We start from the raw sequence: 58,590 nt of genomic DNA, 5'->3' as shown, positions 1-58,590 counted from the left end.
AGCACGTCCCATGTTTTGCCCACACCATTAATTTGGTGGTGCAGCATTACCTCAAGAGTGACAGGGGTGTGCAGGAGATGCTTGCGGTGGCCCGCAAAATTGCTGGACACTTTCGGCATTCAGCCAGTGCCTACCGCAGACTAGAGGCACATCAAAAAAGCTTGAACCTGCCCTGCCATCACCTCAAACAAGAGGTTGTGACGCGCTGGAACTCCACCCTCTATATGCTGCAGAGGATGGAGGAGCAGCAAAAGGCCATTCAGGCCTACACAGCCACCTACGACATAGGCAAAGGAGTGGGGATGCGCCTCAGTCAAGCGCAGTGGAGACTGATTTCCGTGTTGTGCAAGGTTCTGCAGCCATTTGAACTTGCCACACGAGAAGTCAGTTCCGACACTGCCAGCTTGAGTCAGGTCATTCCCCTGATCAGGCTGTTGCAGAAGCAGCTGGAGAAAGTGAGGGAGGAGCTGGTAAGCCATTGCGATTACACCAAGCATGTAGCTCTTGTGGATGTAGCCCTTCGTACGCTTTGCCAGGATCCGAGGGTGGTCACTCTTTTAAAGTCAGAGGAATACATTCTGGCCACCGTGCTCGATCTTCGGTTTAAAGCGTGTGTTGTGTCTCTGTTTCCGGCGGACACAAGTCTACAGCGGTGCAAAGACCTGCTGGTCAGGAGATTGTCCTCTGAAGAGGACCGTGACATGCCAACAGCTCCACCCTCATTTTCTTCCACATCTATGGCTGCGAGGAAAAAGCTCAGTTTTCCCAAAAGAGGCACTGGCGGGGATGCTGATAACATCTGGTCCGGACTGAAGGACCTGCCAACTATTGCAGACATGTCTACTCTCGCTGCATTGGATGCTGTCACAATAGAAAAAATTGTGGATGATTACTTTGCTGACACCATCCAAGTAGACATGTCAGACAGTCCATATTGTTACGGGCAGGAAAAAAAGGCAGTTTGGAAGCCCCTGTACAAACTGGCTCTATTTTACCTGAGTTGTCCTCCCTCCAGTGTGTACTCGGAAAGAGTTTTTAGTGCAGCGGGGAACCTGGTCAGTGAGCGGCGAAGGAGGTTGCTTCCTCACAACGTTGAAAAAATTATGTTTATAAAAATGAATAATCAATTCCTCAATGAAGTACAGCACTGCCCTCCAGATACTACAGAGGGACCTGTGGTTGTGGAGTCCAGCGGGGACGAATTGATAATGTGTGATGAGGAGGAAGTACACACTGTAGGGGGAGAGGAATCAGAGGTTGAGGATGAGGACGACATCTTGCCTCAGTAGAGCCTGTTTAGTCTGTACAGGGAGAGATGAATAGCTTTTTTGGTGTGGGGGCCCAAACAAACCAATCATTTCAGCCAAAGTTGTTTGGTAGGCCCTGTCGCTGAAATGATTGGTTTGTTAAAGTGTGCATGTCCTATTTCAACAACATAAGGGTGGGTGTGAGGGCCCAAGGACAATTCCATCTTGGAACTTTTTTTTTTGCATTATATGACCAAGCAACAGTCATTTGCCATGTTCAAAAAGTAAAACCAAATGTAAAAAAATTCAAGAAATTAAACCAAAAGTAAAATGCCGTGTCATAATTTAAAACAAGAGGTATTGACGTGCTCTAAAACTACTGTATTGTTGTTTATATTTTATAAACACTACACTTGAAAGCTTGAGTCTTTCAATAGAAAAGTAACTGTCCATTGCACGAATATTTGCAACAGGGACAATTTTAGGGTTAAGAAAGTCAACTAATAACACTTCGACGCTGTCTGTCTTTATAAACACTACACTTGGAAGTTGGAGGAGGTATTGTGGCCCCGGCACCAAATTTACTACCGGGGCCACTCCACTGTGCAGTCCATATTTAGGTGTATCAGATATTAAACAACGGTGACAGTTGATGCCCAATTTTTTAATTATATTGTGGCCTCGGTACCAAATTGTGTACCGGGGCCACCCCACTATGCAGTCCAGATACTTGTTTGGTGGAATTCAGACACGTGGAGGGTTTTTTAATTATATTGTGGCCTCGGTACCAAATTGTGTACCGGGGCCACCACACTACGCAGTCAAGATACTTGTTTGGTGGAATTCAGACCAGTTGAGGGTTTTATTATTATATTGTGTGGACCACTCTATCTATACCACACTACAACTCTATACCACTCTATTTCATACTTTAATTCTATTTCATACTTTAATTCTATTTCCTACTTTAATTCTATTACTAATTAATTACCATAAAGAGGAAAAAAATAAACCAATTTTACCAAAAGTATAATATGACTTAGACTTACAAACACTACACTTGAAAGATCGTGCCTTTAAATGAAAAAGTCAGTCTTCATTGCACAACTATGTGCAACAGGGACAGTTTTTTGGGTTTACAAAGTCAAACAATAACACTTTGACCCTGTCTGTCTGGGATCTCAATGACGAATTGTCTGTACCATGTTTGGAGGAGGTATTGTGGCCCCGGTATCAAATTGGGTACCGGGGCCACCCCACTATGCAGTCCAGATACTTGTTTGGTGGAATTCAGACACGTGGAGGGTTTTTTAATTATATTGTGGCCTCGGTACCAAATTGTGTACCGGGGCCACCACACTACGCAGTCAAGATACTTGTTTGGTGGAATTCAGACCAGTTGAGGGTTTTATTATTATATTGTGTGGACCACTCTATCTATACCACACTACAACTCTATACCACTCTATTTCATACTTTAATTCTATTTCATACTTTAATTCTATTTCCTACTTTAATTCTATTACTAATTAATTACCATAAAGAGGAACAAAATAAACCAATTTTACCAAAAGTATAATATGACTTAGACTTACAAACACTACACTTGAAAGATCGTGCCTTTAAATGAAAAAGTCAGTCTTCATTGCACAACTATGTGCAACAGGGACAGTTTTTTGGGTTTACAAAGTCAAACAATAACACTTTGACCCTGTCTGTCTGGGATCTCAATGACGAATTGTCTGTACCATGTTTGGAGGAGGTATTGTGGCCCCGGTATCAAATTGGGTACCGGGGCCACCCCACTATGCAGTCCAGATACTTGTTTGGTGGAATTCAGACACGTGGAGGGTTTTTTAATTATATTGTGGCCTCGGTACCAAATTGTGTACCGGGGCCACCACACTACGCAGTCAAGATAGATAGATGCGTATTGCGTATCATAGATAAAGTACATTCAGTGGTGTGGGGCAAATTGAAAAATATTCAAAATGCACTGACATTATCAAAAACAAGAGGTTGTCACACGCTAAAACTCCAACATGTATATGATGGAGAGGATGGAGGAGCAGCCGTATGTGTAGTGTAATGCAGATCTGTTGAAGGTTTTTTATATATTTTATTGTGGTGCCCAGTGCCCACTCCTCTACGCAGTCCAGGTACAATTATTGGTGCGAATCATAAAAGTTCAGGGTTTTTAATATATTGTGGTGACCCACTCCTCTACGCAGTCCAGGTACAATTATTGGTGCGAATCATAAAAGTTCAGGGTTTTTAAGATATTGTGGTGACCCACTCCTCTACGCAGTCCAGGTACAATTATTGGTGCGAATCATAAAAGTTCAGGGTTTTTAAGATATTGTGGTGACCCACTCCTCTACGCAGTCCAGGTACAATTATTGGTGCGAATCATAAAAGTTCAGGGTTTTTAATATATTGTGGTGACCCACTCCTCTACGCAGTCCAGGTACAATTATTGGTGCGAATCATAAAAGTTCAGGGTTTTTAATATATTGTGGTGACCCACTCCTCTACGCAGTCCAGGTACATTTATTGGTGCGATTCATAAAAGTTCAGGGTTTTTAATATATATTGTGGTGACCCACTCCTCTACGCAGTCCAGGTACATTTATTGGTGCGATTCATAAAAGTTCAGGGTTTTTAATATATATTGTGGTGACCCACTCCTCTACGCAGTCCAGGTACAATTATTGGTGCGAATCATAAAAGTTCAGGGTTTTTAATATATTGTGGTGACCCACTCCTCTACGCAGTCCAGGTACAATTATTGGTGCGAATCATAAAAGTTCAGGGTTTTTAAGATATTGTGGTGACCCACTCCTCTACGCAGTCCAGGTACAATTATTGGTGCGAATCATAAAAGTTCAGGGTTTTTAATATATTGTGGTGACCCACTCCTCTACGCAGTCCAGGTACAATTATTGGTGCGAATCATAAAAGTTCAGGGTTTTTAATATATTGTGGTGACCCACTCCTCTACGCAGTCCAGGTACAATTATTGGTGCGAATCATAAAAGTTCAGGGTTTTTAAGATATTGTGGTGACCCACTCCTCTACGCAGTCCAGGTACAATTATTGGTGCGAATCATAAAAGTTCAGGGTTTTTAAGATATTGTGGTGACCCACTCCTCTACGCAGTCCAGGTACAATTATTGGTGCGAATCATAAAAGTTCAGGGTTTTTAATATATTGTGGTGACCCACTCCTCTACGCAGTCCAGGTACAATTATTGGTGCGAATCATAAAAGTTCAGGGTTTTTAAGATATTGTGGTGACCCACTCCTCTACGCAGTCCAGGTACAATTATTGGTGCGAATCATAAAAGTTCAGGGTTTTTAATATATTGTGGTGACCCACTCCTCTACGCAGTCCAGGTACAATTATTGGTGCGAATCATAAAAGTTCAGGGTTTTTAAGATATTGTGGTGACCCACTCCTCTACGCAGTCCAGGTACAATTATTGGTGCGAATCATAAAAGTTCAGGGTTTTTAATATATTGTGGTGACCCACTCCTCTACGCAGTCCAGGTACAATTATTGGTGCGAATCATAAAAGTTCAGGGTTTTTAATATATTGTGGTGACCCACTCCTCTACGCAGTCCAGGTACAATTATTGGTGCGAATCATAAAAGTTCAGGGTTTTTAAGATATTGTGGTGACCCACTCCTCTACGCAGTCCAGGTACAATTATTGGTGCGAATCATAAAAGTTCAGGGTTTTTAAGATATTGTGGTGACCCACTCCTCTACGCAGTCCAGGTACAATTATTGGTGCGAATCATAAAAGTTCAGGGTTTTTAATATATTGTGGTGACCCACTCCTCTACGCAGTCCAGGTACAATTATTGGTGCGAATCATAAAAGTTCAGGGTTTTTAATATATTGTGGTGACCCACTCCTCTACGCAGTCCAGGTACATTTATTGGTGCGATTCATAAAAGTTCAGGGTTTTTAATATATATTGTGGTGACCCACTCCTCTACGCAGTCCAGGTACATTTATTGGTGCGATTCATAAAAGTTCAGGGTTTTTAATATATATTGTGGTGACCCACTCCTCTACGCAGTCCAGGTACAATTATTGGTGCGAATCATAAAAGTTCAGGGTTTTTAATATATTGTGGTGACCCACTCCTCTACGCAGTCCAGGTACAATTATTGGTGCGAATCATAAAAGTTCAGGGTTTTTAAGATATTGTGGTGACCCACTCCTCTACGCAGTCCAGGTACAATTATTGGTGCGAATCATAAAAGTTCAGGGTTTTTAATATATTGTGGTGACCCACTCCTCTACGCAGTCCAGGTACAATTATTGGTGCGAATCATAAAAGTTCAGGGTTTTTAATATATTGTGGTGACCCACTCCTCTACGCAGTCCAGGTACAATTATTGGTGCGAATCATAAAAGTTCAGGGTTTTTAAGATATTGTGGTGACCCACTCCTCTACGCAGTCCAGGTACAATTATTGGTGCGAATCATAAAAGTTCAGGGTTTTTAAGATATTGTGGTGACCCACTCCTCTACGCAGTCCAGGTACAATTATTGGTGCGAATCATAAAAGTTCAGGGTTTTTAATATATTGTGGTGACCCACTCCTCTACGCAGTCCAGGTACAATTATTGGTGCGAATCATAAAAGTTCAGGGTTTTTAAGATATTGTGGTGACCCACTCCTCTACGCAGTCCAGGTACAATTATTGGTGCGAATCATAAAAGTTCAGGGTTTTTAATATATTGTGGTGACCCACTCCTCTACGCAGTCCAGGTACAATTATTGGTGCGAATCATAAAAGTTCAGGGTTTTTAAGATATTGTGGTGACCCACTCCTCTACGCAGTCCAGGTACAATTATTGGTGCGAATCATAAAAGTTCAGGGTTTTTAATATATTGTGGTGACCCACTCCTCTACGCAGTCCAGGTACAATTATTGGTGCGAATCATAAAAGTTCAGGGTTTTTAATATATTGTGGTGACCCACTCCTCTACGCAGTCCAGGTACAATTATTGGTGCAAATCATAAAAGTTCAGGGTTTTTAAGATATTGTGGTGACCCACTCCTCTACGCAGTCCAGGTACAATTATTGGTGCGAATCATAAAAGTTCAGGGTTTTTAATATATTGTGGTGACCCACTCCTCTACGCAGTCCAGGTACAATTATTGGTGCGAATCATAAAAGTTCAGGGTTTTTAAGATATTGTGGTGACCCACTCCTCTACGCAGTCCAGGTACAATTATTGGTGCGAATCATAAAAGTTCAGGGTTTTTAATATATTGTGGTGACCCACTCCTCTACGCAGTCCAGGTACAATTATTGGTGCGAATCATAAAAGTTCAGGGTTTTTAATATATTGTGGTGACCCACTCCTCTACGCAGTCCAGGTACAATTATTGGTGTAAATCATAAAAGTTCAGGGTTTTTAAGATATTGTGGTGACCCACTCCTCTACGCAGTCCAGGTACAATTATTGGTGCGAATCATAAAAGTTCAGGGTTTTTAATATATTGTGGTGACCCACTCCTCTACGCAGTCCAGGTACAATTATTGGTGCGAATCATAAAAGTTCAGGGTTTTTAAGATATTGTGGTGACCCACTCCTCTACGCAGTCCAGGTACAATTATTGGTGCGAATCATAAAAGTTCAGGGTTTTTAATATATTGTGGTGACCCACTCCTCTACGCAGTCCAGGTACAATTATTGGTGCGAATCATAAAAGTTCAGGGTTTTTAAGATATTGTGGTGACCCACTCCTCTACGCAGTCCAGGTACAATTATTGGTGCGAATCATAAAAGTTCAGGGTTTTTAATATATTGTGGTGACCCACTCCTCTACGCAGTCCAGGTACAATTATTGGTGCAAATCATAAAAGTTCAGGGTTTTTAAGATATTGTGGTGACCCACTCCTCTACGCAGTCCAGGTACAATTATTGGTGCGAATCATAAAAGTTCAGGGTTTTTAATATATTGTGGTGACCCACTCCTCTACGCAGTCCAGGTACAATTATTGGTGCGAATCATAAAAGTTCAGGGTTTTTAAGATATTGTGGTGACCCACTCCTCTACGCAGTCCAGGTACAATTATTGGTGCGAATCATAAAAGTTCAGGGTTTTTAATATATTGTGGTGACCCACTCCTCTACGCAGTCCAGGTACAATTATTGGTGCGAATCATAAAAGTTCAGGGTTTTTAATATATTGTGGTGACCCACTCCTCTACGCAGTCCAGGTACAATTATTGGTGCGAATCATAAAAGTTCAGGGTTTTTAATATATTGTGGTGACCCACTCCTCTACGCAGTCCAGAAAGATACCTTGTTGCAACGTTTTGGACTAATAACTATATTGTGAGGTGTTCAGAATACACTGTAAATTAGTGGAAATGCTTGTTATTGAATGTTATTGAGGTTAATAATAGCCTAGGAGTGAAAATAAGCCCAAAAACTTGATTTTTAAACTTTTTATGTTTTTTTCAAAAAAAATCCGAATCCAATACCTTAAATCCGAACCGAGACCTTTCGTCAAGTGTTTTGCGAGACAAATCCGAACCTCAAAAATAACGAAAATCCGGATCCAAAACACAAAACACGAGACCTCAAAAGTCGCCGGTGCACATCCCTAATTATAACGCACGAGCAGAAGTATTTGCATTTATTACTATAAATAACAGTTGCCAAGCTGATTGTCCAGCCAAGGTATTGACTGTCTTGTTGCTTATTAGAATAGCGCTACTAAGTTGCCAAATCATAATGAAAAGTAATAAAATGCTTACAGCATATACTATATTTAAAACACACACAAAAATATTTTATGAACACCTTTATTTTCATTGTTTAGTTCAACATACAAACAAGGACATTTTGGAAATGAAGAGCAAAACATTTTAAAATATCTAAACTTTTATAATTGCTTTCCCAATGTTCTCTCCCTGGAGCATCCCAATGAATCCAGCCGGCATATTCTCAAAACCATTGGTGACATGTTCATGATATTTCAGCTTGCCCTTGAAAAAAAAAACAACAGTAATATGTTACATTTGTTATAATACCATTGTAAAGTGCACATATAGTGAATTATCATTCTGTGATCCAATAGTATATAAACTACCTATATACAGTATCATAATGACCAGAAATGTTTATGATCTCTTCCCTTACATGCTACTCTACCTAATGCTAATGACCTCAGGATGCAAATGATAAAGGGGAAGATTCAGCGTCATTCCAGCAATTTAAAAGCATAACTTTTTCCTGCCACAATAGCGTTGCAGAAAAGTTGGAAATGAAGTACAACAGGTCCTAAGTTTTCAACAAATTGTTAGCTAGGCAATTTCTTTGCTGTTTTGAAGACACCTATACACAGGCATGTCTGGTCCTAGTTAAATGTTACAGCAGATAACTATTTAATAACTTATATTGTGCATTTAATATAGTTATAACTGGATTACAACATCCACACGTAGATTGCCATTACCTCTGAAACCCACTGCAGGAGTTGTTTCTGGCCCTCCTCATATCTGTTTGTCCAGCGATGCACAAGGAACCCTTCCATGCGGAGTTGTTTAAAAATCATATATGTTTGTATGTAGGGTCCTTTAAGGGAAATATTAAAGAAATGAAATATCGAGTAGCTAAAAGTAACAATCACTGATAGACTATACAACACAGAAGTACATACTGCTGAATGCTATATTTACTCAATAACTATTACCCCAAAATGTAATATACTAATTATACAGTACAGCAGAAATTGTACATAAAATGAATTTTAATATATTTAACCACTACAGCATCAAACAATTATCTTTGTCCTGTTGGAATTCACTTCAGTTTAACAGGAGGTAGCTCAAGGACCTGCAAATATAGCCTAAAACGGTTTGTGGAGAAAGAGTGTATTATGGATTTATTCTGGAATTTCCAAGTTTGCATAAGAGGCATTGAGGTGTTTGGGTGGTTTGTGCAAGGAACTGACTGGCGTGAATTATGTAAGAAACTGAGAAAATTGGACAGCGCATAATAGGGGATAGAAAAATCAATTAAATATAAAATATCCAAAAGATAAAATAGGACACTCATATCTGAGAGTATTAATGAACCCTATTTATTGTACATATATGCAATGTATTAAGAACAATTATTAAGAATAGGTCTTGCTGCAAAGATATAATGCAATAATCATATAATGATGTGACCACATGTATAGCTATAATTGGATCTTTTCTCCAGGGCTTGACAAAGTCAGAAGGAGATAGTAGCTGTATTAGCTCCGGGAATGAAAATGTTCCAAGATTAAAAAGAAGTTGTCTCTCAAACTAAATCTCTCTTTAGTCAATGCTAGAAGCAAACAGAGGTAAGTAGTAAGGGAATGCTTACATAAGGTGTATGTCCTCTTCCCAGTCTTTTCTCATGCAGAGCTCAATTGTTGAGAGACCATACGATTTCAATAGTGATACAAGCCAAATCCTGGAGATCCTCCGGACGGTAATGTTTAAATCGTGGTGTCGGACACAGAATAAAACCAGCAACGAGATCACCCTTTTAAAAACATTACCATTGGACGATCTCCAGGATTTTGGACTTGTATCACTATTGAAATTTTTACATGTTTTGTGGGACGTAAAAAAAAAATCTGTGTGTATTTAGGAAAGAAGATATAAAAGTGAAGGAGTGTGTTAGGATTGTGCTGGAAGTTATATATAGATGTTATTTATGAGACAGAAAAGAGTAAGTGTATGGGCAGCACAGTGGCCTAGTGGTTAGCACTTCTGCCTCACAGCACTGGGGTCATGAGTTCGATTCCCGATCTTGGCCTTATCTGTGTGGAGTTTGTATGTTCTCCCTGTGTTTGCGTGGGTTTCCTCCAGGTGCTCCGGTTTCCTCCCACACTCCAAAAACATACTGGTAGGTTAATTGGCTGCTATTAAATTGCCCTTAGTCAGTGTCTATCTGTCTGTGTGTGTAAGTTAGGGGATTTAGATTGTAAGCTCCAATGGGGCAGGGACTGATGTGAATGAGTTCTCTGTACAGCGCTGCGGAATTAGTGGCGCTATATAAATAACTGATGATGATGATATGATGAGGAAGGATGTCTGGTGCAAAGTTTCGGATGTGGTTACATTTTTTGAACTTTGTAATACCTATGACTATGCTTAGGTTATTTTAATTTGACTCCAATGACCTACAGGACATATTTTCTGAACCTGTCTGTTATCCAAGCCTCTGTCAACCCAGAATCTCTCATTAGCCAGTCCCCCAGCAGGATCAGGCACTCTGCTGGAGCTGCATCCAAGAGTGGTTCACAACAGTATGCTAAAACCAAACAAGTGTAGAACCACCTTTAGCGCTAGATAACAGTTGCAGTAGTTAATCACTCCCAAACAACTGCACAAGTGTTGTAATAGACAATAATATTAAATAAAGGTATGGGAGTGATTGCAGCGCCACTGGGTTTTCAACATGTACAGAATATATACAAAAACTGACTTTGCGGTATCCGTAGTATTCATAAACTGTGAGCAGTTTTCAAACTCTCGATCTATTGAAAATAAACTTTTTATTCTAAAAACACAAAAACCGGGATACAAATGCCCGTACCAAATGATGTATAGGTAGCAATCACAGAGAAATCAGGTAAAGTACAAGATGACCCGACGATATGCCCCAAGATGTTATAATCACCAAATGGAGATCCTGAGCATTCAATAATACCGTCCACACTGAACCAACGCGTTTCAACTCTAATGAGTCTTTCTTGGGGCATATCGTCGGGTCATCTCGTACTTTACCTGATTTCTCTGTGATTGCTACCTATACATCATTTGGTACGGGCATTTGTATCCCGGTTTTTGTGTTTTTAGAATAAATAGATGTTTTTACATACTACACCAGTATATTCCTTTCTTTCCCTCTGTTATATGTATGAGAGGAGAAGATAGAACAGACTGTATATCCGGAACACATGAGGATCTATTAAAGACACTCCTGAGAGAAGAGACGATTGATCCTACAAGTAACCGCTATGGGAACGCCAGTTTCACTGCTATTGTAAGTTTATTTTCAATAGATCGAGAGTTTGAAAACTGCTCACAGTTTATGAATACTACGGATACCGCAAAGTCAGTTTTTGGATCTATTCTGTACATGTTGAAAACCCAGTGGCGCTGCAATCACTCCCATACCTTTATTTAATATCACAACAGTATGCTGCCATAAGCATCAATGATCCTGAAGCCATCTGCACTATGCATTAGGTAAAGTCAAACAAGTATTTAATAATTCTGACTATTGGGATAACTGTGCCATTACACTCTATGGAAGACATTCCCTCTAGCTTAGCCAAGTGAACAGTATGCCATCCACATAAGCCAAAAAACACATTTATAAATTAGTCTCGGTATGAGAATTAAACAATCTGAAAATAAATTATATTATTTAACAGATTACATGTATAAAGTTACCTAATGGAGGCACGTCGTCATTGTACTGGGAGATAGCACCACACACAGCAATTCTTCCAAATGTGTTCATTTGTGGTATGGCAGCATCAGCAAATTTCCCTCCAACCTACAGAGCAGAGAATACTGATCAACCAGACCAATCATCCACAATCCCTACTGTGATCGGTCATTGTAAATCACGGTCTATGACAAAGTGCAGGTGCAGATTAAAATTATTTTCAGTTCTTGAAAACATTTCATAATTTATGTGTATGAGGCAGAGCAATCAAATTGTGTTTGGCCTAGTTTAGACTGACTAAAGCCAATATGTAATAAGTTTAGAATGTAATTATAATTTGACTACAGAGCTTCACGCAACTCAAACTTACATTCTCAAAATAACTGTCATAGCCTTCTGGGGATGCTTTCTTCAGTTCTTCCTCTAAAGAGTCCACAGTCTTGTAGTTAAATGCTACATCAAAACCAATTTCTTTAAGATACTTGACTTTTTCGTCGGAACCAGCAGATCCAACTACTTTGCACCCCTGAAAGAAACCAGTAATTAAAACTAAAAAAGTATCTTTTTTTTTCTTACAGTTAACTACGAAGAGTAGGAGAAAAAACATAATGTATTGATTCAGCAAAAATAAAGAATGCATTTGTAATAAAAGAGGATTGCTAATTCAAATACCATTAAACAAGGATGACATTTTGGAAAATAAAGTTTTCTGTACTTTTTTTTATCCTTTCTTTTTAAGCATGATTTTCTGGAGTCTGCCTAATTAATTAATCTGACCTATCACTCGTAAATTAGTTTTGTAGTTCCTGATATAGAAGAATACAATTGTGTGATGTGTAAATCTGATTTTGCCTCTTTTCATGGCACCATTGGTAGTAGAGATGCTCACTGACCCCCGTGTTTTGGTTTTGTTTTTGGATCTGGATTACCGTCGTGTTTTGGTTTTGCCAAAACCGTCATTGCGTGTTTTGGTTTAGTTTTACTATTTTGTTGAAAAATCAATGTTTTGGGGCATAAACTAACCAAATTTAGTGCTCCACCTGTTTCTTGGATAAGTAAGGTAATTCTAAAGCTAATAAATTAGGTAGAAAACCGTTTAATCCCTGGTAGGCCGTCCTTAATTCTGCACACAAACCTGATTGTCTTCCTCTCCATCTTAGCCTGTTGGCAATGCAGCCATCGTCTTTGGGTGTATATTACACCCTACACTTCTAGTTAAATATCTAAAGAAATGGACAAAGGCTGTATGGTTTCTCTCTCTATAGCCAGATACATACAGTGCACTAATAAATGCACTAGAAATGAGACCTGAAGCAGAAATCACACTAGACTTTGTGAAGAACAGGCTTATAGAGGAGTATCAACGCAGAAAGGAGCTTGCAGAGTGCAATACTGAGAGTGACATAGAGAAAGCACTTAAAATGGTGGACACTAAGCCACACACCAGGGAAACAAGAGCATGTTTCAGATGCAAGAAAGTGGGTCACCTGAAAAAAGATTGCACCATATGGAAGACAGAGCAGCACAAACCACCAGAAAGATTACACAAACAAAGAGCCAAAGCCACACTTACAGATACAGGAGCACACAATTGGAATGGAACATTTAAAGCGACAGTAACCCAATTGCCGGAAAAGTGGTATGTAGACTCAGGAGCGACTAGTCATATGACAAACAACAAGGACTTCTTTACTGAACTTGATTTGAACCATAAAGAAACAATCTACCTGGCGGATGGAACAAATATCATTGCAGAAGGGAAAAGGAATGGTCAATTCCTATGCTCCAAGGGTAATGGCAGCTATGCAGAGATACCCGTAACAGATGTGCTATATGTTCCCAAGCTTGAAGGAGCACCGCTGTCAGTAAAGAATCTAGTAGAAAAAGAACTTACTGTAAAGTTTCAGAATAATAAGTGTTTTATCCAAAATGGAAGAGAAACGCTAGCTACAGCCAGAATAAGAGAACATTTATACTGTCTGGATAGCGCAGAACAGCAGGCAAAGCTGAGCGCACAGAAACACGCTGACTGTATTCACAAGTGGCATAGAAGATTAGGACATAGACACCCAGATTGCATAAAGGAAATGCAGAGGAGAGACCTAGCCAGGGATCTCACTGTGTCAGACTGTTCGGAAATGATGAAATGCCAATGCTGCATAAAAGCAAAAGCAACAAGGATGACAATTCCTAATAAAAGTGAAAACAGAGCTTCCAGACCACTAGACCTGGTACATAGTGATGTATGTGGACCTATGAAAACGCGAACCGTAGGAGACAAAAGGTATATGCTGACATTCATTGACGACTATTCCAGGTTCACAGTCACTTATCTAATACAAAGTAAAGATGAAGTCTTAGAAAAGCTGCAAGACTATGTGACCATGACCGGAAACAGGTTCAAGAGGAATATGCTACCTCTTCGCAGTGACAATGGAGGCGAGTTCACAGGCCAGAAAATAGAACAGTACTAAAGAGGACTCGGTATTGAGCATCAGAAGACAGTACCATATACACCAGAGCAAAATGGTGTATCTGAGAGGAAAAACAGATCACTAACAGAAATGATAAGGTGCATGCTTACAGATTCAGGACTACCTGACAAATATTGGGGTGAAGCAGCAGCGACAGCCAACTATCTTCAAAATAGACTACTTTCCAAGGCAGTAAGGAAGACACCATACGAGCTGTGGCGTGGTAAGAAACCCAGCTTAAAGCACATTAGAGTTTTTGGATGCAGAGCCTTCGCCTACATTCCCGCTGAAAAACGAAGCAAGTTGCAGAACCGAGCAGTAGAGGGCGTTCTAGTTGGCTACAGTGAACATTCAAAAGGCTACAGAATCTTAAATCCAAAAACTGGAAAAGTAATTATAAGCAACAGTGTGACATTCATAGAAGAAACACGAAATGATGTCATAATTCCAGTAGACTCTACTGAAGAAGAAAGTACAGAATCCAAAGAAACAGATGAAGTAGAGATCACTCAAGAAGTTGAAGTACAACAAAAGACAGATACCAGCGACACTCGGGAGAGTACATCCGAGGGGGTGAGACGCTCTTCAAGAGAAAATAAGGGAAAACCACCTGCACGTTTATCTTACAAAGCAAAAGCTATTAACATACAAGAACCTACATCATGGGAAGAAATTGCCAATTTTTCAGAAAGAGAAGCACAGAAATGGTTAAGAGCCGCAAAGGAAGAAATGGAATCAATGGAAGACAACCAGACATGGACATTGACCAGACTACCAGTAGACAAAAAGGCCATAGGATGTAAATGGACTTTTAAGGTCAAGTATGATTCTGAAGGAAAAATAGAAAGATACAAGGCAAGACTGGTCGCTAAAGGATATTCACAGAAATTTGGAGAAGATTACGATGAAACGTTTGCTCCAGTTGTGAAGCACACTACCATTAGAACCTTACTCCTAACAGCAGCCATAAAAGGTATGCAAGTGAAACATTTCGATGTAAAGACGGCTTTCCTACATGGTGAACTAAAGGAAGATATATACATGGAACAACCACCAGGCTTTGTGAATTCTCAAAACCCAGATCATGTATGTAAGCTTAACAAGAGTATATATGGTCTTAAACAAGCAGCAAGAGCATGGAATACAAAGATAAATGGAGTTCTGACAGAGAAGGGATTTGTCAGAAGTAAAGCAGACCCATGTCTCTATACAAAGTTGGCAGAGGAAAGATGGTTCTATGTATTGATCTACGTGGACGATTTGCTAGTTTGTTTCGAACAAGAAGGGGTTGAAATTGAATTGCTACAAGAATTAAACCGTCAGTTTGAAACAAAAGACCTCGGCCACATAACACATTACTTGGGAATGCAAATCTCAAGAGAAGATGATGGAACATTCACACTAAGTCAGAAATAGAAGATTCAGGAAACCATTGAGGAATTTGGTATACAGGAAGCAAAGACAGCAAGCACTCCTATGGAGACAAGTTATGTAAAGGAACCAAATGATCAGAGCAACCTGTTACAGGATAACCATCTATACAGAAAGGCCATAGAAAAATTGTTATATATTGCAACCGTCACTAGACCAGATATCTCCACAGCAGTCGGGATTTTAAGCAGAAAAGTTTCTAAACCAACCAAGATGGATTGGAATACAGTGAAGAGGGTAATTCGTTACTTAAAGGGAACGATTAACAAGAAGCTTAAGCTCTCAGCAAGCACAAGTCACAAGTTAACAGGATATGTTGACGCAGATTGGGCTGGAGACACAAGTGACAGAAAATCCACAAGTGGATATCTATTCTCTATCGGAGAAGGATTAATCAGCTGGACAAGCAAGAAGCAGTCTTCCGTGGCACTATCTTCTACAGAGGCTGAATATATCGCGGCAGCTCACGCCAGTCAAGAAGTGGTATGGTAAATGCAACTACTATCAGACCTAGGAATGCCTCAAGAAGAACCTATCAAGATATATGAGGATAATCAAGGATGCCTTGCATTAGCACAAACAGAAAGAGTGAACCCAAGAACCAAGCACATTGATGTCAAGCATTACTTCCTGAGGGATCTACAGGAACAAGGCCTTTTAGAGTTGAACTATTGCCCAACAGAAGATATGACAGCTGATATCCTGACTAAGCCTCTTGTCAGAGAGAGACATTGGAGACTTACGTCAAAGATGGGTCTAACTGAAGAAACCCAGTCTGTTGAGAAGGGGTGTTGAAATAAGTACAACAGACTATGGGTTTGTTTATATGCATGTAGTTACCATGGAGGGTCAGCAGATGGCGCTGTATTCATACAGAGGTGTATTGTTTGTCTGCTGTATATGCATGTACTTGTTTGTATTTTTCCTGTCTCAACTCTCTGTGTTCTAGAAGAGACTCTCGGGGAAAGGAGGTGAGCTGAGCAGCTCATGTTACTGATATGTTATGTTAAGAAGCTGTTACTGAAAGCTGTTGTTATACTGATCCTGGTACTTAGTACTATATAAAGAAGATATACATCTCAAGACTCGTTCTGTCTGAATATAAGGTAACTCCTGAGGTGATTCTTTATCTATGAGACCTCCTGCTGCACACCTATGGTATCATCCATCGCAGATTGCCAATAAACATTATCCTCTAATGCCTTACTGTTATCTTGCAGCTCGGCTTTCACGCATAACAGTAGTTGTGCACCAATTGTAGGCTCGGTAACATTTTTGTATCTGCCACTAATAGACAAAGGTGAAGGCCTCATTCTCTCTTTGCCACTGTGTGTGTAGAATGGCATGTTGCCAATTTATTTTTTTATCGGCACTTAACTTTTCCTCAGTTACACTTCTATTTCGCTTCAACACAGTAATTTTTTTTTGGGTGTGTGTGTTTTCTTGCCTGATTTCAAAAGACTGTGTAGTTTGACATCGCCTTTCCCAGATGACGTACTGGGAACACTACCATCAATTTCTACCTTACATTCTCTAATTTCAATTAAATTTGGTGTAATAAATGCTGTCATGGGTGTAAAGACAACACCCAAATCTTAGGCTGATATGTACACTGGTTTTGAAGTTATATGCCTTTAAAACTGCACATTTTTTTAACGAAAAAGGGACTGTTTAAGGAGATAAATTAAAAGAAATTAACAGGACTAAATAGTTCTCATTTTTATTATTTTAACAAACAGTCCAAAGAGAAAGCTCTTGTAGCAGATGATCCCATCATGATCTAAAATAAAACTTTGGGGATTTATTAACAGTATGAACAATTTTAGATATGTTTTTCAAAAAATGTAAAATATGGCTTTTTGAGAAAATCTAAATTTTTATATTGAAAATTTTACATTCTTAATTTTTATTGAAACATACTGCTGTGTTATATATCATATGAAAGCCCACAAAAAGAGCTTTAAAATGAGACCTTGTCCAACTCTCTAGCTCAATCTGGTGAGCTACAAATACAATTTAAAAATGTTAAAAGCAAGATTTTCCTTAAAAAAGTGCATTAAAGGTATATAACTTCAAAACATATCAGCCTAAGATTTGGGGGGTTTCTTTACACCCGTTGCAGAATTTATTATACCAAATCTCATTACAATCTGAAACGGTCAGTTTGAAACCCTGTGTTGATTTGATGTGTAATGACCCTTTAGCAGTCATTTAAGATACTTTGTTTGGGATATCGCAGTAAATCATTCCTAGCTTAGACTGTCTGATACTTTATGCTTTAAGAAAAGTGTATCTGAAAAATAATACATCTGGAGTTCTTCACCCTTTATTAACAACCATATATTTATTTAGATTTTCCAAATATTGTTTACTTCAAACTCTGTAATATTCACTTATTTCATATTTGTCACTTAAATAAGTTTACTTACTTTGATCTTTGCGATTTGTCCAACCACTGACCCGACAGCACCAGCCGCACAGTTGACAAGAACCACTTCTCCTTCCTTAGGTTGGCAGAGTTCCAAAAGTCCGAAGTATGCAGTTAAACTGATAATTATAATACAAAGTTATGTAAAAACACATGCAATCAATGAAATCACAATTACTTCTAAAATTACTATTTTCCACCAAATGTATTTGTTGAAATGAGAGAAGATAAAATATTCATAATGATGTTAATTTAACAGGGTGTCCATTATTTTTTCTCATGCTGACCCCACACAGACAATCCCATCACTCAATCTCAACACTGAATGACATTATCCCTTTGGCTCAAGGACCCCATTCTGACCTATTAGCACAGTCAGCGGGTGACCACTCTCACTGGCTGACACCAGTTATCTGCTTGTCTTAATTTTTGGCATGAGTGAAAATGACAATTTTGATTGGATCATTTTTGAGCATGCAAATCATTTTGGAGGCACACTCGTGGTGGGTATGAATCTTTATTTGAGATCCATAACTCTGCAAGTGTTTTGAGTCTGTTGCACCAAAAGTGATTTTCAGGCAAGCAAAATGGCTGGCTGTAGCACCTTAATTAATATGAAAAGACTGCAGTAAAACATATCAACAAGGTAATGCAATACAATTTATCCTGTTTCTTCTAGCTTGTGTGACGTACCCAGGCATGCCTACAGTTCCAAGTGCCAGTGATTTGGGCAGAGATTTGGGCCAGCTTGCAGGTAATGCATTTAATCCTTGACCATCTGATATGAAGTGCGTTGTCCAGCCAGAATATGCAGCATAATACCCTCCCACTGGGAAGGAAGAATTTTTGCTTTCTATTACCCTACGGAAGACAAAAGAATGTCTAAGAAAAATGTCTCATGCATACTGAGGAAGTTACACAAAATAAAAAATGCACATGAAAGTAATCACACATTAACTTTGACATTTAAAATGTGAACACGGATGTTGTTAATTTTAACATTAAGGTACCAGAATCATGTTTATATCAGTGACTGCCAGCATTGCAATTTTCTAGGAATTCTCATGAATGCTTTTATTTGGTGACTTATGTTTAACATGAGCAATTGCAGAAGTAATTCAGCTACCTCTGCCATGTATGGGAAAACCACATTTGTGGTGGATTAGGTCAATTCTTGACCATGGCATTATCTGTGTGGAGTTTGTATGTTCTCCCCGTGTTTGTGTGGGTTTCCTCCCACACTCCAAAAACATACTAGTAGGTTAATTGATTGCTATCAAGTTGACCCTAGTCTCTGTATGTGTATGTTAGGGAATTTAGACTGTAAGCTCCAATGGGGCAGGGACTAATGTGACTGAGTTCTCTGTATAGCGCTGTGAAATTAGCAGCTCTCTATAAATAAAATGATGATGATGAAGAAGATGATATAGACACACACACATATACAGTGGGCGAAGTGGACATTTCAGCGACGATATGGAAGATGAATGGAATTTGATAGTTTTACAATGACAGCAGTAGGAGTAGTGGCAATACAGCATACCACCATATAGCATTTGTGGAAAACATGCTGCAAAGTAAGAATGTTTTCAAAAATCGAAGTGTTAATAGTTTATTTTTATTGATTAACAAAATGCAAAGTGAATGAACAGAAGAGAAATCTAAAACAAATCAATATTTGGTGTGACCACCCTTTGCTTTCAAAACAGCATCAATTCTTCTAGGTACACTTGCACACAGTTTTTAAAGGAACTCTGCAGGCTGGTTGTTCCAAACTTCTTGGAGAACTGACCACAGATCGTCTGTGGTTGTAGGCTTGCTCAAATCTCTTCATGTAATCCCAGACAGACTTGATGATGTTGAGATCATGGCTCTATGGGGCTCATATCATCACTTCCAGGACATTTACAGAGAATTCACTCACAACAGTCCCTGCCCCATAGGAGCTTACAGTCTAAATTCCCTAACACAGACAGACAGACAGAGACTAAGGTCAATTTAATAGCAGCCAATTAACCTACTAGTACAGGGGTCAGCAACCCCTGGCACACGTACCACTTCTGTCTGGCATCCCAAACTGTGCAGCTGCCTCACTAAAACAGCCGAAGATGGACTAAATGGTGCTGTAGGGCATTCGCAGCAGCTCTCTTTAAGTCATCTTTGGCTGCTTTAGTGAAGCGGCACTCATGGAACGGAAGATCAGATAAGGTATAAGGGACGACATTAGCTAGAGGCACAACTGTGAGGGATGACATTAGCTGGGGGCACAACTGTGAGGGATGACATTAACTGGGGGCACAAGTGTGAGGGATGACATTAGCTGGTGGCACAACTGTGAGGCATTATATTGATCTTGGCCAAACCTGTGTGGCATAAAATGAACATGTTTACTTGTTGGTCCCATTAATATTATTATTATAATGATATTAGCATGATAAAATAAGAAATAATTAAATGTTATATAAATATATATACAAGTGGTCAAAGTGGAAAATTAGAAGTGGCGGTATGGATAATGTAAGTGAGTGGAATTATTCAATCAAAACATTCTTCTATGTGTATGTGTGTGTTTATATGTATATGTATGCATGCATCTGGCACACCTGGGCTTCAAAAGATTATTGCTGCGCACTGATAGAATAAGGTTGCTGACCCCTGTACTAGTATGTTTTTTTGAGTATGGGGGGAAACCAGAGCCCCTGGAGGAAACCCACGCAAACACAGGGACAACATACAAACTCCACACAGAGAAGGCCATGGTCGGGACTTGAACCCATGACCCAAATGCAGAAGTGCCAACCACTAAGCTACCACACTAGATAAACCTAAAAGGGAGGCAGAGTCAGGCACATCTTGGGAGGCCCTTTAATTTGTTGTCATTATGAACACTGCAGTTGCGTGCTCAGCTGATTGCATGTACGGGTTATATATAATTTTTTTGACCAGACACTTTAGAAAACCACAGACTTGTATTACCCTTCAAATGAACGTACGTCCATTTGCATAGTGTCTTTTGCGTGAAATAGCTCTGTGCATACCCAGAAATTAACATTATGCCAATGAACACAACTGCATGCAATTCATGTCTAACGCAAATGACTCAAATGCTTACGACTGCCTCCTATGTTTGTCGGAAGTGCGCTTGTTTTCAGTCATATCATTTGCACCCACTATAGGGCAGTGATGACTGACACAGCATCGTCTTTGTTTTAAAAAGTACACGTATGCATGTCATTAACCATCACAGAACAGCTGTATGCAATGGCGATAGACTATAAAAAACACATTGGGCCTGATTCATTAAGGAAAGTAAGTCAATAAATTGAAGTTTTCTTCTGGACAAAACCATGTTACAATGCAAGGGGTGAAAATTAATTTTTTATTTTGCACATAAGTTAAATAGTGGCTGTTTTTTTCATGTAGCACACAAATACTTGATAGCTTTTTTTGTACACTGAAATTTAAAGTTGATCTAGGACATGTCCTACCCCAACTATAAATCTGCCACCACATTTTATATTTATCTTCCCCCTCTAATGCAACATCGTTTTGCCATGGTGCAAAGTTACTCATTTTTGGTTTACTTTCCTTAATGAATTAGGCCCATTGTATATACAGTATGCATTGAAAGCATCTTTATTTACCTATGCAATTAATTATAAAAATATATTCAAAACATGATATCTGAAAATAAATATTTATATAAATGATTATACTGTTAAGAGTTGTTAATTTATTTTGGGATCATTTTTAATGCGTTCTGATGTGAGTTTTTATTGTACTTCCGCCCAGATTCAAATCACAATGTATCTTGACATATGCTTGTATTTCAATACATCCAGAACTGCTCTCAAGATCGCTGTTCTTCTTTTTTAAATGCAACTTACGTGCAAGTTCCGTTCGGACATTAATCAGACCCAATATGTTACCTGGCAACTTGGGATCCGATCATAACATCCCCTTCTTTCTTTTGTCTACTGTACGGCCTGTGAGACATAAAATGCAATGATTTAACCATAGATACACTACAACAATGACATGACTTTAAAATAAACAAAAATTTGAATATAATGGGTTACTTTCTATATACAACAGTAACATATTTTTTTTTTTTCATATTTTTTTTACTTAGCCTACAGCCCCCTCTGTGACTTCTAATATCCATATGATTTACAGCAGTGGGTGCATTTTATGTAGTACACACATTTTAGACTCCAAATCTAAAATTTCATGAAATATATAATATATATAGTTTATGGTCAAGGTGTCCCTTTAGTCAATTATACCATTACACCCACTGATGTTTGGGCCCTCCCTGATCCTGGCTACTTTAATGGCCAGTCCAAGCATTATGTTTAATCAGAAACAGCACACGTGTTTTTGGTTTTTTGTTTTCTTAAATAATTATTAGTATTTACCTCATGTATGGGTCCACACTCAAAAACTCTGATTCCAGTAAAACTTCTGAAAAAATATAAAAACACTTTATCAGAAAGCTTTAGTTCCAAAGGTCTGCACACATATTGGGGTATATTTACTAAACTGCGGGTTTGAAAAAGTGGAGATGCTGCCTATAGCAACCAATCAGATTCTAGCTGTCATTTTGTGGAATGCACTAAATAAATGACAGCTAGAATCTGATTGGTTGCTTTAAGCAACATCTCCACTTTTTCAAAAAAGTTTAGTAAATATACCCCAATATGTCTGAACTAAGCAAGAATCTTTCAATATAGTAGCTGTAATTTTCACGGATGTCAGAACAGCTATGTCTACACAGAAAACGCAATAATAAGTTGCTCAGAACCTCTGCCATATTTTAGTCAAAACATTAACCATGTCTTGGAACAATAAATATACTCTGCTCTTAGCAGGAATGGATGGCACATCATTTCACCATAGTTGCCTACTCTCCCGGAATGTCCGGGAGACTCACGAGTTTTTGGGAGTTCTCCCAGACTCCCGAGAGCTGGCAAAAATCTCGGATCCAGGCGTCGTTGCTGTTGAAGATGGCGGGGGCAGGGCTAACGCAGCATTGTGGCCCCGCCCCCTGCTGAGATTGACTAAAATGGCTAAAATGATCGTCAGGGGCGGAGCCTAATGAAGCACCGCAAGTGGCCACGCCCCCTTGACGGGCCCCCTCCCGGACAGCTGCCTCTAAAAGTAGGCAAGTATGCTATTTACATATTATAGTTTCTTTTTCCAAGACACTAGGAACAAATGATTTACATTATAGATTTTCCTTTGCTCTCTGTGTGTAAAGCTCATTAAAGTCTACTTTAAGATTATCATGGCGGCCCCCTTTCAGCAATCGCTTACATCGAACAACTAATTTATGTCCGTATATACCACCTATTTATCAGTTTTATATGTTTGATTCAGTGCCTCCTAAAAAGAGTTTTAACATTAGTGTCTTCCATTTTTATGGCTTAGTTCTACATTAAACAAATGATTTTCTATGAACAGTGAATACAAATACTATTATAAAGTAAGCATAGACTGCATCTGGATTTTAATTTGGGACTTATTTAGCATGTTACGGCAATATGAACAAACACTAAATACATGCTCACAAACTGCAGTCTATTGGGAATATATGTTAACAGTAAGGCTGGGTACACACTACAGAAAATTTCTCTCAATGTGATATCTTTAATGATTTTACCAATGACTGAAAGTCCCGATCAGCATGCTGATTCATGCTGTCGAAGTCAGCAAATTGGATAAAGACCTTTCAATTAATATCGAGCAGATTTGGTTGTCTTTGACTGAAATTATGCGTAGAGCACGCTACGGCGTGGAAGGGCGTATCCAGCCGCAACACGTGGCAATAACAAGTTTTATTCTTTTACACACATTTACACAAACATACACATTTGTAATTAGTACACATTAATTGTAGTTGCAACACCTAGTTATTCATGTTATGTCAAAATATAGCAGTGTTTATGTTTAGTATTCTAAGTTATATACATGTTAGTGAAATCAAAGGTTCAGGTTGCAGGAACTATGTCATGTTTGGTATCATTTTAATCCCCTATTCATCAGCAGTTGTCCGGTTAATTCGCCGAAGAGATCGTACATTGCATACTCTAGTTAGCGATGTAAGGGAATGAATGTTTAAAGTGATACTGACTGTAAAATGCAAATAGACTAGTTGAAACTGGATTCTTGGCGGGAAAGTCAGAGCACATCCCCTGGAGGTTTGACACCCACCTCTGGATATTATGGTTTGAACTGGCCTATGACCTGCAGTACCCTGTACCTGCCTGAATCCTAGACCAATAGAAGCAAGCCACATCATCTGCACTGTTTTACAGTATTCACTGACTGCATATAAGCAGGGGCTCTGGACCTAGTGACCAGTCTTCTTTGACCACAGCCTTCAGACCTGAATGACTGTTTACTGGATCCAGAGCGCCCGCGATAAGAAACGGCTGTACTTGTTTTATTTTGCATTGTTATTCTGCTACTTTTGGCTATTAAATTACTTTGTGATTTGGAACCACACATCGGGATTCGACAATCGTTATTGGATAGCGACTAAACGTGCATAACAATTTGGGGGCTCACAGCGGAAGTTACGCTACAAGACGATATGCAAGGCCTATGGATTTCGGTTCCTCAACAAAGGGTGAAGACGCGTCATATACGGGTAAGAACGCAATGTATTCAAAACCTGATTATCATTCTGTGTTGTGAAATCGAATGTCCGTTTTTGCATTATCTAAGGAGCGCTAACTCGAATCTAGGGACAAGAGAGAAAACTGTTTCTTTTTATTGTCATTTTGCGTTTTAAATGTATTGCGTTGCTTAGCGTATGTGTAATTCCTGCATTGCGTATGTGAACTTCCGGTATTGTTGCCACGTGTTTAGACAATCGTTTTGATAGTTTGTTATACATCCATAGTATAATCACTTGTTAAAGCCTCTGAAAGGTTATTACTATTGTTGGGAAGTTGATTTTCTGCGCAGAAAAGGTGTATATTGTGTGATTTTGAGATGTAGATACACTAAGGTTTGATTTAAAGGTGTCTCAGTTGCTGTCTGACGAGGCAGGTTGCCCAACTGGTGAACGGTATACGAGGCAGGTATACCGGGGGCGAAAACAAAGGAAGTTTTCGCAAGCGCTCCCAATAGTAATTGCAATGTTTACTGATAGTATCTTTAAGCGGTGCGACCGGACCGCACGGTAAGGCCGTGATTGTGGCTTGGGAGAGCAGCTAGGAGGAATTATATTGGAAAGGCTGGTTGAATAATTCAACTTTGTGCTACCAGTGATAATAAACTCAACAGATTTTGTGGAACGACAGGGTACTGCAGTATTCCTGTGGTTCACGTTGATATTTCTGTGTTAGGAGGTGCTCATTTAGTACGAGAGGAAGCAAGTGGACGCGGCTTGAGCAAATACGTCCATGGCCGTTAAAGATCTCTAGCGGTAGATTTGCGAGTGGCAGAGTGTTGAAAGTAGTGGCTGGATAGATAGGGTACTGCGGTATTCCTGGGGCCTGATATTGTTCAACATGGGTGCTAAGCATACGCTAGAGATGGTCGATGTACCGCCTAAGGAAGGGCCTATTGGTTCAGCGAGATTTCTTATCTGTAAGAAATATGGTGCATACGCAACGGCGTATTGCGAAAAGTGGGTCAAGATGACCAAGGATTGTGTTAGGCCTTTCCCAACGATAGGTAGTTTCAATTCAGAGGTACTGAATAATGTTAAAGAAAAGGTGTGGTTGATTAAATCAACAAAAGTGAGAACTAAACATAATGATTGTTTAAAGTTGTGGCAAATGGAAGGGAACACGTGGCAAAGCAGCGCGTGCACAGCGGAAGTAGGCGTGGCAAAAATCGCTCGCACAGTGGAAGTAGCCGTTGAGAAGTGTGGAGAACTATGCGCAAGCGCCCCCCCCCCCCCCGGCCGCCCTATGTGTAGGAGGGGTAAGTACAGCCGTTACTAAAAATGATAAAAATGAAATTAACAAACTATATCCTGTTTTGAGTCAATTTAAAACAAGTGTTTCTGAGGAAGAGGATGAACCCACTGTGATCTCAGCCATTGCCCATGCTATTAACAACGCAAGTATGAAAAGGGAGCGGGCCCACCAGCCGGGGCAGGGGCTCAGATAGGTGAGAGTACTGGAGTAACCACTAGGAGAGAGAACATCCAAGGTACTGAGACAGCAGCTTCTGTGATTAATCCTGAATGTAGCGAACCTGTTAGTGTATATCCTGTCCACACAATAGCAGTTACTAATGGGAAAGCGGATAAGGATGGTATAGTTCCCATCAGGAATGTAGCAATGCATTGTCCTTGGACCAGATCTGAACTACATTCTATTATGACTGATTTCCCAGACCCTAGAAAAGAGTTGGTCAGATGTCAGAAATTCATTAAAGACTTAGGAAATGCGCACGAGCCAACCAATAAAGATTGGCGCGTGGTGTTAAGGGTATGTCTTCCTTCCAATACAGATATACAAAAGTTTATTAAGGATTGTATATTGGAGGAGGTCAAAACCTTAAGAGATGAGAATAACCAAGAAAATATAGCTAGAATTATCTCACAAGTGGCCCACTATTTTCCTGTAGTAGTGAATTGGAGTAAAATTTTCGTTTATTGTGTGATTTGCACGATAATTGGGTGAAAAACCTGTAGTGTGTACCTAGATTAACTCTGTATTTGTTGTCAACATTAGTGCTATCCATCCTACAAAACTGTCAGCTTGCCATTCTGGGATTTGGCCAAAAGAGTGGCAGTGGATTCGGCCCTCATTCTGGTAGTTGATGATTACGAACATATATATTAATAACATAAGATTTACTTCCCCTTTATAGTTTATATTGCAACCATTTTTTTTACATTAAATACATAAACCAAGATGCTTTAAAGCGTACTATACATACAATGCGTTTTTATAGCCTATCTTATTTGCATAAACTTGTTCTGTGCTAGCTAGAGGCATGCATACTTGTAGTCCAACCGTTTTTTTGCGTAAGACATACAAGATGAATACCTTTAAAGACCCTTAAGTGTCAAACATGTCCCACACCACAAATAAAACACAAAAAACAGATGTCATACATTTTGGGTCCTTAATAAGTGCACACTTTTGGCAAAGGGAATTCCAACTTTGCTTTCAACCCAAAATTGTATTGTATTCTATGTATGTAGGTAATCTATGAATTCTAAATAAAATATATATGTCACGAGCCGCGGCTGTATGCCACATCCTGGCGTGAACTAGCAGCCGGGCGTGTGCTTTAGATTCTGTGCTCTGTTATTATCCTTGTGGCATAGATGTAGGAGGGTGTAGGGACATCCTCCAACACTAGGGGGAGCTCCTATATGATTTAAACAGGTTCACTTTTATTTTTATACATGCTTCCTGGTTATGTTATTTCCTATGCTAGTTCTAGCTAGTAATTAATTAGCTGCCTCCTGAGGCTGATTCTCAGCCCTACCCTCCTCTGTCCTGATTGGCTCCTAGTGCTATTTAAGGCAGTGAGATCAGAGCCTCACTGCCGGTTATAGCGTCCTGTTCACAGTTCTGCTGCCTGCTTGTTCTCTCTCTGCTTGGTGTTAAAACCTGTGACTGACTTCCCGTGTATGACCCTTGCTTGTTCCTGGACCTTGAACCTACGCTTCTGACCCTGACCATTTGCCTGAAAAACGGATTCTGCTCCTCCGCCAGTGCCCCTGACCTTTCGCTTGTCCCTGGATTCCGAACCTGTGCTTGTGACCTCTGACCTTGGTTTACACTGCCTGAACCCCACGCTGCTGTCCGCCAATCACTCCACTCTTGGGTTCTCCTTAGCCGGTATACGATTCTCGACCCTCTGTCAGCCTGCGGCCAAGTCTGTCCTCACCACTAGGGGCTCCAGGGAACACCAGGCTTTCGGAGTAGACTCCGAGTTTTATTGTGCTGGCCAGGGAGTTCCTAACAATATATAGCAACATTATGTATGTCCTGCTAAGTAAAACCCTCCTTGTACAGTGCTAGAATGGCAGTTTCACTACATTTCTTCATATTTTTAACATTGCTCTTGGTCTAGCTGCATATGAAACCCCACTGCAGTTGCCTGTGTTCTCTTACCTCCATCTTTCAGGGGCGGTAGCTCTTTCTCTATAAGCTTGAAATCCTCAGGTTTTGGTGCACCAACAAAGTGCTTCACCATAGTCCATGACTTAGATACAACCATCTTTATTCACCTGTGAACGAGAGAGAGTTTATTAAAGCTGTCAAAACAGGTGACACTACTTTTTCAAATATTTTGGGGAAAAAAATAGAATTAATGTGACGTAGCACATTTTACTGCACCATGCATAAAAAACAGTGACTGCACACTGGACTGCGTAGACACTATTTATGTGACATGTTGATGAAACACGTACTACGACTGTAGTGCACATGGTCAACACAAGTTACTGACTATTACTAAATTTGAACCACATCCATAATTAATTAGGGCTCTTCTATTTCTCTGCTAAAATAGGCCATCGCTATTTCAAGTTGCATAGTTTAAATTTCTATAAATGTACAGCTCATTAAAAGTTGGGACCATTTATTCATTACTGGAGGCCAAGTGGAAAACATTCTGTATATTTTTCCAAGGCCACAAAAGCGATGTTTGTTATAATGTGGTTGTCCCAGAATTTTCAATACAATTTTGCACTTGAGGGTATAATCAGGCTCATTATTACAGTCCTCTCATTTTCTATATGAATCTCCCTGACTCATCAGTATCTGGACATATCCAACGCTCATCTTCAGCAAAAAGCTGCTCATACCACAATCAAGGGAATCTTACTTTGCCTATCGAAATCCAACTCTAGAAAATACAGCAAAAAGGATCTCACAACTCAGGAAGTTAATGGACTTAGTGCCCAGGGACACGAGTACGAATTATTCTCACTTTTTCACTATTATTCCATGACAAATATGACAATTATTCTGCACAGAAATTATTATTCTTTACTCCTTTACTTTCTTATTTGTATTTATTAATACTAGTTGCAATATTGTTTGCTCTAACAAAAAGAAATCCAAACAGTAAAGGAATTGCTCCATGTACTAGGAAAATGATCATGGCTATTCTTAGCAAAGTTTGCTAAGCAAACATTCTCCAACATCAGAGATATCAGTCATTTAGCTCTAAAGAAGGGCTGTCATACATAAAATACATGGGGGCTCCATATAAAGCATGCAGTCAGTGAGGTATTCCCATACTGTATGTACAGCACATCTTATGGAGGGCTGTGACTGAGACTAACCACAGCTGACGGGTTTCCTCATTGCCATGGAGACCAGTGCAGGAGAATAACAAAGAACAAAGCCCAGGCCCCCACCATGCCCATCCAGAGCTTTTACATTTGTCATTATAAATAGAGGGAATTATACAGATAAACAGAGTTGGAACCAGCAAACTACAGTAGATATGGTGTGTGTGGGACTTTGTATCTCCCTCAACATGCATGCACTATAGAGAAAAGAGAAAAGCAAACATATAAACTGCAGACTGCTGATTCATGTCCTCCGTGCACAAAACCTCTCATAATGTTATTTCTTAACTCTAATACCTTTAGCGAAATAGAGACACAATAGCAAGTCAGCTAAAACCTATTAGCAAAACCAAATAGTGTACGGCCGCTGGGTCTACCAATGATACCAGGACTTAGTCCCTTACGATTGGCCAGTGCTAAATATGGTGTCAGTGACTACTCCCCCTCTGCGCTCACAATGACGTGCCCACACAAAGCAGTTCAAGGGGTCACCCAGACAAAGAAATCAAGAGTCAGGGTGCTTAGAAGGAGGCAGTGACATGCGGCCAATCAGCAATTGCACCATGTGAATTAGTTGCTGACTTCAAGAGCTCTCTCCCGCCTAACTGTGCCTCCTCTGGAACAGGGAAAAGGAAAATGGTTAGCATGGCAAATATAAACATAGGACGGTAGGGAGGGAATTTGTGTAGCAAAAACAGAAACTGCAGCCTCTGAGGGGGAACATACGGACAGGGTCCAGCACCTCCGCAGGTACACTATTGGCTGGAGAGATTAAAAACTTATCCCTTGGTAGGTAAGTGCCAGACTCATGAACATGCATCTGAGTTGAAGGTCGTTTGGCTTTATATGCCTCACTCATCAAAACGCAAAAACACTTGCACACACCCATTTCTTTCATAACATTGCTTTTCCCCAGTAAAGGCACGAGTCTGTAAAGAGATTCATGTTAAATGTGAGATTCAGGGTCCAAATAATGGAAGTTGTAGGGGGGGCAGTGAAATTCAGTACAGAAGGCTTTCTCTCAACTATGATATGTTCTTAGTGAAGGCCTTGGTTCACTGCAATTCCTATTATGATAGTTTTACAGCATTTGTTTATTATATTCTGCACGTAATACTCCAACAAACATTAACCAATAAAGTGCAGAGAAAAAGATAAGCCTATATGCGCACACCTATATATTTTTTTGGTTTATGTATTTATTGGAGACAAAGGTGCAATCAATGTTAAAACCAGACAACGACACCTGTGTAAGAAATTTGCAGTGAGTAGCAAACCTAAATGTATAGCATAAGAATGACATGAAGAGAAGTGGTACTTTGCAGTGTCCAAATGCCCAGCATAAAAATGACATAAATCATACCTACCTCAGGGGCAAACGCAGGATTTGTAGAGGGGGTTTCCACACCACGCCACCAGTGGGCGTGACCATCATGCATGGCGGCATGGCTATAATATTAGACAGTGCTTGGCTGCTCTCCAACTCTTCCTATCCCCATAATATACATGGGCAATGCTGCATGCACTACTGTTAGGTGCACGCAGCTATCCCTTTTCAAGCAGAGCCATGTGAAGCGGGGCAGGGTCCAGCCACCTCAATTATACAGTGCCCCAGACTTGTGGGGGGTTTCCAGGCACTAGGAAACCACCCTCGGTTTGCCTATGTACTAACTGTCCTTATTTTGGTGGGGCATCACGATTTGCGGCCTGAAAAGGGGCAGGGTTTAATGTGAAAGGGGATTGTGATTTGTTTAAATATGGTCATTTGTGGGCGGAGTTTGGCCAAAATTTTGTATGTTTCACCTGCAGAATTTGGCCTAAGTGCTACCAGTCCTACCCCTACCACACAGCAAAATGAAGTTACAGTCAACGTTCCAGCTCTATCCATAGACTATAAAGTCGGCAACATAAAAATATAAAAAATTACAAATACAGGGGTCTATTTACTAAGATACTGCGGGGGACGTACTAAAAGGAATGACAGCTTCAGTCTGCTAAAAGGAATGCCAATAGACATGTATGATAGCAAATTGAAATTTTATGTATATTTAAAAAAATCTTAAACTTCTAAAATATATCTTCCACACACTTATTGCTAAGGTACATGGTCATGTTTTACATGTGGAATGACAGCTGTTTTATACGCCATGTTAATGCAAAAAATGTCAAAACAATTTCTCTTCTGTCATGGTAAACACCCCTATTTCTCCCACATCCCCTAATCCCACACACTAATCCCTTTGCATATGCGCTCCCCCACACCTGTACCCCACCACACAAGCCTCATAACGTGGAATGACAGACGATTACTTTGGAATGACAGCTGTCATTCCACAGCCCACTTGCATGGTGGGGTACAGGTGTGGGGGAGCGCATATGCAAAGGGATTAGTGTGTGGGATTAGGGGATATGGGAGAAATAGGGGTGTTTTTTTGGGAGAAATGCAAGTTTTTACTGATATTTCTGCATTGACATGGCGTATAAAACAGCTGTCATTCCACAGTAATCGTCCGTCATTCCACATTATTAAACTTGTGTGGTGGGGTACAGGTGTGGGGGAGCGCATATGGAAAGGGATTAGTGTGTGGGTTTGGGGGTATGGGAGAAATAGGGGTGGTTTTTTTGGAGAAATGCACGTTTTTACTCATATTTCTGCATCGACATGGCGTATAAAACAGCTGTCATTCCACAGTAATCGAGCGTCATTCCATGTCATTCCACATGTAAAGCATGACCAAGTACCTTAGCAATAAGTGTGTGGAAGATATATTTAAGAAGTATAAGATTTTCTAAAATATACATAAAATTTCAATTTGCTATCATAGAAGTCTATCAGCATTCCTTTTAGTACGTCCCTACTGCGGTGACAAGGAATATGCATCGCTGCAAATTGCAACAATGCATAATGGAACACTGCTGTAATTTACATGCCGCGATTCCTTTGGTAGTCCCAGCAAAGTCCCCCCCTACTCCAAGGACTATTTTTAATATTTACCGTCAGCCTAACGCTGACAGTGAATGGGGGAAGTTCTAAGCACATACATACAGAACTTTCACTGGTGAAGGATCCGGTAAAGTCTGAGAGGTTTCATTTTTGCAGCTTAATAAATTGGAGAACTACATGCATACAGCATTCATACATTAAACTGGCAGGACATTTTATATAGCTCCCAATGTATATATTTCACTAGAAAAGTAAATAATGCCTAAAGAATCAAAAGTCAGCGTTGGCTTCCAAGTATCAAAGTAATTAATGCCTAAAAGAAGTAATATAATAGCTCTGGCAGAGAAGGCAGTATATTGTATAAACCACATGCATTACCTTGTTTAAATCCTTTTAGTAATCGATGATCAGGGGATTTACCGGCTAGAAGAGATGCACAGTTGTGGTATTGTTATGTGGTGAATGAATTCCTGTATTTCTCACCCTGCAACTTAACCTTCTGACTGCAGACTTTGCCCAGTTATGCTCTGCAGAAAGAGGGAAGCCTCATTACACTCCCCTAACCCTTTCTGGCCCCTCCTCTGTTCTGTAGCAATTCCTAGCTCTATAGCTGAATAGTGAATGTTAATGTGAGCTTTCTATTTTCAACTCACAACACAGTCAGTAGATTTCTGATTTCAAATATTTGTTAATGAGGAGTAATGTGTGTCCTGATTCCTGAACTACAGCAGGTGTTTATTGAACAATCTGTGTTTCTGGCAGAGTTAACTACACTACACTTGTTTTTAAAGCAGAATCTACTATTGAAAGTATGAAGAACATCATCTTAAATTAATTCTTTTTTAAGGTAAAATAATGCCATTCTGAAATAGCATTAGTAAATTACCAACATCACAGTATACGTAGAACTCTATGGGGACTGCGTAAACCACGAAAAGTAGGATAATGCAGGAGAAATCTCTGAGTTAACCCCTTCATAAATTGTACAGTGTGCAGTGGCCATTTTCCGGAGAAAACAGTTGTTTTCTCTGGTTTTATGTCTGATTCCAATGTCATAAATAGACCCCCAAATATGCTAAAGATTATAAATAGGCCTCAAAAACAAAAAAGACAGTTGTTGGCAGCACTTATCCTTACCACTGCATACATTTGTATCTAGCAAAATGGAAACAAGAGGTATTAGTTCGTATTTTGATGAAAACATTTAAGCCTGCATCCCAGCGTCAAGGCTTCCTCATTGTATGCAGGTCCTACACTGACCTATATGCTTTAAACACCATTAAAATGCAGTTAAAATCAAATGCACTCACCTCCCAGGAACAGGGCTTGCATCTAGCTGTTAAGGATAAGCGCTAACAACTACTGTCTTTTTGTTTTGTATACATATATGGTCATTTATATTGCCATGCAGCTGGTGCCATATATAATATTGGATATATTGAGCAAAGGCGTATTTTTTCTCAGGCCCCAAAGACAGATGATAATCTCAACTCTGATATGGATGGTCCTATATATAAAGCAATATTGAGATAGCTCTCAGGCAGTAGGATTTGGAATTCAGCAAAACATAAATCAGTCTATGTGTACGTTGCCACTTAGCATCTACCGTGGAACTTGTTTTTTAGCTGTGTTTACAAAATAATCATAACATAGACATATGTAAAAGTAAATCTGATTGATCTATATGAAAAATGTAGTGTCAGTACAATCTGACACTTTTCCTAACACTTGGTAAACACTCCTAGTTTAAAACTAAATGTGTCATTGTCAACTGACACAAGGTTTACCATAGAAATCAATATTTGTGATGATATTCGACATGATTTGCAAGAATATAATGCATTCATTGCACAACCTCTGCACTGGTCAGTACGGCCTTCTGTCACATTGGACCACCCTCCCACTCCCATTATTTTAAACTTTTCCATATTTCTCCCAATTGCTACTTCATCTAGCTATTATATAACGAGGCAAAATGTAGGGGGATCAGGACCACCCTTAATTCAAGTGACCTAATTATATTTAAGACTTCAAATATCCTGGCAAGATTAAAACTACTTCAACTGCGACAAGGTTTATGATCTAGAGGGGCTACATAACTTGAGATAAGGCAAAGAGAATGTAGTAGAAGACGTGATTGACGGGAATGTTCACCAGTATAGTATTCTTACATGCTTACTCCACTCATGATGTTTGGGAAAGAGCCATAACAATCATCTACCTCTACATACGCAGCCTGGGAGAAAGGAGAAGAGGGCAGTTGTGAAATCTACACTGTATAGTGGACTCTACCTGAACCTACAAAAACATGTCACCGCTGCTTGAAGAATATGTGTGGGCCCCAACAATCAATATTGGTACACAGACACATAAGGATCTTGAGCACTGATTAAATTGGGTATGAAAAACAAAGTAAAAATTAACTTGCAATAACAGGGCAGGAGTCTTGTAGGGTTTAAGCGAATATTTGTTGATCACAATCAATTTAAAATTGTAAGAAAACTGGGAGAGAATTACACAACTCAGCAAACATGATAAGAAGCAGCAATGTTGGCATGTTTTCATTTTAACAGCCATTTTCACATTTATACACAATTGTCACAGTGCTCCTCTCAGTTGGCATGCAGTGGTAAATAGACAACTACCATCCACAAGTTCAAAACTAAACATATTATAAACAGTTCTACCCCAACTTAACAACAATACCCTTCTAACTCTACCAAACTCCACACATGTTAATGTTTTCAAATCCAAGTATATCACCAAAGGCAATAGCTAATATAATTTATGTAGAAGATAACTATTAGTGTTCATGCATTGTGCACAATATGAAGGGAGTGTATAAAATGGACCCTTGGATAATAAACTTTATTGAACTACTATAGAGTTGCCCATTATTAAAGTGTACTGTAAAGAATAGTAAAGACAAGAATCATAGCTTAAATGCATACATATAATGTAAGTAGGCAATAAGACTTGTGTAGTAGCAATTTCACTGTCTAGGGGGTATATTTACTAAACTGCGAGTTTGAAAAAGTGGACATGTTGCCTACAGCAACCAATCAGATTCTAGTTATCATTTTGTAGAATGTACTAAATAAATGATTACTAGAATCTGATTGGTTGCTATAGGCATCCTCTACACTTTTTCAAACCCGCAGATTAGTAAATATATCCCTAGGACGAACTAACAAATCTTAGCATACCAGTACTGGAGTAGTATCAGCAATATTCTACTCGCTATTCGCAGATGCGCAAGTTATGCCATAGACTATTGCCTTATTCTTTACGTTATTGTTCAGTGAATTTGAGGTACAGAGACTAGAGGTGGTGGACTCCACAGTGGGACATTCAGTGGTTGCTGCCCCCAGGTTTCCTTCCCTAGGCAGCAGCACACACATGAAGAGCTATAAATCCGAACATGAGATGAAAACATAGAGACATTCTAAAGATGAGGGCGAGGAGCATTCAACTTCGGGAAACAAACCAAAGGTTAGATCACAAGCAGACAAGGATGTTTAGAAGACAAACCCAGTCAGACATTGGATATCAAAACAAGTATACAGATTTGCAAGAATAGCCCAAAGTAACCTGTTGCTCTAGCACAATGGACTTTTGAATCTAACATACAGTCGCAACTACTATAGAAAGTAAAAACAGTCTGGGTTTTCAATGCAAAATATTAGCCACAAGAACAAGTCTGCTCACCAACATGAGCTCCAAGCCACCTAATTGCACTTTAATTTTATACCCTTATGCCAGGGGTGTTTTAAGAAATTAGTGGATCTGTGTGCAAGATTAATATTTTCCCCCTCACCTAACATTTTTGAATGAAGAATTGGCCCGCCCCCAGCCTTTTCACTTAAAACACCGTCGTTTATTTAGTACATTCTACAAAATGACAGCTAGAATACAATTGGTTGCTATTGGCAACATCTCCACTTTTCTAAACCTGCAACTTGCTAAATTTACCCCCTGGGGGTAAAAGTATCAAGCTGGGATTTTGCATTTCCAGCAATCTTCTCGGGCAAGTTTAAACTCGCTGATGTATTAAATGGCGGTTTAATGTAAAATTGCTGGAAATGTGTTTCTTTAAAAACCGCCATTCTCAAAATTGCTACAGATCGTATACAAATATGTGTATATACACAAGTTCTCAATGGGGTTAAGGTCTGGGGAGTTTCCTGGCCATGGACCCAAAATTTCGAAGTTTTGATCCCCAAGTCACGTAGTTATCACTTTTGCCTTATGGCAAGGTACTCAATCACCAAACTGTTCTTAGATGGTTGGGAGAAGTTGCTCTTGGAGGATGTTTTGGTACCATTCTTTATTCATGGCTGTATTCGTAGGCAAAATTGTGAGTGAGCCCACTCCCTTGGCTGAGAAGCAACCCCACACATGAATGGTCTCAGGATGCTTTACTGTTGGCATGACACAGGACTGATGGTAACGCTCACCTTTCATTCTCCGAACAAGCGTTTTTCCAGATGCCCCAAACAATCTGAAAGGGGATTCATTAGAGAAAATTACTTTACACCAGTCCTCAGCAGTCCAATCCCTGTACCTTTTGCAAAATATGGGTCTGTCCCTGATGTCGGCTTCTTTGCTGGCCTTCTTGACACCACGTCATTCTCCAAAAGTCTTCGCCTCACTGTGCGAGCAGATGCACTCCCACCTGCCTGCTGCCATTCCTGAGCAAGCTCTGCACTGGTGGTGCCCCAATCCCACAGCTGAATCAAGTTTAGGAGACTGTCCTGGCGCCTGTTGGACGTTCTTGGGCACCCTGAAGCCTTTTTCACAACTATTGAACCTCTCTTCTCGAAGTTCTTGATGATCCGATAAATGGTTGATTTAGGTGCAATCTTACTAGCGGCAATATCCTTGCCTGTGAAGCCTTTTTTGGGCAAAGCATTGATGACTGCACGTGTTTCCTTGCAGATAACCATGTTTAACAGAGAACAATGAATTCAAGCACTACCCTCCTTTTAAAGATTGCAGTCTGTTATTCTAACTCAATCAGCATGACAGAGTAATCTCCAACCATGTCCTTGTCAACACTCTCACCTGTGCTAACGAGAGAATCATTGACCTGATGTCAGCTGCTCCTTTTGTGATGGGGCTAAAATGCAGTGGAAATGTTGCTTTTGGGATAAATTTCATTGTCATGGCAAAGAGGGACTTTGAAATTAATTGCAATTCATCTGATCACTCTTCATTACATTCTGGAGTATATGCAAATTGCCATCATAAAAACTAAGGCAGCAGAATTTGTGAAAAATTATTTTTGTGTCATTCTCAAAACTGTAGAGCCACAGTTAATATTATGCCAAATAGTTGTGCCCACAATTCATAACTTGCCACATAGTTGTGCCCCCAGTTCATACTATGCCACAGTAATGCCCCCAATTCATATTATGCCTCACATAAGTGCCCCCAATTCACATTATGATGCACGTAAGTGCCCCCAATTCACAATATGCCACAGTTATGCCCCCAATTCATTTTATGGCATACATAAGTGCCCCCAATTCACATGTCACCACAGTAATGCCCCCATTACACATTATGCTAGAGTAATGCCCCCAAATCATTTTATGCAACACATAAGTGCCCCTAATTCACATTATGCCACAGTAATGTCCCAAATTCACATTAAGCCTCACTTAAGTGCCCCCAATTAATGTTATGCCTCACATAAGTGTCCCAATTCACTTTATGCCTCACATAAATGCCCTCAATTAATGTTCTACCACACATAAGGGCCTCCAACTAATTTGATGCCACATTAACTACCTCTGTACATGACTTGCCTTGATCCGTTCCACAATGGAGCCCGGGGGGAACTGCTAAACATGCCTAACAGTTTAGTGTTGGCGATGTAAAGTATTGACAGCCAGTCGGCATGCCAGACTACAGGGCGCTGTGTGCCATGTCTTGCACACATGCCAGTGGTTGCCTACCCCTGTTCTAAGGAGTCATCCTCCTCCTGGTTAGCGACTGCTAGCGCATAGGTGCCTGCTTTGGGGTGGAGTACAAAAAATTTAAATGTTTGATATCAATATATTTTTCATGCGCAAAAAACATTCACCTATGAATAAAAACATCTTTTGCAAATGCTCAGACTTCTGTTTGCAATGTGCAGAAAAATCAAACATTTACATGCTGCATGATTACTGTTTTAATATAAAGGATAAACATTTCCACCATACAGTACTCACCAGCCTTTGTTTTGTTTAATACAGTAAGAACATGTATAATGGCAAGAAAAACAAGCAGGTAATAAAGCCAGTAATTACAGTGCATCATTCCATTGCTGATCTTATACAGACACGTCTAAATTAGTATACAGGCATATAGTGCTGTTGCACTATGACTCTGCAAAATTGAAGATAGATACACATCTCCAGGTATTTCTAGTAATGCTAATATTAGTTTCAATGTTTGCAGTTACATTACTGATTTAGTTTGACTTACTAAACAGACTTCCTGTTTAATGATGCAATAGTGTTTTGAGACATCTGAATACATTTCGAAACAGTATAGTTTAGAAGTTATTATTCCTGTACAATTGCAGGTCCTTTATGGCTGCTAATGGAGCAGGGGGATATCTGTGCAATGTGTGGCTTTCACTGGGTAGGTATCCTTGCAGTATATGCATACCACCCAACTCTGCAGTAGCTTGAAGTGTGTCAGGGGGCCTGGTCACATTATGAGGGGGCATGGCCAAGCCCCAAGGGTGTGCCTAGCATTTCCAAAGTGATAGGCCGCACTTTATCCCCCAATAGCTACTTTGCTATGCAGAACAACAGTGAACGGAACATAGCTGTCATCTTTCAGGCCTGTTTGTCAAAGGTGTCCTGTATGGTACAGAGCCCTCAAACCGGGACTGTCCCATCTATACTGGGACCGTTGTGATGTATGGTGTTCCTGTTGGGGGATTTGTCTATGCAACATGTGTGTCTGGCTATGGCATACGATGTCCAGGAGAGGGGTGTGACTAATGGGCGGGAGGGGGCGGGTCGCTTCGAATCGCGTCATTTTGGCCCCACCCCACGAGTAAAATGACGGTTTGTCGTGGGGGCGGGGCCAAAATGACGCGATTCTCTGTGAATCGCGTCATTTTGACAAGGGAGTTCCAGGATGCGGGAGAAATGCCAGCTCTCCCGGACTTTCTGGGAGAGTTGGCAAGTATGAGCTATGGAAAGGAGGGGTTATCTGTGCAGTGTATAGCTGGCACTGTAGGTATTTCTGTATAGTATATGGATGCTAATGGACCCCTACTTATGTGCAATATATGGCTGGGAAGTGGGTATCGACTGTGAAATATATGACTGGCATGGGGGTTATGTATAAAACAAGGTCTGGAAGCAGGGGGATCTTTCAGGCTTCCAAGACAGAGAGTAAGGTATTACTACAGCAGAACTAGAGGAACAAGTTTCTGTGCTTAATCAATTACTTAGTACAGAAACGACAGTAGCTCTGGAGTGATGGTGAAAGCACACACTGCCGGATCATATGGGTGTCAGCTAAGAGATGAGGTGAGCCAGCAGATTCATATAGTGGCTGACAGAATATGTCCACAAGAAAATGTAGGGATATACTCTTGTCAAGCACGGAAGCCTAACACTGACGTCAGCATGAAATGGTCAGACTAAGTGGTACAGGGGAAACTTATATTTGAAGCTCAGTAGGCTGTATGGTAGCTGCTGAAGAAATGTGAGACAGTAGATAGCCAAGAGGGCTTAGCCCATTCACATATTGAATCAGAGGTAAGTAGCCAGGATCGAGAGCCAGACACAGTAATCAAAATCAGGAGCCAGGTCAATGCCAGAGAGTGTAAGTCAGCAAAGCCAGGTCACTTGCCAGAATAGTCAAGATACAGCAGCCAGAATTCAATCACCTATCAATTAGCAAAAATGCTCATAATATGGCAGGGAGTTTTGTGCTGAAAGGGAGATTATAGACATCAGGGGCAGAGCTTGTGAGGTTAAACTCCTAATAATATGTAATCTGCAAGACAGTAATTAGAGGATAAATCCTCATATTCTATAATAGGTATAGCCACTTCCTTAGGTTAAGAATATGAGATTTCTTTCTCCATGAATAAATAAGTCTCAGAGCGCAATATGGTCTTTGTTAGGTATGATGTGGTATGTTATGCAGTCCAGTATACAGTATGTATGCAACCTTTGAAAGTACATTATACATGCCAACTTTCAAAAAATTGCTCCCCCTGGGAGATCCCGGGGTAGAAGTCAAGTGACAGGGTGTAGGAGAGGGTGTGGTGGCATTGTCGCATCTCTGTAGCCCGCCCCTACCATTCAATTTCATGAATTTTGGCGAATCCGGGAGGTTTGCCTACTCTTCCAGGAGTCCGGGAGGTCTCCCCGAAATTTGTGAGCCTCTCGGGAATTCCGGGAGAGTAGGCAAGAATGGAGTACATGTTGGAGACTAAAAAAGCACCCCCTTCCCAAATAAAGCTATAATAACTGTTTTGCATAGCTACCCCCACTTTGAAGATTTCGCTTCTCACTTCATCACTGCTGAAGTGTCGGTTCGCTGGAATAATTTCCGCCAACATAAAAATGAGGTAATATTGATCCCGAACCCCACTTTTATCTGATGCCAGATTGTGCTGTTTGTACAATGCTGGAATACTGAATCTGTCCATAACTCTATTGGAAGATATATGCATTGCTTGCTATAGAATTGTAGCATAACAGGGGGGTACTTGCAAGGTTGCCAATAAGAAATATAAGACTTAACAATTTTTGAGAGGTGAGTTTGGAAAATGTTGCATCTCAATGTAAAATTAAGTTTAGGGGTGGGTATATCGTGCAACAGGTGGGTTAGAACATACCCCATTTATCAAAAGTTTCTTCATAATGTTAGTTCTTGCCCCCTAAGGTCACAGGCCCCCCTGATTGCGTATGCCCTCAGTCATTGCCTTGAGTGTCCTTGGGTTACATGTAAGTAATTTCTTTTTTATTTCTTTCTAATAGATGTTATAACACAATATAACAACAGATACATTTGTAAACAAGTTGCATCAATATAAGTTGATCTTGATCTTATGCCCAGTTGAGCATAAGACAAAGCAGAAAACGGAGGCAAGGAGGTATAAGTAGAGGCCAGGACGCTAGAAAATAGAGAAGGTACAGGGGAGAGGGTCGGAGAGAGCTGAAGCAAGCTGAACCTGTGCCCAGGTGTATGGGTGCAACTAACAGGATCAGAGCATGCAAGGTGCGAAGGCAAGAGCGAAGATAAGACCAAGGAGAGGGGCCTAGTGATGAGGTGCAAAGATGATGTAGTGTTGCAGAGGGCAAAGGTAGCAGAAGGAGAAGGACACGAGGATATGAGGTCCCTGTTCGCGGGAGATTGCAATCTAGAGGGAAGGGTTAGACTAACAAGAGACAGAAAGTGGGGAGTCAGGGTGAGGGAAGTAGACATATAAAGAGAGAGATGAACAAGAGCGGGTGCTAAGAGGGACAGAGGGAGAATGAGAATTATGGTGAGGAGTACTATACTGGGGAAGAAGGACCTAGAAGAGAAGGGTTGTAGGGGGCAGGGTATGGGTTAAATAGAGGAAGGATAGGATCAAAGCGGGAAATGATCAAGGCTTAATAGAAGTTTTCATAGGCAGAGCATAGGCAAACCGAGGGGAGGGGGGGTTCCTAGTACCTGATAACCCCCCTCCAAGCATGGGGAACTGTATAATTGAGGTCGCTGGACCCTGCTCCCGCTTCACACAGCTCTTCTTGAAAAGGGAGAGCTGCATGCACCTAACAGTAGCGCATGCAACATTGCCCATGTATATTGTGGGGATAGGGAAAGTTGGAGAGCAGCCAAGAACTGTCTGACATATCTCCAATCATGCAAATGTATAACATTGGGGAGCCCCTTACACCAGTCGAATTACTATCTAATTACTAGCGCAATATCAGCTTTAAAGTGTTTGTGTAGTTGAGTAATTATTTACCTATTCAATGGCGTATTTAACCCTTTTACATTCCAGGATAAAAATGTCCCTGTTTCTGTGTAAATTAATGTTCTAACTGCCCTTCTTCTGCTGAGGATAATTAATGGCTAAATTTTAGTTAAACCTTGGCAGGGCCTGATTAAGCGCTCAGGCTGCCTTAGGCTAATAGGCTCATAGCATCCCTTCTCCTTCCATGCTAGGCTAATACGTGGTAGACAAAAATGAACGTGTCCTTAATTTGAAGTCTGGCTCCTTCACCATCCCCCCATCAATGTTTATGTTCCTGTGTTTTTGAAACTCAGCTTCACTTTTTAAAATGGTCACTGCAATATTTGTCATACATTTCATTTTCATTAAAATCACAACTGTATAGCAGAACAAAGGCATGAATGAGTGCTAGGCAGGGTGAAAAGGTGGAGGGGGCTGTCATGCCTGAACCTGTCTCCATCCTTGTCTCTCCTACTCACTAATCCTCAAGCACCCACCCAAGGTTGGCTCATTGTCTTCAGCCTTTACCATGGGAATACGTCAAGATTAACACATTAATACATTTTTCTTTCAGGTTTTCTTTTTACTTTGGAGAGAAACTATTCTCTTATATTTTAAAACTAATTTAAGTTTATACCTCTCCCGGTCACAATTTTCCATCCCAAAAAATGCAACCTGGTCAGCCTATTGGATAATAAGGAAATTAGGGAATTCATTGCTCTGCCTCTGCTATGCATTTGCATGGTTGGAGATATGTGATATGAGTCTACTGATTCCTTGAGACTCACTAACTTTTGATCAAATACAGGTGAAATAATTTCTGACATTTCTTGCGCCCTTTTGACTGCATGGAACTGTATTTTGCTTGATATATTTCTGTATCCAAGGAATCCTCTACCATGGGTGTTGGTGGGCAAGCAGTTTGTTCTTAAGATAGCACTGGTTTGTCTTTTGTTTTGGCAACATTGACTCCTCAAGGGGCTCTCTGTTGTTTTGCAACAAATGTCTCTATATCTGCAGTTGGGAATGCGTCTTATGAAAGTGCTTTTCAACAGTGTAGATTAAAATTTCTTATTAGACAAATATTGACTTGGAATCAAAATGTAGCTTCTTGGTTTCTTTTAGTATTGCAGTTTGTGTTAGACAATTAACCCTGTTCAAATTGTAAATGTCCAAAATGCTGTGAAAAGGGATAATGCAGCAGAATACACCTTATTGTATAAGAATGTTTATCTCGGGAGGTGTTGGCTCTATTTCTGGCTCAGCTGCAATGCTAATAATATGTAAAGATGTAGAGATGTGGATTTATTTGCTGTTTAAATCAAATTATTTAGCCGGTTGTTCAAAACCCATGAATTTGGCTGCCTTTTTCCAGTTCATTCCCTTCAAACTCTATAATACCACTTTCATACTGCCGCCCCTGCAATATCCCGGGTGTTTGAAGCCGGGTTTTTGCAGGGGCTCGGAGCGTCCCAGCTCAGAAACACCATTCATACTGCACCTCGGACCCGGGAATTTCCCGGGTTGACCCCATTCATACTGCACATGTTTGTGCCCTGGCAATTTGTGGGAGTCATCACCAGAGCAGTTTTCATTGGCTGAAAAATGAAGACTGGATGCTGCTCCAGTGTTTAAATCCTGCCAGAAAAATCTCTCTCTCTCTCTCTCTCTCTCTCTCTCTCTTTCTCTCTCTCTCTCTCTCTCTCTCTCTCTTCTCTCTCTCTCTCTCTCTCGATGACCACTTGTAATATGGAGGTTCTATACCTTGAAATTAGCAGCATGATGTGAAAGAACCTACAAGGACCTGCATATAATGAGGTGCCCTTGACCCTGGGATGCAGGCTTAAATGTTTTGATCAAAATATGAACTAATACCTCATGTTTTCATTTTGCTAGACACACACATATATGCAGTGTAAAGGATAAGCGCTGACAACTGTCTTTTCTTTTACGCTATATGTAATAGGGGAGGTGGAAAAAAAGAAAGGGGAAATAAGGAGAACATGAGGAAGAGTAGCAATAAAAAAGGCAGGAAAAAAAATGGAAAAACTATGGAAGAGAGAGAAAAGTAAAATGAAACAAGCAAAGAAGTTGAAAGTAAATGACAGAAAAAAAGCCATAGTAAAACTATAAAGATAATAAATGAGTCATCAATAAGTGCCTTGGAAAAACATAGCAAATAATACAGATTTTCACCATGGGATTCTCCTACAGGAGCATGTCAGGCAGCAATTTAATTTCCAGTTACAAGAGGAAGAAACACCACAGAGGCTTAATGAAAATCACAATGAAAATACAGTATAAAAAATAGTAGAGCATAAACATTCCAAGAAATAAGATATGTTAAATTTTGTTCATACCTTATTAACAATATTTTTATTTTTTAAATTGGGGGAGGGAGGCCTGGCCATCATGGATGGTAGATAATACATGTATGAGGTATGGAAGGTGAGATTTTAGTGAAGGTGTCAACTTAACAAATGGGGTATTGAAGCTTGGTCATAGGGCAGGAGATAGCTGAGATATCAAAGTGATTCAGTGGAGCAAGATTACAATTATAGGTATAGCCATGGTGCCCAGTCTTGATGGAATTTATTTTCCTCCTCATGCGGATGATGGCTAATCTTCTCCATCTGGGAATGAACCAAATACAGGATTTCCAGGTCTTAGCGATTAAGCATCTAGTGGCGGCAAGAATATGAAAGGCCAATCTTGCAAATTGCTTATCAGAATCTTCAAGTGGATAACAAAGAAAGAAGAACCACGGATACTTGCGAATAGGACACGGATGGAGCGAGGAAAGGAGGGCTCTAACTCAGCTCTAACCCATGAGGAACTAGATGGATACATTTTGACAAGCTTATTAGGAGTGAACTACCATCTATAATAAACTTTACAAGAGTTAATCAGTGTGGAAATGGAGCTGGTGGTCATCTGTTCTCTAATAGTTTCCCAATGGTACTCCTCAGGGGAGTGACCCAGGTTCCGCTCCCACTGCCTTTTGTGTCTGTTGCCAGCAGTCAATACAGTATCAAGAGTAGCACTGTAGATAAGGAAATCTTGCCTTTTTGAAATGGTGATAATTATTCAAATATCGAATAAGGAAGTAGGCCCGGGGAATGGCGAACACATCCTATAATTCTAAATGGCAATTCTGATAAAAAAAAGTTGAAAAACAGTTGCACATCACAAACTAATAGATGAAGCAGGTACATTTATACTATTGAATATTTTTATAGAAGGCACGAGATACATCCTTTGCAACATATATGGCCCAAACAATTATACAAAAAGTTTTTTCCTAAATATACTAAGCTATATATGTATACAGACTCAAACCCAATAATAGGGGAAGTTTCAATATAGTGGCTTCACAACAACTACACAAAAATGTTTTAACACAAGTGAATAAATACCAACCTAATTATGGGATTGTTATATAGCCAAACAGTTCAAGTGGTGGACATATGAAGGAGGAGACACCAAGTAGAATAAGAATATACTTGCATTTCGGAGGCTCACAATTCATTGTTAAAAACAGACTATTTCCTTTAAAATGGTTGACACATAGGATTATCTGAACATGCTCTGATATGGCTAAACAAGGAAATAATAGTCAGGAAGGACATAGGAAGTGGAGATTTCCGGCCTGTGTGTCAAATTCCAACAAGTTTAGAAATGTGTTGGAAGCGTTCAAAACACAGCTAACTAAGGCTTATAAAAATGTAAAAAAAGATCCACTTTGACAACATTGTGTAAGAAAAAAGTATATAATTGTAATATCCCCTCACTCCACTCCTGAGTGGGATGTTGCAGATATGCTGTGCTCACGTTATTTAAGTTTACGGAGACATGATCTTTTCAGCTGATGGTTATGACAGTTGAAGAACACAAATCCGAGGGTAAATCTTTTAAAACATTTATAGTGTGTACACATGAATCGGGACTTTTTTTTTCAGTCGTTGGTACAATCATAGATAACACATTGATTGGAAAACACATTGGTCAGAAAATATATATAAACATACAAGACAGAAATGCTGTTGTACTGCTCCTATTTGCAATAGCATTAGGACAATTAGCAATAGACCTGAGGGAAAATAAAAACTACACTGGCAGCCAAGAAGGAAAATGTAAAGATAAGTTAGCATTATTTGCCGATGATATTTTATTAATGATCTAAATTTTTTAATATTTTCAGATACCTGCTCAGGCGGTGGTGTAACATCGATGGGGTAAGCATGTGCCCCCTCTCCCCCCCCCCCCAATGATGACAGTTGAAGTCACCAAGGGGACGCCATAATAGAGAGGTGAGTGAATCATAGTGTAAGGAGGCGCTGGTGATGTGTGCGGTCATGCCAAGCGAGGCATCCTATTCGATGCGAAAGCGCCACTGCCGGGTGTTGGAAGATCACATGGGGGTTTTCTCACATCTAGGGAGAGAGCAGTGATATTGCATCTGTAATGCGTCAAGTGCAGTCTGGAAGCATTCAGCATAGATAGTTGCAAGCATCAGCATGTTTATGAGGAATGTACCTGTACATGTGGGATGATGGTCAGTCCAGCAGCATTTTAGTTAATTTAGGAGTGGAGCAGGTTTCTCCAGGGCTTGCCAATGAGCCCTGACTTCATAAATACCAGCGGCAGGACATTTGTATAGCTTCGGTATGCAGCTACAGAAAATTATTCTCAATGACACCCACTAACCATCAAATGGTAGATCGACCCCTTAAAGTGATCAAAAACATTGTCTGATAGAACCGGAATTATTGTTAGATTAGTTTAAAAATTTATTGAAATCTCTCAGCTTTGCTATGTTACAGGAAGTCCACTTTAAAGTGATCAACAGAGCATATAAAAGCCAAAGTCAGCGCAAATACATGGTAGAAAATTAGACGGGAATATGTCCAACTACAAATTATTACCAGGACTTGTGTAAAATTAGTACATTTTGGAATAACACTAATATTTATCTATGCAGCCATTGTTTTATCCAAGAGGTAATGTGCAGAGGGATTGCACAGAACTGGATTCCTGGCCCTGTAGGCTTTGGAGCAGTATTGATGTCTGGTGAGTCTCCGGGGTAGCAGTTTATCTCACTTCTCATTCTAAAATTATTGTACCCTGTGCATTTGTTTGGAGCATGCTCAGATCAGACCCCCTTCATTCTAGGGGTTTATAAGTCAGTTGCACAAATGCTAAGATTATTGTGCTTCCAAGCCTTTCTCTGATTCCTGACTTGACTCCACGCGTATGACTTCAGCTATCCCTGATGACCATCCTGGTTCTCTGTTCCTCACTCTTGCTAAGGACATTCCTGATTTTCTGACCCCAGCATCTACTAAGGATCCTCCTGGTTTTTTATCTTAAGTACAAGAGAGTCCCTTTTAGACGAACGAAAGTAAATAGTGACAGGGTTGCTTCGTAGTGTGCACTGACCTTGAAGAGTTAACATGAGGTTTTTGCTAGCCAATGGGGATGAGGGGAGGTCCTTTGTGGTCGATAGAGGGGAGGCACTCAATTTTGATCAGTCACTCGTCTTGGAAAATCCTGGAAGGAAGGCCACGTCGAGCCAGATAGGAATATAAGTTTATTTTTAGTATACTTTTTCCTTTCATTTCTTTCTTGTTTCTTCTAACTCATTTCCCTGTGTTTTCCCATATTTTTTTTTTGTTGTTTCCTTTTGCTATCGTTTTTTTTTTCCTTTCTTCTCTCATTCCCCCCTTTCTCCCTTTGTGTTTTCCCTCCCTTCGCTACCAGCCATCCATTTTTCCTCCTCTGTTTTGCCCCTCGCATTTCCAGTTTCCCTCTATCATGCCCCATCCAAGGAGGGTAGTGTCCAGGCCAGCCCGCCTCCGCTCCCCATCTCCCGGCGTGTCCCAGCGCCATCTTGGAGACACGAGCGCGGGGCCTGGTGTGGGGCGGCAGCGGCGGGGGAAGCATCTCCAGTGCTCCCCCCTGCATAGGTTTTGGGCTAGGGTCGGGGGCGGGGGGCGATTTTCCTCCCCTGAGAGCCTCCAGAGTGAGGAGGGGGACGTTGGGCGCGGCTCGGCGGTTCAGAATGAACCTCCGGCCGGCCTGCGCAGGCGCAGAGCCCGGGCTCCAGCAAGGGAGAGTGCTCCCTGCGCTGGAGTCAGCCTTTCAGTTGGGGGGGGAACCCAGCACATTAGCGCAGCAGCAAGGGCGCGCTACTGAAAGTCAGGCAGCAGAAGGGGGGGCGCAAACCCCCCCTCCCCGTCTCTATAACTCACACAGGGACAGAAGTGACGGGAGTAGGCCACCAGGGGGAGCCAGTGAGGTCTCTTACAGTAGCGCAGGGCTAGTCCTGCCATTAACCCCTCCTGTGCTGCATTCACATAGGAGGGAAAGGGGGGTTGTCAGTCAGCCCCACCAACTTTATTTCCCCCCCAGCCCATTTCTGGACAATAGCGCCAGGGGACCTGCAGGGGGTGTCAGTGCTCAGGCTCTGACGGCGTCGGTGCGCAGGTCACTGTACCCTCAGGCGGCAGGGACGGTCGAAGGTATGGCAGAGAGGAGAGCCTTTTTTGAACAGAACAGGGCTTATTTAGCAGAGGGGTCATACCCGGCCCGGGGGTATCGGGGAGCACGTGAAGATTTAGGGGTCAATGAGGAGGAGGAATTTAGACGTGGAGGTCAGAGGGGGCCATGGGTTGGACGATTTCAACGGCACCATTTACCTGCCCTTTCATATAGTGAGTACGCTGGGGAGAGCCAGGCCCAGAGTTCAGGCACCTATGGCTTGGATTGTTTTGGGGACGGCTCGACAGCCGACCACCCAAGAGGTAGGGTTTTTGACTATCACCATGGCGCCGATAGAGTTCAGCAGGGGCCTGGGTATAGTGATGTCAGTGGCCACCAGGGCGTTACGCGTAGTGTGTATACCCCATTAGTTGGAGGGGGGTGGGATCATGTGTCTAGGAGCGGCGAAACAGAGTTTCGTGAGGCCCCTCGGAGTAGGCCGGTCGCCTCCTCAACATTTATACCAGATCGTAGGGCCCCTCCAGGCTCTGGGGTTGATGGGAACATCAATTTGAATTTGTCAGCAACTCACACTGTTTTGTCTTCAGCATCACAGGGCCATGATCCGGCGCCGCAGGAGCAGAGAGCGCTACACGATGAGACAGGAGCGGCGGTAGGGATGTCATCTCATGGCGTGGCAGATGGGGTGAGCAGAACGGCAGCCGCAGAGACACGGGAGAGGCCTGGGGTCGAGCAGGCATCGGGAGTCGGGACGGAGGTCGGTGCTTCATTGGAAGAAGGTGAGCAATTTTCTTCAAATACACACAAAACACGTGATGTAAGCCCCCCGAAGTCTACTACTAGTGAGGAGTCCTCGGGTTCTGGGCACAAGCCCCGCAAACTAATTAAGCTATTACAGACGTAATTGGGATGTAAAAAAACTACTAGGCCATTGCAGGCTCTTGGCCCCGACATAGTTGCGTGAGCAGGGGACTCGGGGAAGGTAGAGAATGAGGCGCTGCTATACGGTATTAGACCGAGCATCAAAGGCAAAATTAAAAAAGGATACTATGTGGACATGTTTACCCTTACCGACGAAGGGAAGAAAGGGCTTGAGGCGGCGTTAGACAGGAATGGCGAGGGGGAGGAGAGTTACAAAACGTTCCCTAGATTAGTGAAAGGTTTTTTTGTTTTCGCAACCCTGTACACTGACTTTAGGCCAGAGGAACAAGTAGAAGTGTGGAAATACCTCCTCATTACGGATGTGTATTTGAAGGACGGGCCCGTTATTTGGAGAAACTATGATGAAATGTTCCACAAGAAAATGACAGGGAGAGAAAAGTTGCCATTAGGCTTTAAGGACATAGACACGTGGATGGACCTCATGAGGCCAAGCAGTCAACGGCAGGGGATCTTTCAAGGGAAGAGGTTTCCTGGGGCGGGGAGGGCGCAACCGACCCTCCCCGGCAAAGGGAAGTGTTTCGCATTCAATTCAGGGACGTGCCAGAGGGGTGCTGCGTGCAGATTCCGCCACTCCTGTTCCATGTGTAACGGTTTCCATCCCGCATCAGAGTGCATTAGAACCAGACCTGGGGGTGGGCGTGGACGAGGGGCTGCTTCAACAGCTCAGGCTCAAGGCCAAATCCCCAATTAAGCTTGAACAATTAGATAAGTGGCTGTCGCTGTATAGTGACGCCGAGGCTGCAGCCATAATTAGGGAAGGTTTCCATTTTGGCTTCCGTATTCCTATCCAAAAAAAAATAGACTTACCATGGCCCCATAACCTGAAATCAGCTGTGATATTCCCAGAAATCCTGGATGAGAAGATCGCCAAAGAAGTCCGGTTAGGCCGGATGTTAGGCCCCTTTTTGAACGTACCAATTCCAAATTTGGTTGTGTCCCCTGTTGGTGTTGTGCCCAAAAAAGCAGAAGGGAAGTTTCGACTCATTCAACACTTGTCGTACCCATTAGGCGAATCAGTAAATGACGCCATAGACCCAGCAGTCAGTGCAGTTCAATATCAGTCATTTGAGGATGCCCTTGCCCTAGTTCAGGAGTATGGGGAAGGGGCCTTGATGGCCAAGATTGACATTGAGTCAGCTTTTCGTCTGTTGCCGCTCCATCCTGAATCGTTTCAGTTTATGGATTTTAGACACCGCGGCGGGTTTTATGTTGACCGCTGCCTACCCATTGGCTGCTCGATTTCATGTGCCCTTTTTGAGAAGTTTAGCAGCTTCCTTCACTGGTGCATTCAGGCTGGGACCGGCCACAGGGGGATCGCTCACTACCTAGATGATTTCCTGATTATTGGCCCAGACAAGTCCAGCCGTTGTTTAGATGTGCTTAAATCAGCACAGGCATTTTTTACGGTGATGGGAGTTCCCATCGCCAGTGATAAGACAGAAGGGCCTACCCATTGTTTAGCCTTTTTGGGCATTGAGATCGACTCAGAAGTGGGTTGTTGTAGACTCCCGGAGGACAAGTTAAAAAAAAATGAAGGAGGCAATTGGGGTCACACTTACATCACCCTCTATGTCACTAAAGAAAGTCCAGTCACTTCTAGGGCTTTTTAACTTTGCCTGCAGAGTAATTCCAATGGGTAGGGTTTTTTGTCGTAAATTGCAAAGAGCCATAGCGGGTAAGAGTAAACCCCATGCAGCAGTCCGGCTGTCACAGGAAATCAAAGATGATCTCCACGTTTGGCGAATGTTTCTAAGGAATTTTAACGGTAAAAGGATTTGGCCCACCCCCCCGGTAAACAACGCTACCCTTGAGCTGTTCACGGATGCTTCGGGGGCACAGGGTTTTGGAGCTTACCTGGGTGGTCAATGGTGTGCAGAGGCCTGGCCAGAGTCTTGGCATAGAAGCAGATGGGTTAAGAATTTGGTTGTGCTGGAACTATTCCCGATTGTGGTGGCCATAGAGCTATGGGCTGTTGCCCTTCGGGGTAAGCACGTTGTTTTTTGGTGTGATAATCTGGGGGTAGTACAGTGTGTCAATAACCAGAGCGCATCCTCCCCGCAGGCGATAGCCTTGCTGCGCCATCTGATACTTCGATGCCTGGAACATGAGATAACGTTTAATGCACGTCATGTACCTGGGGTTAACAACGAAATAGCGGATGCCCTGTCCCGTTTTCAATGGAGGAGATTTTGGGAACTGGCCCCTCAGGCTCATAGCATAGGCATTCCCTGTCCCCCTTATGTTTGGCAGATCATCACGCCGGCATAAGAGGCCTAGCAGAACGCGGTCTAGCACAGTAAACGTTGCGAATTTACCGGGCAGCGTGGCAGCAGTGGGTCCATTTCAGTGCCACCAAGGTCCAGTCGGAGTCTGCACAGCGGGAGGCGGTAATGGAGTTCATGTGGTTGAAGTATTGTGAGGGAGTGTCTAAGGCTAGTATGTCATCTTCACTAGCGGGTATTTCGTTTATGTTGCAGCTGAATGGCGCGGTAGACATAACTAAGGGGTTTTTAATATCTAAGGCTCTCAAAGGTTGGGCAAAGGCGAGACCTCTCAAATCTGACACACGTCAACCCATTACCACGCAGATTTTATCACAATTGTTGCAGAGGTTAGTTGAGGTGGCGTGGGACGAATACGAGGTCCTGTTGTTTCGGACTGCATTCTGCTTAGCATTTTTTGGGGCTTTCAGGGTGTCGGAGCTAGTAGGTCAGTCTTCAGGTCAGGGTCTGACAGCATTGCTTATGGAAAACGTGGTCATACCTGGCGATCATCTGAGCTGTAAGATTGCCAGCTCAAAAACGGATCAAAAAGGAAGAGGTTTCTGGGTAAATTTGCAGGCCCAAAATGATAAAGAGTTATGTCCAGTCGAGTTAGCTACCCAATTTAGTTTAATCAGGCCCCGTAATTCAATTTTCCTGATTCATAGGAACAAATCACAGCTGACAAGATATCAATTCAATGCTGTTTTGAAACAAGCGATTAAGTTGCTAGGTTTTAACCCTTCCCTCTTCAGCTCACATTCATTTAGAATTGGTGCAGCCACCACCGCGGCTTTGTCAGGGGCTTCAGTGGACGCTATTAAATCACTAGGGAGATGGAAATCTGCGGCTTACCAAAGTTATATTAGGCCTAATGTGTAAAGTTGATATTTGTTAATGTGAAGATTGTTTTCGCTTACCTTAACTTTTCACTTTCTGGCTCTCATTTATAGTTGTTTTGTTCACTGTCAAAATAGTTCGGTTCTTGTGCTTCATTACCTTTTGTTTGGTCCCCTATCCCCTATTCTGTTACTCAAGGCTTATCTGCTCGTCGCGTTGAGCGAGGGTGTGAAGGGCTTTCTCCCGTTTTTTTTCTCCAGAGGCCTGATCAGTGGTGTGCCTCTGGGGTTTGATCGGGTTTCACCTTCGTGTGAGTAACTTACCCATACCCATTTCACCCTGTTTCCTTTCCTTTAGCAGCTATTCTCCATGCCTGTCTGACGGGCTGCCTGTGTCAATTTACTATGTGCACCTTTGTGCTGTATGTGATGATCCGGTAAGGTTTGCAGGACCTAACACTTATCTCTTTTTTAGATGCTGTGGTTAATGCGAGAGATATCTGGATCATTGGGCACTCCTACATTTTCTGGGCAGCTAAGCAGACAGAGGTTCAGATGAGTTTTTCCAGGATAGGAAATAGCCGAGTTTATTGGTTAGGTAGGCGGGGTTTAGTATGGGATAGTTTTTTGCCCTGGTTAAAACAACTGATAGAACAATGGGGAGTCCCCGACATATTAGTTATTCACCTTGGGTGTAACGACTTGGGTAAGGGTAAGTCCCTGGAGCTGATTATTAAAATAAGAGAAGACCTGCACTACATTAATAAGACGTGGCCATCAATTGTTTTGGGCTGGTCAGTTATGATCCCGAGGCTGTCATGACGATCACAGATCCCATTAAAAAAGATGCTAGTAATGGTGCGGAAACTTAATAGTGCACTTAGGAAGGTTATCAGGTCCCTCGGCGGCTTTGTGGTTGATAACCCTGAAATAACAGTAGATAAAGGGGATCTTTATAGGAGAGATGGGGTGCACCTCTCGGACGAGGGGATGCATATTTTTATGGAGAGCATTTGTTTGAAGGTGAGGAGAGTGCTTGGTTTGGTTGGTGGCGGGCTGCTTGGCCCCTAGGGCCAGCTGCGTGGGAGGAAGGCACTGCGATCAGCGGCTGATATATACGGCTCTATCGTGATTGGTCGCAGGTATCTGTCCCCTTACAAGGCAATCGGTTACTCTTGTCCCTTCCGTGGGGAGGGGCCTCGCCCGGCTCAGTGAGGGAGGGGGAGTGAGTAGTAAGGTGAGTGCAGTTTACTCTTCGCCAGGTTAGGGCCGGCCAAGCAGTGGGGTTATGAGAGAAGTGGGTGGACTTAAGGCTATATTGCCATGTCCACGCTTGGTTAGGTATCGCTGGAGCTGATTCTCAGTGCCCTTTCTCCGCCACCAGGTTACAGTTAGGGTATAATAAAATAATTTTTTAGTGCCACTTTACTCAAGTCTCTGTGTCGTTATTTTATATAAGTTGGGTTATGTTTACTTAAGGTATTGGTGTTTAACGGAGGGCATACACAGTGAACTATTTAGTACAAGAGAGTCCCTTTTAGACGAACGAAAGTAAATAGTGACAGGGTTGCTTCGTAGTGTGCACTGACCTTGAAGAGTTAACATGAGGTTTTTGCTAGCCAATGGGGATGGGGGGAGGTCCTTTGTGGTCGATAGAGGGGAGGCACTCAATTTTGATCAGTCACTCGTCTTGGAAAATCCCGCCCACCCACCCCATTTGTTAGTAAGTTTTTTGGTTAGGGTTTTCTTAAACCAGTTTAAGTAGGAATAATAGTGGGGAGGAAGGCACTGCGATCAACGGCTGATATATACGGCTCTATCGTGATTGGTGGCAGGTATCTGTCCCCTTACAAGGCAATCGGTTACTCTTGTCCCTTCCGTGGGGAGGGGCCTCGCCCGGCTCAGTGAGGGTGGGGGAGTGAGTAGTAAGGTGAGTGCAGTTTACTCTTCGCCAGGTTAGGGCCGGCCAAGCAGTGGGGTTATGAGAGAAGGGGGTGGACTTAAGGCTATATTGCCATGTCCATGCTTGGTTAGGTATCGCTGGAGCTGATTCTCAGTGCCCTTTCTCCGCCACCAGGTTACAGTTAGGGTATAATAAAATAATTTTTTAGTGCCACTTTACTCAAGTCTCTGTGTCGTTATTTTATATAAGTTGGGTTATGTTTACTTAAGGTATTGGTGTTTAACGGAGGGCATACACAGTGAACTATTTACTACTATTTTGACCTTGCTCACTGATCCTTTTACCACAACGTGCCACTGGAATCCTTTACCTCTACTAAACTGAGAAGGACTTAAGATTCCTGGATCTACATACAGCACCAGACATGACATAATCTGATGGTCTGGATAAACCTCTGTCTTATTTTATCATAAGTTTTCCCTTAAAAGTCACTCACTGCTATAGACATATTAATGGCAAACATTGCAATACAAGATGTGTACACAGAGTGAGCAACCATGTAAATGTAATAGTGAAGCTTTAGTAGGCAGAACTGTATAGAAAGGTTCATTAAATGGACAAAGATGTTGCTCCTCTCATAGAACCAAGAGGAATAGGTGTGAACTGACTGCATGGTACTTTTATAACATTGTGCTCACTGGATTTTGGTTGTTGCATTTTGAACAGCTCATTTCTGTTTGTGTGTTTGATTGATTGATCAGATTTACCTCAATAAAGGGACAATTCCCAAATTTATTTGGTGGACCAGAAACTAAACTATTGTATGAACTTGAAGTTCAGATTAATGGAGTCACTTATCTCTGGTAGCCAATACGACGAGAGCAGGGTATCTCTTGTGTGATTTTGTTTTTCCTAACTAGCCCATTAGGGAGTTGCCAATTTCTCTGAGAATCAGTTGTGTGCTTAGCCATCACCATAAGGAAGATGACTGGTTTGGAAAATTCTGAACAGCTGTAATTGTCCCTGTGCTTACCTATGGGCAGAATGGACCAGTGGGCAGAGCAAGTCAGGTAGAGATATCAAAAGTGTAAAGCATTTAGGGAGTCTATTTATTAAGGTGCGATCAGCTATAAAAACTGAGAAAACTGCAGTTTTCTCTGTAAAATGGTGATTGCATAATTTATGAAGGGTTCGGCACAGGAGAAATCGTCGATTTCTTAACGAATACCTGCCATAACCCAGTTAACATTTCTTCATACAGACCCCATATAGCAACATGGGGACTGCAAAAGTCTCAAATTTATCAAGCTGCGAAATGGCGTTACCTGTCGTTCTCAATGGGACCCAGATGAGGCCTCGGCATGGAATTGCTGTGTGCATGTGCATAGCTCTTCCTCCATTCACCAGTAAATGGTAAAAAGAGTTTGTCAAGGAGGGGTGATTTTGCCAAGGTTCTCAGAGCATCCCCGGCATGGTATATTACAGCAGTGTCCCATTATGAGTCGCTGGGAGCTGAAGGGATACATAGCGATTGTCACCGCAGCAGCTTAATAAATAGGCCCCATAATTCCCACACCAAATGGCAAAATTCAGGAGGAAACTGATGTAAAAACTTTAACTAGGACATCTGCAGTACCCACCCATGGCTACAGAAGGTGGGTTTACAGTGTGATATACCAAGTTAACTTTTGTATATATAAATATATATATTGGTTTTGTTTCAAAATATTGCCTTTTTGTCATAGCAGCTGTCCATCAAGCCTATTTAAGGCACATTTGGGTGTGGCTCACAAGCCAGCCTTTGCTATATGTAAACCCCTATACCTGGGAGGTGAGTGCATCTAATTTTAACTGCATTTTAATAGTTTTTAAAGCATATAGGTCAGTGTAGGACCTGCATATAATGAGGTACCCTTGACGTGGGATGCAGGCTTAAGTCTTTTGATCAAAATATGAACTAACACCTAGGGATGAGCGCACTCGGATTTATGAAATCCGAGCCCACCCGAACGTTGCGGATCCGAGTCGGATCCGAGACAGATCCGGGTATTGGCGCCAAATTCAAAAGTGAAACTGAGGCTCTGACTCATAATCCCGTTGTCGGATCTCGCGATACTCGGATCCTATAAATTCCCCGCTAGTCGCCGCCATCTTCACTCGGGCATTGATCAGGGTAGAGGGAGGGTGTGTTAGGTGGTCCTCTGTGCTGTTTAGTTCTGTGCTGTTTAGTTCTGTGCTGTTTAGTTCTGTGCTGTTTAGTTCTGTGCTGTTTAGTTCTGTGCTGTTTAGTTCTGTGCTGTGCTGTGCTGTGCTGTGCTGTGCTCTGCAGTATCAGTCCAGTGGTGCTGTGTGCTGTGCTCTGTCCTTCTGAGGTCAGTGGTGCTGCTGGGTCCTGTGCTGTGTCCTGTTCAGTCCAGTGGTGCTGTGTCCTGTGCTCTCTACTTCTAAGGGCATAGTTATTTCCCCAATATTCCCCTGTGTTTAAAAAAATAAAAAAAAGTTTTTTTAAAAAATACCAAAAACTACTTTAATTTTTTTTAATTACCACAAAATTTGCACAACCAATCCTGCAGTATAAGCCCATTGGTACTGCAATATTACCAAGTTCACACATTCAGCAGTAAAAGTCCAGTGGTACTGCAATATTAAAAAGTTTACACATTCTGCAGTATCAGTCCAGTGGTGCTGTGTCCTGTGCTCTGTCCTGCTGAGTTCCGTAGTGCTGCTGGGTCCTGTGCCGTGTCCTGTTCAGTCCAGTGGTGCTGTGTCCTGTGCTCTGTGCTTCTAAGGGCATAGTTATTTCCCCATTATTCCCAAGTTTTTAAAAAATTAAAAAAAAGTAAAAAAAAAAAAAAATGTAAAAAAAAATAAAAATATATAATAATTATAACCAAATTTGCAAAACCAATCCAGCAGTATAAGTCCATTGGTACTGCAATATTACCAAGTTCACACATTCTGCAGTATCTTGTGCTACATATAATGGAGACCAAAAATTTGGAGGATAAAGTAGGGAAAGATCAAGACCCACTTCCTCCTAATGCTGAAGCTGCTGCCACTAGTCATGACATAGACGATGAAATGCCATCAACGTCGTCTTCCAAGCCCGATGCCCAATCTCGTAGTACCGGGCATGTAAAATCCAAAAAGCCCAAGTTAAGAAAAAGTAGCAAAAAGAGAAACTTTAAATCATCTGAGGAGAAACGTAAAGTTGCCAATATGCCATTTACGACACGGAGTGGCAAGGAACGGCTTATGCCCTGGCCCGTGTTCATGACTAGTGGTTCAGCTTCACCCACGGATCTTAGCCCTCCTCCTCCTCCCCCCCCCCTACAAAAAATTGAAGAGAGTTATGCTGTCAGCAACAAAACAGCAAACAACTCTGCCTTCTAAAGAGAAATTATCACAAACTGTCACGAGCCGCGGCGGTACTCACAGCCGCCGCGGCTCGCTTCCTGTAGGTCCCAACGTCCCGGCCGTCACCATGACGACCGGGACGTCATTTCCTTCCAACTCCCGACCGTTGCCAAGGCAACGGTCGGACGCTTCCTCAGCGCCGTGTCCTGGCAGCCAGGCGCGCATGCGCTCTAGGGACAATCAGGCAGATTTAGCCTGTGGCTGAATTAGCAGGCATTAGCCTGCAGGTGTGGATTTCAGTGCTAAGCCCTGATTGGTCTTGCTAGGTGCTGGCAATTAGCCTACAAGTGTGGCCTTGTCTAGGGGCAGGTTCTGATTGGTTATGGGTTGTATTTAAGGCAATGAGGTCTGCTGCCTCATTGCCGGTTATAGCTTCTGTGCTCCAGTCTGCTGACCTGCTTGCTCCAGTTCCTGTTCCTGTATCTACGTTTTGACTTCCCGTGTATGACCCTTGGCTTCGTATTTGACTTCGCTGGTGTTTC

General features: G+C 41.5%; 2 protein-coding genes across 4 annotated transcripts; one reads left to right on the top strand and one right to left on the bottom strand.

Moving 5' to 3' along the window:
• Positions 1-8,070: 8,070 nt before the first annotated feature.
• Positions 8,071-32,816, bottom strand: LOC142153671 (prostaglandin reductase 1-like). Its single transcript, XM_075210889.1, has 10 exons — positions 32,657-32,816; positions 28,148-28,263; positions 22,472-22,517; positions 21,983-22,039; positions 18,747-18,914; positions 18,055-18,172; positions 12,091-12,246; positions 11,723-11,828; positions 8,740-8,858; positions 8,071-8,269 (listed from the first exon to the last, which is right to left on the bottom strand). The coding sequence occupies exons 2-10, from the start codon at positions 28,251-28,253 to the stop codon at positions 8,159-8,161; spliced, it is 987 nt and encodes a 328-aa protein (XP_075066990.1). The 5' UTR covers positions 28,254-28,263; positions 32,657-32,816; the 3' UTR covers positions 8,071-8,158.
• A 12,365-nt stretch (positions 32,817-45,181) lies between these two features.
• Positions 45,182-54,216, top strand: LOC142153643 (uncharacterized). 3 transcript variants are annotated; one of them, XR_012691555.1, is made up of 3 exons: positions 45,182-46,555; positions 49,334-49,525; positions 51,939-54,216. XR_012691555.1 is itself a non-coding variant. In XM_075210888.1 (2 exons), exons 1-2 carry the CDS (start codon positions 48,769-48,771, stop codon positions 53,608-53,610), a joined length of 1,104 nt encoding a protein of 367 aa, XP_075066989.1. In that variant the 5' UTR covers positions 48,418-48,768; the 3' UTR covers positions 53,611-54,216. The 3 variants fall into 3 exon arrangements, 1 of the variants encoding a protein (XP_075066989.1); XR_012691553.1 differs by lacking the exon at positions 45,182-46,555 and having other exon boundaries at positions 48,418-49,525; XM_075210888.1 differs by lacking the exon at positions 45,182-46,555 and having other exon boundaries at positions 48,418-49,525; positions 53,264-54,216.
• The last annotated feature ends 4,374 nt before the right edge of the window (positions 54,217-58,590 follow it).

This window comes from Mixophyes fleayi, chromosome 1, assembly GCF_038048845.1.
Source record: "Mixophyes fleayi isolate aMixFle1 chromosome 1, aMixFle1.hap1, whole genome shotgun sequence".
In the NCBI taxonomy this organism is placed as follows: domain Eukaryota; kingdom Metazoa; phylum Chordata; class Amphibia; order Anura; family Limnodynastidae; genus Mixophyes; species Mixophyes fleayi.
This window is presented reverse-complemented; position numbering and strand designations above follow the sequence as displayed.

Excerpts from the sequence above, each read along its gene's own strand:
- LOC142153671 (XM_075210889.1), bottom strand. The coding sequence starts at position 28,253 with ATGGTTGTATCTAAGTCATGGACTATGGTGAAGCACTTTGTTGGTGCA. Across the intron at positions 18,173-18,746 it reads GGAACTGTAGGCATGCCTGG|TTTAACTGCATACTTCGGAC; the intron begins GTACGTCACACA and ends TATAATTATCAG. Across the intron at positions 8,859-11,722 it reads TGACGACGTGCCTCCATTAG|GACCCTACATACAAACATAT; the intron begins GTAACTTTATAC and ends TTTCCCTTAAAG.
- LOC142153643 (XM_075210888.1), top strand. The coding sequence starts at position 48,769 with ATGGCAGAGAGGAGAGCCTTTTTTGAACAGAACAGGGCTTATTTAGCA. Across the intron at positions 49,526-53,263 it reads CGGTGCTTCATTGGAAGAAG|ATGCTGTGGTTAATGCGAGA; the intron begins GTGAGCAATTTT and ends TCTCTTTTTTAG.